The sequence below is a fragment of the Oncorhynchus gorbuscha genome, linkage group LG21 (assembly GCF_021184085.1).
Source record: "Oncorhynchus gorbuscha isolate QuinsamMale2020 ecotype Even-year linkage group LG21, OgorEven_v1.0, whole genome shotgun sequence".
NCBI classification, from domain to species: domain Eukaryota; kingdom Metazoa; phylum Chordata; class Actinopteri; order Salmoniformes; family Salmonidae; genus Oncorhynchus; species Oncorhynchus gorbuscha.
In genome coordinates, this window is record NC_060193.1 from 52,746,879 (window position 1) to 52,818,967 (window position 72,089).

The 72,089-nt window shown below is 46.6% G+C and overlaps 2 protein-coding genes and 1 long non-coding RNA gene across 4 annotated transcripts in view; 1 reads left to right on the forward strand and 2 right to left on the reverse strand.

Annotated features, from left to right (window-relative positions):
• LOC124008518 (single-stranded DNA-binding protein 3-like) overlaps nt 1-10,072 on the reverse strand; it is a 15,562-nt gene extending 5,490 nt beyond the window's left edge. The window contains exons 1-4 of the mRNA XM_046319846.1: nt 9,786-10,072; nt 5,613-5,685; nt 4,945-5,006; nt 2,842-2,926 (exon numbers count right to left, since the gene is read on the reverse strand). Coding sequence (XP_046175802.1) covers nt 2,842-2,926; nt 4,945-5,006; nt 5,613-5,685; nt 9,786-9,841 — 276 coding nt within the window. The 5' untranslated portion in view covers nt 9,842-10,072. The remainder of the gene's footprint in view (nt 1-2,841; nt 2,927-4,944; nt 5,007-5,612; nt 5,686-9,785) is intronic.
• A 34,534-nt stretch (nt 10,073-44,606) lies between these two features.
• LOC124008764 lies at nt 44,607-46,696 on the reverse strand. Its single transcript, XR_006834158.1, has 4 exons — nt 46,487-46,696; nt 45,527-45,619; nt 44,867-44,976; nt 44,607-44,731 (listed from the first exon to the last, which is right to left on the reverse strand). It is a non-coding gene; the product is annotated as an uncharacterized LOC124008764 (long non-coding RNA).
• Nucleotides 46,697-65,141: 18,445 nt separating this feature from the next.
• Nucleotides 65,142-72,089, forward strand: part of LOC124008717 (cytokine receptor-like factor 1) — a 7,082-nt gene continuing 134 nt past the window's right edge. The window contains exons 1-8 of one of the 2 annotated variants that reach the window (XM_046320230.1): nt 65,142-65,489; nt 68,116-68,394; nt 68,956-69,085; nt 69,304-69,473; nt 70,157-70,389; nt 70,565-70,658; nt 70,736-70,921; nt 71,531-72,089. The exon at nt 71,531-72,089 is cut by the window's right edge and continues 134 nt beyond it. In XM_046320230.1, the coding sequence (XP_046176186.1) occupies nt 65,432-65,489; nt 68,116-68,394; nt 68,956-69,085; nt 69,304-69,473; nt 70,157-70,389; nt 70,565-70,658; nt 70,736-70,921; nt 71,531-71,547 (1,167 nt within the window). In that variant the 5' untranslated portion in view covers nt 65,142-65,431 and the 3' untranslated portion in view covers nt 71,548-72,089. The remainder of the gene's footprint in view (nt 65,490-68,115; nt 68,395-68,955; nt 69,086-69,303; nt 69,474-70,156; nt 70,390-70,564; nt 70,659-70,735; nt 70,922-71,530) is intronic. The other variant, XM_046320229.1, reaches the window with a different exon arrangement.

Sequence of the window (72,089 nt, forward strand, 5' to 3'; positions counted from 1 at the left end):
GAATGCCAGACATGGAAATAGACACAGAAAGCCAGACATGGATATAGACACAGCCAGACATGGAAACAGCCAGCCAGAATGCCAGACATGGCTATAGACGCAGCCAGACATGGGACGCAGCCAGAATGCCAGACATGGAAATAGACGCAGCCAGAATGCCAGACATGGATATAGACGCAGCCAGAATGCCAGACATGGATAGACACAGCCAGACATGGATATAGACACAGCCAGACATGGACACAGCCAGAAAGCCAGACATGGCTATAGACGCAGCCAGACATGGGATATAGACGCAGCCAGAATGCCAGACATGGATATAGACGCAGCCAGACATGGCTATAGACGCAGCCAGACATGGCTATAGACGCAGCCAGACATGGAAATAGACGCAGCCAGAAAGCCAGACATGGAAATAGACGCAGCCAGAAAGCCAGACATGGAAATAGACGCAGCCAGAAAGCCAGACATGGAAATAGACGCAGCCAGAAAGCCAGACATGGAAATAGACGCAGCCAGAAAGCCAGACATGGAAATAGACGCAGCCAGAAAGCCAGACATGGAAATAGACGCAGCCAGAAAGCCAGACATGGAAATAGACGCAGCCAGAATGCCAGACATGGAAATAGACACAGCCAGAATGCCAGACATGGAAATAGACACAGCCAGAATGCCAGACATGGAAATAGACACAGCCAGAATGCCAGACATGGAAATAGACACAGCCAGAATGCCAGACATGGAAATAGACGCAGCCAGAATGCCAGACATGGATATAGACGCAGCCAGAATGCCAGACATGGATATAGACGCAGCCAGAATGCCAGACATGGATATAGACGCAGCCAGAATGCCAGACATGGATATAGACGCAGCCAGAATGCCAGACATGGATAGACACAGCCAGACATGGATATAGACACAGCCAGACATGGACACAGCCAGAAAGCCCGACATGGATATAGACGCAGCCAGAAAGCCAGGCATTGGATATAGACGCAGCCAGAATGCCAGGCATGGCTATAGACGCAGCCAGACATGGCTATAGACGCAGCCAGACATGGCTATAGACGCAGCCAGACATGGCTATAGACGCAGCCAGACATGGCTATAGACGCAGCCAGACATGGCTATAGACGCAGCCAGACATGGCTATAGACGCAGCCAGACATGGCTATAGACGCAGCCAGACATGGCTATAGACGCAGCCAGACATGGAAATAGACGCAGCCAGACATGGAAATAGACGCAGCCAGAATGCCAGACATGGAAATAGACGCAGCCAGAATGCCAGACATGGAAATAGACGCAGCCAGACATGGAAATAGACGCAGCCAGACATGGAAATAGACGCAGCCAGACATGGCTATAGACGCAGCCAGACATGGCTATAGACGCAGCCAGACATGGCTATAGACGCAGCCAGACATGGCTATAGACGCAGCCAGACATGGCTATAGACGCAGACATGGCCAGAGACATGGCTATAGACGCAGCCAGACATGGCTATAGACGCAGCCAGACATGGCTATAGACGCAGCCAGACATGGCTATAGACGCAGCCAGACATGGCTATAGACGCAGCCAGACATGGCTATAGACGCAGCCAGACATGGCTATAGACGCAGCCAGACATGGCTATAGACGCAGCCAGACATGGCTATAGACGCAGCCAGACATGGCTATAGACGCAGCCAGACATGGAAATAGACGCAGCCAGAAAGCCAGACATGGAAATAGACGCAGCCAGAAAGCCAGACATGGAAATAGACGCAGCCAGAATGCCAGACATGGAAATAGACACAGCCAGAATGCCAGACATGGAAATAGACACAGCCAGAATGCCAGACATGGAAATAGACACAGCCAGAATGCCAGACATGGAAATAGACACAGCCAGAATGCCAGACATGGAAATAGACGCAGCCAGAATGCCAGACATGGATATAGACGCAGCCAGAATGCCAGACATGGATATAGACGCAGCCAGAATGCCAGACATGGATATAGACGCAGCCAGAAAGCCAGACATGGATATAGACACAGCCAGACATGGATATAGACACAGCCAGACATGGACACAGCCAGAAAGCCCGACATGGATATAGACGCAGCCAGAAAGCCAGGCATTGGATATAGACGCAGCCAGAATGCCAGACATGGCTATAGACGCAGCCAGAATGCCAGACATGGATATAGACGCAGCCAGAATGCCAGACATGGATATAGACGCAGCCAGAATGCCAGACATGGATATAGACACAGCCAGACATGGATATAGACACAGCCAGACATGGACACAGCCAGAAAGCCCGACATGGATATAGACGCAGCCAGAATGCCAGACATGGATATAGACGCAGCCAGAATGCCAGACATGGATATAGACGCAGCCAGAATGCCAGACATGGATATAGACGCAGCCAGAATGCCAGACATGGATATAGACACAGACAGAATGCCAGACATGGATATAGACACACACCTTGTGTGTTTGAGTTCCCATCTGGTCCACAAGACTTACAAACTGGCACTTCACTCAAACAGTTGCCAGCCAAGGCAGACAAAACAGAGCACACAAAACACACACACACACACACACACAGTTAACCAGCTCTTTGGCACTGTGGATGTGAAAGCCCCCTTGCTCTGGGCCGGATGCCAGGGCTGCAACACACACACACAAATCCCTGGCTTAGCCCCGGCCCAGTGCTGGGATTACTGGATTAAGACCTCTATTCCATTATCTCCACACACTGACGATAGCGACACACACACACACACACCAAGGGAAGAGGCGGGACGAAGACACACAAACACACACTTGGGCCTGTCACTCACGTAATCATGGAAGGCCTTGGCCTCGCTGGAGTGTTCGCAGTTCTCCCGTCTGTCCGGCGCAGCGCAATACAAATCCCAGAATACACTGCAACGGGAAATAGAGGAAGAGGGTTCATGTCAGGGAGCACCTGATGAGCCAAGAGGCGGGTAAAGTGGTCAATCGAATGCCACCAAAGCATTTGAATTGCCATGGAAACGCATGAAGGACCGTGGGGGAAAGATTCCTTGCCCCCCCCCGGCTAAATTAGCCTACATTTAGGCTATTGTTTAAATGTCCACTTTCTTAGAACATGTGCCAACCAGGTCAATGGAACGTCTGCGTTCCACCGACATCTATATACAGTACATCAGTTATTCACCATACTACTCTCACTTGCCATCTATCACACAGACATGTGCGCTCTCTCACTCACACGTACAGTTGAATTCGGAAGTTTTACATACACCCTAGCCAAATACATTTAAACTACATTTTTCACAATTCCTGACATTTAATCCTAGTAAAAAGTCCCTGTCTTAGGTCAGTTAGGATCACCATTTTATTTTAAGAATGTGAAATGTCAGAATAATAGGAGAGAATTTATTTCAGCTTTTATTTCTTTCATCACATTCCCAGTGGGTCAGAAGTTTACATGTACTCAATTAGTATTTGGTAGCATTGCCTTAAATTGTTTAACTTGGGTCAAACGTTTCAGGTAGCCTTCCACAAGCGTCCCACAATAAGTTGAGTGAATGTTGGCCCATTCCCCCTGACAGAGCTGGTGTAACAGAGTCAGGTTTGTAGGCCTCCTTGCTCACGCACACTTTTTCAGTTCTGCTCACAAATGTTCTATAGATTTGAGGTCAAGGCTTTGTGATGGCCACTCCAAGCCATTTTGTTACAACTTTGGAAATATGCTTGGGGTCATTGTCCATTTGGAAGACCCATTTGACACAAAGCTTCAACTTCCTGACTGATGTCTTGAGATGTTGCTTCAATATATCCACATAATTTTCCCTCCTCAGGATGCCATTTATTTTGTGTAGTGCACCAGTCCCTCCTGCAACCAACACCCCCACAACATGATGCTGCCACACCCCGTGCTTCACGGTTGGGATGGTGTTCTTTGGCTTGTAAGCCTCCCCTTGTTCCTCCAAACATAACAATGGTCATTATGGCCAAACAGTTCTATTTTTGTTTCATCGGACCAGACGACATTTCTCCAAAAAGTGCGATATTTGTCCCCATGTGAAGTTGCAAACCGTAGTCTGGCTTTTTTGTGGCGGTTTTGGAGCAGTGGCTTCTTCCCTGCTGAGCGGCCTTTCAGGTTGTGTCGATGTAGGACTCATTTTACTGTGGATATTTACATTTGTAACCATTTCCTCCAGCATCTTCACCTTAGCTGTTGTTCTGGGATTGATTTGCACTTTTCGCACCAAAGTGCTTTCATCTCTAGGAGACAGAACGTGTCTCTTTCCTGAGCGGTATGACGGCTGCGTGGTCCCATGGTGTTTATACTTGCGTACTATTGTTTATACAGATGAACGTGGTACCTTCAGGCGTTTGGAAATTGCTCCCAAGGATGAACCAGACTTGTGGAGGTCTACAATTGCTTTTCTGAGGTCTTGGCTGATTTCTTTTGATTTCCCCATGATGTCAAGCAAAGAGGTACTGAGTTTGAAGATAGGCCTTGAAATACATCCACAGGTACACTGCCAATTGACTCAAATTATGTCAATTAGCCTATCAGAAGCTTCTAACGCCATTACATCATTTTCTGGAATTCTCCAAGCTGTTTAAAGGCACAGTCAACATAGTGTATGTAAAATTCTGACCCATTGGAATTGTGATACAGTGAATTATAAGATAAATAATCTTTCTGTAAACAATTGTTGGAAAAATTACTTGTCGTGCACAAAGTAGATGTCCTAACTGACTTGCCAAAACTATAGTTTATTATAAACAAGACATTTGTGGAGTGGTTGAAAGAGGAGTTTTAATGACTCCAACCTAAGTGTATGTAAACTTCTGACTTCAACTGCATGCATCTGAATGCAAATGATATTCTAATGGAATACACAAACGTGTGAACACAAGAAGATGCAAGGGGCCGAGATACTCACCACCACCACGAGTGCAGGAATCCAGGAGGCTCCCCTAACGTAATATTCTTTTCCCATCGTATCTGAAAGAGAGAAAGCAACATGTCTAGTTCTAAACTCGGCAGGAGAGGAGACTGTCAGGGTGGGTGTGTGTCTAGAGCACATGTGAAACTCGTTCCACTGATGGCTGAGCGTCTGCGGGTTTTCACGCCTCCTTTGTACTCGAATAATGAATTAAGGTCACTGATTAGTGAAGAACTCCCCTCACCTGGTTGTCTAGGTCTTAATTGAAAGGAAAAACAAAAATCCCTTAGACACTCGGCCCCCCCGTGGAATGAGTTTGACACCCCTGGCCTAGAGGTTAAGAACACATAATCAGTCTGTCTCAGCAAGTCGATGCTGTCCCTCTTTCTCGACCACGCTCTCTCTCCCGCGCGCCTCCTTTCCCTACCAATCAGTCAATGCCCTCTGAGATAGTTACACCTCGTTCTAACTCTTCGTCAACACCGTCCTTCCCTCTCGCGGTCTCCCTCTACCACTGCCTCCATCTAGGCTACCGCTACCTGTCCACATCTCTACCTTAGTCTCCCTCTCTTTTCCTCTCAGTCAGTCTACCTTTCTCCCACTGTCTCACTCTAGTCCCTTAATGGGAAGGAGCAAAGTAGGACAGAAAAGTGTGTGTGTCTTACCTCCGACAAGAAGGTCTGTGCAGACTTCTGTGCTCCTACATGCAGCAGGTACTCATATACGTACAGCGCTAACCTGCAACACAGAACAGGACATTGCATTAGCAAAACTATAGCAAAGGCCATGGGAGTTAGCATTAGCAAAGATCTGGATGAGGATTACACAAACCTACTAGAACAACAAGGCTGACCGTGTGAGCAGGGCCAGCTCCAGGCATAGGCAGTCGCTTAGGGCCCCAGGCCGCTAGGCTGTTTTTGGGAACCCAGTCAGGGTCTCAACTTACTGTTGCGATAGTAGTAGAATACACAAGGTGCCAGTTGGAAATTTGGTTGTGCATCAGCAATTTCTCAATTTTAGCTAACAATTTATTCGATTTATTTACAAATCTAAACTTGTAGTAATCATGGCAGCACTTTCTACGCCACATGGGTAAGTGTCCACGCAAATGTTTTGCCTGCGAGGTGGGCCCCCCCCCCCCCAATAAAATCTCACTTAGAGCCCCCAATTGGCTATAGCTGGCCCTGTGCATGTCAGACCTGGGTTAAAATACTATTGCAAATATCTTAATTACCTTCACATTTCAAGTAAATATTCAGACATTTTTTTTTTATTTGAAAATACAAGTAGTTGAATATTTGAATGCTGTGGAGAAATACATTTGGAAGGTATTGGCATGTATTGGAAAATAGGGGAAATACATTTGGAAGGTATTGGCATGTATTGGGAAATAGGGGAAATACATTTAAATGGAATCACTTTTTCACCCTTTAATTGAAAAATGTGTATAATTTTTTAAAAATAAATTCACATACATATTGGACCATGACCCAAATGGTCAGAAAGTGACTTCTTACACCTGAATACAAAACATCCAGGAGATTATGGTGCTCAATGTTGACCCATTTTACATACCATGAGACCACGAGACAGCCATGTCTTCATCATTGGAAAAGATAAATGGTTGAGTTTTTATTTTATTTTAAATGTGCATACAAAAACAGGGTTGTCAAACTATTTTATAATTTCATGAAAACGTATTTTATTTTTAATTTGCATATGTTGTAGCTTAGACCTTTCATCATCTGCAGTTTGTGTTGTGCCTGCCATCAGTTGAGACGCAACAGCTTGTGAATGAAATAGAAGTAGTGGAGTCGGCCCACATTATTTGAAAATACACAGAAAATAAGTACTAACTAACAAAATAAATAACAAAATACACATTATTTGAACCCAGGTCTGATGTGTGAGTCGTAAGGGCTGTCTCACAGGACCATAAATAGCTGAGGGGCGTTCCCACCCTGTGATCACAGATAAAACAACTGGTGAGACAGGACAAACACTGCCAGAGAAGAGTACGAATCCTCTTAAGAGCAGGAGGCAATTGTGAGGTTGCAGCTCTTCAGACAGGTGAGCCTGTGATTTATGAGCCAGGATGTCAGAGGTAGTGGTTCGCGCACGCACGCGTCTGAGGCTGCCTGGTGGTGTAGTAGAGTTCACCGTCTGTCTTGGGTCAGCTAGGCCTCCCTCTCACAACTGACCAATGTGACCACTGCACAGGGCAGTCAATGATTTCAAAGTCACTTAGCTCTTTGAGACTGCTGGTTTAGTGTGGGTCTCTCGGCACACACACACAAGCACAAACCTTAGTCAGTGATGTAGGGGTAAACAAAACAAAAAAATTAACAGGCGGGCAAACTGATCAGCGGTCACGGTGAATGAAGTTAAACTGCCTATACTTTCAATGCATTTTCCCCAAAAGGTGGAGAAATGTAGCCAGAACACCAGGGTTAACACCCCTTCTCTCATGCTACGTGCCATGGGATCTTTTAGGCCACAGTCAGGACACTTAACATCCCACCCGAAAGACGGCACTCTACACAGGGTAACGTCCCCAATCACTGCCCTGGGGCATTGGAATTTCTTCTTTTTTTTAGACCAGAGGAAAGAGTGTCTCTGCTTAGCTTCAGAGGCAAGCCAGAAGTGGGATGCATGGTGGGTAAACTGATTTGACCCTCCATTACACCACTGACTTTAGTTAGTGTCGGTCTACTCTCGCACATACACACCATATCTTCTCCTGACCGTTTACAGAAGGCTACGGTTAACAGAAACTACTGATCTCCCCCACAAGGGCACTGATGAAATGTTTATGTGTGATGGGAGGCCTGTCTGTGTGTGCGCGGGGTGGGGGGGCTATGTGCACCTGGTCTGCTGCATTATTTAAGCTCACGCATTGAGAGGAAGAGAGTTTCTTGAGCTGCAACACTGAGAGATGTTTTGATGGGAAGGTAGGGTCTCTGCACACACGCATTACTCAGTCAGCAAACGGACAGCTCACACCTCCCTCAGTCCCTTTCTCACACAAACTTCCCTCCTGATGTTCACCACCAGTATACCTGACATTCTGCCTGCGGCTGCAGACAAAACCCCTCTTTAAAAACGGATAAGCCAGCCCACCGACACACACACACTCTCTCTCTCCCCCTTCTCACAGACCGAAAAACACACACATTATTCTAACTCAGAGCGACCGCACACACCACTCCAACTCACAGCACAGAGCAACCGCTTCAGTCAGACACTCAATAATTCAACACAGAAGAGGGAGATGAGGACTTGGAAGAGAGGAAGGGAGAACTGGGCATTGGAGGAGGGGAAGAAAGGAGAGGAGACAGAGGAGGAGAGGGAGGAGAGGGAAGGGAGGCAGAATAATAGAGACAGAGGGGAGGAAAATCAACAAAAGTTTGCCTTCTGAGCTAAGCTATGGTCTGCCGAGAGCTCAAGTGCTGAGGTTGATTCATAAAATCAGTTAGGCTAGATTGTAGAGATTAACATACTATTTTCAAGCACAGCAGCGACATAGACATAAGGAGCAGACAAATGTTTTGACAATTTATTTGCACATCTAAGGGACAAGGCTTAGAACCATTTTTATTGAAATATGGACTGAAGTGTGAGGAAAAGCATGGACAAATAATGAGGTATTGGCTTTGTTGACATTTGGAAAGAAACAGGGAAAAAAGAGCCACCGACAGCTTGTCAGTAAAGTTCAAATAAATCAGTATGAATAGCCTAGTAGTTGTGTTGTTCACGGTGCATAATTTTGAGTATCTGGTTCTGCAGGTCATAACAAAACAAATAAAAGAAATCTCTTTAGAAACCAAATAACACATGTTGAGAGACAAGCATGTTCAGGAACTAAACATAAATGCAACACAGTAGCACTAGGTGGATAAGATAACGTTTCTGTCGTACTAGCAGCCAGTCCAGTGGAACAGCATCCTTCACGGACAAAACGGCACCCGTAGCTAGCAGACAAAGGGATAGGTAAGCTACCGCTAACTGAGCTAGCACACTGCCTAGAGTTTAACTCAACTATTCGGCTAAATGCTCAGCATAGTGGCCAATTTTAAAATACCAGAAAACCTAGTTTTAGAAAAGGAGACATATTTTACTCTTTAATAAGGGCTAAACAAACTGTTTGGACACAAAGTTATCATACTTGCCGCTAGCTAGCTCCTAGCCTACCTAGCAGTAACTCGCGTATGAAGGTACACATTCATACAATGTAGAGTGAGTTCGAATAGTTCCTTTTTGGAACGTTGGACACTCCTTTGTTACATTGAAACAAAACCGGTTACATTAGTTTCAACTTTGTAAAAGCTATCAGTCGGCTACGTTATTTCACCATAAACTAATCCCAGGCTTCCTGAAACACACAAGCATCTTCACGAATGCATTGTTCCCAATACCCAGAGAAGTAGGGATGCTCTTTTCCACTCAATTCTAAAATGCAACATATTGCACAGACAGTTTTAAAACAAACGAATGTTGTTTAATATCTCCAACGTCATACATTAAGTTATTATGCTGTACCGGATGAGAATGAAACTAGTAGGAATGGATACCTTAGTAGTAAGCTAACGTTAGCTAGGCTAGCAATCAACCCCTAATAACTGATTGCTTGTTAGTGAGGGCTACAAGACTTCACCGATGCAAGAAAACAACCTGGAAAAACAAAGCAAAACTACGAAGAGAGCATATCGTATCCTATTCTGCACCCTTTCTATGACAACAAGCGAGGTGGTGTATGTGAGCGTTGGAGATAACAGTAGATATCCTAGCATTCGTGTCTCTAGCTAGTGTTTTTGTGACATTGCACTATTCCCACTTACTTTTCTCTTGCTTGGTTATCTGAGGGCACAACAGCACCTTTCCCCTTGGCGTACATCCTTGAAGCTGGTTTCGATACTTTTTATTCAGTCCGGTTCCGACACCTGTCAAAGAAAGCGACCACGTACGATCTCCATAGCTACACAGCAGTAGTGTTCTCTCTCTCACTGTGCCCCGGTGTCTTTTTTCTAGCAGGCTACATCCATCCTCAACATTGCCGATCCGAAACAGGGGCTGCTGCCGTCGCGGGGAGCTTGAAACCGTCTGTTGGTGATCGTTTTTTTTTTTTGTCGCTGTTCCAGGGTTTTACCCACGCTCCCCCTGTTATAGAATGGTGGGGGCTTCTTAAAGGGATAGATCTCTTTTGGTTTATTTGCCAAACTAAATTATGATAGTACTGGTCAGTGTTCTTCATTCCTGTGCCTGGAGACCCACATGGGTGTGTGCAGGGTTTTGATATAGCACAGCACTAACATACCTCTTTTAACAGTACCCACATGGAACTGTGTGCTCTGTAAGGTATGTTCCGGCCAGGAATGGTATATAACAGTTCTGTGTGTCCTGTTTAGATATAGTTATATGGCTGTGTTTACACAGTAAGCTAAATTATGATTATTTTGCCACTAATTGGTCTTTTTACGAATCACATCAGATCTTTTTCAGAGGGGATCTGTTTGGTGAAAGGACCAATTTAGTGGAGAAAAACAGATCAGAATTTGGCTGCCTGTCTAAACACAGCCCATGTGTCGTGTGAGGGAATAATTAATAAAATGTGTATATGTATACCAATTATGAAGTTGAGGGATGTGTGTGTGTCCTGTCCCTTTAAGAATGTGTGTGAGTGCCGGTGCAGTGGCTGTGTGTGTGTGTGTGTGTGTGTGTGTGTGTGTGTGTGTGTGTGTGTGTGTGTGTGTGTGTGTGTGTGTGTGTGTGTGTGTGTGTGTGTGTGTGTGTGTGTGTGTGTGTGTGTGTGTGTGTGTGTGTGTGTGTGTGTGTGTGTGTGTGTGTGCAGGAGCGAAGTGATCTGCTTAAATGTTGCTCATCTGTGGGAAGGACACACTGACTGCATACATGTGTCATTCTTGGGGTTAGCCACCTCCACTGTTTTCTACAGGACACACATAAGCAAACACATTGTCCAAAAAGGGGGAAAGAGAAGAGAGAGCTAGGACACACAAACACCGTCTAGCTAGGCAGAGCTGTCAGCGTGCTTGTGTTGCTCCAATAGGGAAGAGAGTGAGGGAGAGTGTGTTTGTATCTACTCGGCTCTAGACCACAAACTCTATCACTGTCTCATCATAGCATCAGTATCGATTGGTCTGAGCCCACATACCTCTCAGAACACACACACTGTTGAGGGAATGTGCCTGTGTGTGTGTGTATGTTTCTGATAGGGTAGGATGATTCGTTAGGGTAATTATAAATCAACTACACTCCTGGAATTCAGAGGTATTCACCCTAATGTACACACGCGCACACGGTCCTTCTGTAGCTCAGTTGGTAGAGCATGGCGCTTGTAACGCCAGGGTAGTGGGTTCGATCCCCGGGACCACCCATATGTAGAATGTATGCACACATGACTGTAAGTCGCTTTGGATAAAAGCGTCTGCTAAATGGCATACATACATACATACATACACACACACACTCCAAACAGGTTGTGTTCAATCGAGCCAGACCTGTATTTTCGTTCACTCCAGAAGAGGACCTCTCAGAATATTACATTCACATGTTTCATTGCTAATTGAATGAGGCCGTTTGACTCAACAATTAGGCTGTTTGTTGGATATCTGGATCAGTACTCACTGCATTCCTATAGATGGCTGAAAGACATGGGCCCCGTTTCAATGCTGTAGTAAGAAAGCAGGAGGTAACTGGAACATGGCTCTCCGTGTGTCAATACCACAACCTAGCTAGTATAGAGTGTGGTGGTTTCAGTAGTAGCACATTTAATCAATGTGGTTAACTATTTTGCTTCTCACACTTCCTGATACCTGATACTTCTACTATCTCTCAGAATAGAAGTTAGCACTTTAACCTCAGATCTAGGATCAGGTTACCAGACCTCACATTCTAATCATAACCATTAACAGGACTGAACAAGTGTTTGACCTGGGATCAGCTAGGCTGCGTTTACACATGCAGCCCAATTCAGATTATTTTTCCACTAATTGGTCTTTTGAGCAATCAGAAGAGCTCTTTTGTAAATAATTGGGCAGAAGATCAGAATTGGCCTGCCTGTGTAAACACAGCCTTAGAGTTAAGGGAAATGTCTACCTGCTCCTGTATCTCTCTAATCTCTGTTTTCTCTGAATACGTTCTATCTCTATAGAAATGTAATCTCTCTAAAGATCATACTGCCTGGTTTCTCTACGCCCCTATTTTCACTCTGTCTGAGGGGAAAACCACAGACAACCACTGCCTCGGTATGACGCTGCCTCTCCTTGCTTTTTCAGCCTCTTTTTCTCTCCTCTTCTTTCCTTTCCCCTTGTCTCACATTCATTAATTCTTCCACCCATCTTCTCCATCCTCCCCACTCCTTGTGCAAGCTGCAAACATGTATATATCAGTTGTAGGTGTTTTTCAACAATGTGTACCTGGACTGTATTTACACCCTGCCTGCTCATGCTCATGACTTGCTAATGATTACCAGCACAAGGTGCACCTGTGTAATGATTGTGCTGTTTAATCAGCTTCTTGATATTCCACACCTGTCAGGTGGATGGATTATCTTGGCAAAGGATACATTCTCACTAACAAGGATGTAAACAAATTTGTGCACAACTTGAGAGAAATAAGCTTTTTGTGCATATGGAACATTTCTGGGATCTTTTATTTCAGCTCATGAAACATGGCATGTTGCTTTATATATTTTTTTACGTATCCACGTGGTTGTAATCAGCCAGTGGAAAACAAAGGGGATGTAGAGGGAGAGAAAGTGAGAGAGATGTGGGAATTTGAGCGAGTTTACTAATATTCTGAGAAGATTAAAGGAGAGAAAGAAAGAGAGGGAGAGAGAGGTTGTGTGTGTGTCTGTATAAAGAGGTCAGACTGGGCTTATGAAACTGTCTATGACCTAACCTGCCCTATTTCTGACAGAACACAACTCTGTACAGTCAAATCATACCCGTAGGCACACAAACACACACACATACATGCATGTACGTACAGGCTTTAGGATCAGAATGTCAAATATCACCTCTTCAATCTAAGTAAAGTTTTGATACTGTGTGTCAATAATGGCAAACTTTTAAACAGTTGGAACAGAGTCAAGTACATCTGACCTAAGAGCCCTGAAATAAAAACACATGGATGTTAAATAGGATCCAGATTGCATGTCCTCTTAAAGAAGGGTTTTAACAGTGGCACGCACTCACACATACATACACATGTACACACACACACACCCGGAACACAGATTTTTCATTAAAGGAACACAGACTGTGGTGTGATCTGCTACTACGCAGACAGTACACAGTTCTCAGCTTTTAACACTATTTTATTTAAATGTTGAATTCAATCAAACTCTTATTGCAATGGTTATCTGGTAATGTCTTTATTGCTTTATTCCCAAAATGTCTAAATGGTTTTAGGTAAAATGACCATATAACTACTTTCCCAGGTATGTTTGTTGACTGAATAAATAATGCTCTATTCTATCCCCCCCCTAATCTCTCTCTAAATGGTCTCGCTATTTACCGCTTTCCCTCTCTCCTTCTCCCCCTCTCTCTCTCCTTCTCCCTCTCCCATATTTTCCATTCTCACTCCCCCTCTCTCCTTCCCCCTCTGCCTGTCTTCCTCCCCCTCTCTCTCTCCTTCTCCCCCTCTCTCTCCTTCTCCCCCTCTCTCTCTCCTTCTCCCCCTCTCTCCCCTTCTCCCCCTCTCTCTCCTTCTCCCTCTCCCATCTTTTCCATTCTCCCTCTCCCCGTCTTCCTCCCCATTTTTATCCTTCTCCCTCGCCCATCTCTCTACTTCTCCCTCCCCCTCTCCCCTTCTTCCTCCCCATTTTTATCATTCTCCCTCCCCCTCTCCCAGTCTTCCTCCCCCTTTTTATCCTTCTCCCTCGCCCATCTCTCTCCTTCTCCCTCCCCTTCTTCCTCCCCCTTTTTTATCCTTCTCCTTCCCTCCCCCTCTCTCTCTCCTTCTCCCTTCTCTCCCCTCCCCTCTCTCTCTCCCTTCTCCCCCTCTCTCTCCTTCCCCCTCTCCCCATCTTCCTCCCCCTTTTTATCCTTCTCCCTCCCCCTCTCCCCGTCTTCCTCCCCCTTTTTATCCTTCTCCCTCGCCCATCTCTCTACTTCTCCCTCCCCTCTCCCCTTCTTCCTCCCCATTTTTTATCCTTCTCCCTCCCCTTCTCCCAGTCTTCCTCCCCCTTTTTATCCTTCTCCCTCGCCCATCTCTCTCCTTCTCCCTCCCCTTCTTCCTCACCCTTTTTTATCCTTCTTCCTCCCCCACTCTCTCCAGTAGAGAAGGTTATGCTTGGCATTATGTTTGTCTTACCTCTGCTCTTGGTGTCCCATGCAGTGTTATGTACGTACACAAACACCAAAAACGGGCTGTGTGTGTATATATGGAGTGTGTTGTCTGGGGGTTTTGATACATGCGTTGTTGACAGTCTTGCCCCTCGGCCAGAACTACAGGGCCCCTCTACCCCTCTGTGGGCCTCTAAACCTCTCTTTCTTTTCTCTCTCTGTCTTTCTAGTTCTTTACCGCTGTCCCTCTCCATCTGCGCACTCCATACCTCCTGCTCTCTCCTCGCCTCTCCCTCCATTCACCACCACATCCACCTATCTCTAACACACACGGTGGCAGGGCTGTACTCTACCTCCCCAAGGAGTAGTGTTTAACTCACTGACGAGGGGTTTAAGGCAGAGGATGTTTGTGAGTGTGGTGGTGGTGGGGAAAGTAAATAGTTTAGTGTTTCTGTGCTGACTCCACATATGATCCCCATTAGCTAACGGGGGTACATACACACACTCACAGTGAAGGATGACGTTAATCCAGTGTTAGCCATAATGGGTCCATCCTAGCTGTTCAGCAGTATCTACTGCAGACATCACAAAGCACTTGTACATACCTGCTCTATTCTATCTGGTTCTATTATGTACTATTCAGATGTTGTGAATAAAACATTCATCTTTATATTTTGCTTTAAAGATTTATCAATTGTAGATGTAGATTAAAGGTTATAACGATTATTAGGTGTCGGAGACATGAAAACAACATGAACAACAATTTGTTTTATTTAAAAAAAAATGTTAATGCACATTCTCCTAGTCAATGTCTCCATACCAAGTCCAGAGTGTCATGTTTCAGATGTAAGTAGAACTGAGTTGACAGCCCGTAGCGTTCCAAAGTTAGAGCTCAAAGTCTGTTGGCACAAGTGACCATATCGTTGGCCATTTTAAATCGTGTCAGTATGTCAGATTATCTTATCGCTAATTTCTCAGCCTCTGAGTATCACCGAAACACAAAACTTTGAATAACAGACAAATGTTCATAAGTGGCTGGATGAAGTGTATCAAAATATCTGTTCAAAACAGGAAAAACATTCAAACGTATGTTTTGAAAGATCAAATATGACTATAAACGTGTGCATTTCTTTATTTAAAACCTCTTGAGGCTAGGGGGCAGTATTTTGATGTTTGGATGAAAAACGTGCCCAAAGTAAACTGTCTATTTCTCAGGCCCAGAAGCTAGAATATGCAAATAATTGGCAGATTAGGAAAACACTAACATTTCCAAAACTGTCAAAATATTGCAGGCGAAAACTTGAGGAAAATCCATCCAGGAAGTGCTGTTTTTCTGAAACCTCTCTTTTTCATTGCAAGCCTATCCTCCATTTAAAGGGATATCAACCAGATTCATTTCCCTATGGCTTCCACAAGGTGTGAACAGTCTTTAGACATACTTTCAGGCTTTTATTCTGAAAAATTAGCGAGAATTATCACATCGCGTCAGTGCGCGCCACTGGAGCAAGACCTATTCTTTCTCTCTTCTATTGAAAAGGCTACCGTCTGGTTGAAATATTATTTATTGTAAAAACAACCTGAGAATTGATTATAAAAAACGTTTGACATGTTTCTAGTTTCTACGAACATTACGGATACTATTTGGAATTTTCGTCTGCCCGTCGTGTGTCGTGACCTGCGCGAGCCTGTGAATTACTAAACAAAACGCGCCAAAAGAAATGGAGGTTTTTGGATATAAAGATAATCTTTATTGAACAAAATGAAAATTTCTTGTGTAACTGGGAGTCTCGTGAGTGCAAACATACGAAGATCATCAAAGGTAAGCGATTCATTTTATTGCTTTTCTGACTTTCATGACCAATCTACTTTGCTGCTAGCTGTTTGTAATGTTTTGTCTACTGAGAGCTGTCCTCACATAATCGCATGGTTTGCTTTCACCGTAAAGCCTTTTTGAAATCTGACATGCCAGGTGGATTATCAACAAGCTAAGCTGTGTTTTGGTATATTGCACTTGTGATTTCATGAAAATGAAATATTTTTAGTCATTTAATTTGAATTTGGCGCTCTGCAATTCACCGGATGTTGATGAAAATGATCCCGCTAAAGGGATCAGTGCGCCAAGAGGTTTTTAAACCTTTTACTGCAGTAGGCTAAATTAAGGTCACAGAGTGTTTCTTGGTAGTCTTAAACAAATCTTCTTTGAAACAAAAGTATACACCTTCACACACATGGTTGTGGGCTTAAAAAGAAGAAGCCACTCTACCATGTCGGATATAGAGTTGAAATGTATTACATTTTGAGTTTGCATCCCAATATGAGACTTTATATACAGCACATAAGAATGAACTAGAGCAAAACCGTTTGACATAGAAACACTATGTTTGTTTTTCTATGATTTGGGTATTTCTATGTTTCGGCCTAGTATGGTTCTCAATCAGAGGTAGGTGTCATTAGTTGTCTGTGATTGAGAATCATACTTAGGTAGCCTGGGTTTCACTGTGTGTTTGTGGGTGATTGTTCCTGTCTCTGTCTTTGCACCAGATAGGACTGTTTTGAGTTTTCACATTTCTTGTTTTTTTGTAGTCAGTTGTTCATGTGTACCTTAACGTATTAAAAAGAACCATGGACACTTACCACGCCGCGTATTGGTCCTCTGATCCATTTCGCCTCTCCTCTTCGGAAGAAGAGGAGGAAATTCATTACAGAATCACCCACCCAACTCGGACCAAGTGGCGTGGTAAACAGCAGCGACGACAGCAGCAGCAGCAGCAGCAACAACAGCGGCCAGCATCAGAGCAGAATCTGGACTACACAACTTGGGAGGAGATAGACAGGTGGGTGGTCGACCCAGGGAGAGTGCCGGAGCCCGCCTGGGATTCGATGGAACAGTGCAAGGAAGGTTACAGGAGAATGAGGTTGGCGAAGCCAGCACGGCAGTGCGACAGGTACGAGAGGCAGCCCCAAAAAACTTTTGGGGGGTGGCACACGAGGTGTGGTACTAAGCCAGGTAGCAGACCTGAGCTCACTCCTTGTGCTTATGATAAGCAGCGTATTACTGGTCAGGCACCGTGTTATGGGGTTAAGCGCACGGGTCGCCAGTGTGTGCCCATAGCCCGGTGCGCTATAGGGCAGCCCCCCGAAAGTTCCATGCGAGTGTGGGCATTGAGCCAGGGCGTATGGTGCCTGCTCAGCGGGTCTAGTCGCCGGTACGCAGTTTTGGTCCAGGTTATCCTGCGTCGGCTCTGCGTGCTGTGTCTCCGGGGCGCTGGGAGGGGGCAGTGCATCCTCTGCCTGCGCTCCGCTCGTGCCGGGCAAATGTGGGAGTGGAGCCTAAGGGAGAGGTGCGTGTAGTAAGCACTAGATCTCCCGTGCTTACCCACAGCCCGGTTCAACCTGTGCCTGCACTCTGGAGGGTCCGGGCTAGAATGGTTGTCCAGCCTGGGGAAGTGGTGCCAAGGTTGCGCACCAGAGCTCCAGTGCTCCCCCACAGCCCGGTTCTTCAGGCTCCTCTTAACACCAAGCCTCCTGAAGGTCTCCCCAGCCTGGTGGTTCCTGTGGCAGCTCCACGCACCAGGTTGTCTCTCTGTCTCCTCCCTGCAGGTGGTCCCGCCTGTCCGGCGCCGCTGCCGGAGTGTCCCGCCTGTCCGGCGCCGCTGCCGGAGTGTCCCGCCTGTCCGGCGCCGCTGCCGGAGTGTCCCGCCTGTCCGGCGCCGCTGCCGGAGTGTCCCGCCTGTCCGGCGTCGCTGCCCGAGTCTGAGGCGCCAGTCCCCCTCTGCCCAGAGGCGCCAGTCCCCCTCTGCCCAGAGGGCGCCAGTCCCCCTCTGCCCAGAGGCGCCAGTCCCCCTCTGCCCAGAGGCGCCAGTCCCCCTCTGTCCAGAGCTTCTGCCCGTCTGTCCAGAGCTGCCCCTCTGTCCAGTGGGGTCATTGATAAGGGTGGCCATGGTGAGAAAGCCACGGAGGCGGACAATAAGGCGGACTAAGAGAATTGTGAAGTGGGGTCCGCGTCCCACGCCAGAACCGCCACCGCGGACAGACGCCCACCCAGACCCTCCCCTATAGGTCAAGGTTTTGCGGCCGGAGTCCGCACCTTTGGGGGGGGTACTGTCACGTTCTGACCTTTATTTCCTGTGTTTTGTATTTAGTTAGTATGGTCAGGGCGTGAGTTGGGTGGGCAGTCTGTTTGTTTTTCTATGATTTGGGTATTTCTATGTTTCGGCCTAGTATGGTTCTCAATCAGAGGCAGGTGTCATTAGTTGTCTCTGATTGAGAATCATACTTAGGTAGCCTGGGTTTCACTGTGTGTTTGTGGGTGATTGTTCCTATCTCTGTGATTGCACCAGATAGGACTGTTTTGAGTTTTCACATTTCTTGTTTTTTGTAGTCAGTTGTTCATGCTTACCTTAACATATTAAAAAGAACCATGGACACTTACCACGCCGCATATTGGTCCTCTGATCCGTTTCGCCTCTCCTCCTCGGAAGAAGAGGAGGAAATTCATTACATCATGTTAATTAATTATGAAAAATATGAATAACATTCCACCCATGAAGGGACTAGAGGGTGCTTCAATTGCAATACTATATACTTATTTTGGGGAAATATAAACCATTTACTTGTGTGTGTTTAAACAATTTTATTTGTGTTACTGCTTGACAGACAGTGTCTCTTTGCAATCATTACAAATTTGGGGTCAAAATTAGCCTTGTTGGCACGTTTTAAGCTAAAAATATTTTGGAGCTTTTAAGGTTAGCACTGTAGCAACATGAAACACATAATCACCACAGATGCCCAATAAGGGATCATCAGATCTTAACTACACTAATGCTTGATTGGTCCTGGGGATTCACTGTATTGTTTTAATAAACACACACACACAGTGAGTATGTATGTTATCTTACAGATCTTGACCTGTGTTAAAGCATTATGATTATTGTATAAATTGCACTCCACACTGCCCTTTCCCATCTGGACAAAAATAACACCTATGTGAGAATGCTATTCATTAACTACCGCTCAGCTTTCAACACCATAGTGCCCTCAAAGCCCATCAATAAGCTAAGGACCCTGGGACTAAACACCTCCCTCTGCAACTGGACTTCCTGACGGGCCGCTCCCAGGTGGTAAGGGTAGGTAACAACACATCCACCACATTGATCCTCAACACAGGGGCCCCTCAGGAGTGCTTGCAAAGCCTCCTCCTGTACTTCCTGTTCACTCATGACTGCACGGACAGGCACAACTCCAACACCATCATTAAATTTGCCAATGACACAACAGTGGTAGGCTTGATCACCGGCAACAACGAGACAGCCTATAGAGAGAAGGTCATAGACCTGGCCGTGTGGTGCCAGGACAACAACCTCTCCCTCAACGTGATCAAGACAAAAGAGATGATTGTGGACTACAGGAAAAAGAGGACACAGCACACCCCCATTCTCATCGACAGGGGCTGCAGTTGTGCAGGTTGAGAGCTTCAAGTTCCTTGGTGTCCACATTGCCAACAAACTAACATGGTCCAAGCACACCAAGACAGTCGTGAAGCGGGTGCACGACAAAACCTATTCCCCTTCAGGAGACTGGAAATATTTGGCATGTGTCCTCAGATCCTGAAAAGATTCAACATCTGCACCATCAAACTAATCTTGACTGGTTGCATCACTGCCTGGTATTGCAACTTCTTGGCCTCCGACCGCAAGGCACTACAGAGGGTAGTGTGAATGGCACAGTACATCACTGGGGCCAAGCTTCCTGCTATCTGGGACCTCTATACCAGACAGTGTCAGAGGAAGGCCCTAAAACTTGTCAAAGACTCCAGCCACCGTAGTCATAGACTGTTCTCTCTGCTGCCACATGGCAAGTGGTACCGGAGCGCCAATTCTAGGTCCAAGAGGCTTCTAAACAGCTTCTACCCCGAAGCCATAAAACTCCTGAACGTCTAGTCAAATGGCTACCCAGACTATTCACATTGCCCCCTTCCCTCTCCACACCAGTGGCACTCTCTGTTGTCATCTATGCATAGTCACTTTAACTCTACCTACATGTACATACTACCTCAACTAACCAGTGCCCCCGCACATTAACTCTGTACCGGCACCCCCTGTATATATTGTTATTTTTTTACTGCTCCTCTTTAATAACTTGTTACTTTTATCTCACATACTTATCCGTATTTTTTGAAACTGCACTGTTTGTTAGGGGCTCGTAAGTAAGCATTTCACTGTAAGGTCTACACCTGTTGTATTCGGCGCATGTGACTAATAGAATTTGATTTGATGAATGGCTACGTTAGAGCCTGTAGAGTCAAGTGTCACTAGTCCTTCTCCCTTAACTGCTAGCACTGTTCATTTACCAGCCATATGTACAGTACAGGATATGGGGAGAGAGAGTTTTCCATTATTGAGAATAATTGTCCAACATGTTATTATTCAATCTCTTCTGTTTGTCTTTTATTATTCTGGAGAAAATAAAACAACATGACAATCATAGTTCCCATCACTAAGATGTGCACTGGCACGGAATTACTCTATTATAATATATTTTGTGATAAATGTGTTACAGCATAGGCAGGCCTACATTTTCACAGCGAAACTGATCCAAAATGGTGCAGCAGGAAGACATGTTTGTTTTTGTCCTGTGTAAATATTCCGGGTTTTTTTTCTCATTTTTTCTATACATTGCAATCTCTTTTTTTCCCATTTTCAGATTAAATATACCTTCCTGCAACCCGCCTCACCCAATGTGGTACGGATCTGCTATTTCTTTTAGACCTTATAACTGGATCCTCCATCAGAAGCTAGCCAGCTAATTAGCTACTGGCTATTTGGTCATTGTTGGCCACTAATAGCGGTCTTTACCTTTATCTCAGACACGATAGCCCGGATAATACCTGCCATTCTGCACAGCGCGACACAATTTTTCCCCACCACATCACCAGATTCCTGCCGCAAGCTCTGGACCATTACACCGGATCTTCGCAGCTAGCTAGCTGCTACCGAGTAGCTATTGTGGCTAACGCCTTTATCCAGAAGCAAGCACCAATTAGCCTCGATCTAGGCCCATCTCTCGGCTAGCAAACGAAGTACACCAACTACAATACCTCTCTTGCCAATTGGCCTGGACCCTTTGTCAACACGGAGGCCCGCCGATCCATCACGACTGGTCTACTAGTCTGCTGACGTAATTCAGCCGATGTGTTCTCAACCAGCCTCTGCGACGTGGATGTCGGTGAAGACCCATCTGCCATCCCCGGCCCGCAAGCTTTCTGAACACCGTGTCTCCCGCTCGCCTAGCGTAGTAATCGACTACTGAACTGCTCCCTGTTTCGTCCATTGCTGCTCATTGGACCCTATGATCACTCGGCTACACAGGTGATGCCTGTTGGACTGTTCATTAACACGGTTCCTAATTTTGTTTATCTGTCGGCCCCAGCCTCGAACTCAGGCCCTGTGTGTAGCTAACTGACCCTCTCTGCTCATTCATCGCCATTTACCTGTTGTTGTCATCTTAGCTGTTTATCCGTTGTTGTCTTCTTAGCTGTTTATCCGTTGTTGTCATCTTAGCTGTTTACCCGTTGTTGTCATCTTAGCTGTTTACCCGTTGTTGTCATCTTAGCTGTTTATCCGTTGTTGTCATCTTAGCTGTTTATCCGTTGTTGTCATCTTAGCTGTTTACCTGTTGTTGTCTTCTTAGCTGTTTATCCGTTGTTGTCATCTTAGCTGTTTATCCGTTGTTGTCTTCTTAGCTGTTTACCCGTTGTTGTCTTCTTAGCTGTTTATCCGTTGTTGTCATCTTAGCTGTTTATCCGTTGTTGTCTTCTTAGCTGTTTACCCGTTGTTGTCTTCTTAGCTGTTTACCTGTTGTTGTCTTCTTAGCTGTTTATCCGTTGTTGTCATTTTAGCTGTTTACCCGTTGTTGTCATCTTAGCTGTTTACCCGTTGTTGTCATCTTAGCTGTTTATCCGTTGTTGTCATCTTAGCTGTTTATCCGTTGTTGTCATCTTAGCTGTTTACCTGTTGTTGTCATCTTAGCTGTTTATCCGTTGTTGTCTTCTTAGCTGTTTACCCGTTGTTGTCATCTTAGCTGTTTACCCGTTGTTGTCATCTTAGCTGTTTACCCGTTGTTGTCTTCTTAGCTGTTTACCCGTTGTTGTCATCTTAGCTGTTTACCCGTTGTTGTCATCTTAGCTGTTTACCCGTTGTTGTCTTCTTAGCTGTTTACCCGTTGTTGTCTTCTTAGCTGTTTACCCGTTGTTGTCATCTTAGCTGTTTACCCGTTGTTGTCATCTTAGCTGTTTATCCGTTGTTGTCTTCGCTCTCCCAATCAACACCTGTGATTGCTTTATGCCTCTAATGTCAATATGCCTTGTATACTGTTGTTTAGGGCAGCTCTCATTGTTTAATTTTACTGCGGAGCCCCTAGTCCTGCTCAACATGCCTCAGATAGCTCCTTTGTCCCACCCCCCACACATGCGGAGACCGCACCTAGCTTAACTGGCGCCTGCAGAGATGCAACCCCTAACTGTAAAAGCCTTGTGTTCATGCATGTTAACATTAGAAGCCTCCTCCCTAAGTTTGTTTTATTCACTGCTTTAGCCCATTCTGCCAACCCTGATGTCCTAGCCGTGTCTGAATCGTGGCTTAGGAAGGCCACCAAAAATTCTGAAATTTCCATCCCAAATTACAACATTCTCTGTCAATATAGAACTTCTAAAGGGGCCGGAGAGGCAATCTACTGTAGATATAGCCTGCAGAGTTCTGTCATACTATCCAGGTCTATGCCCAAACAGTTCGAGCTTCTACTTTTAAAAATCCATCTCTCCAGAAATAAGTCCCTCACTGTTGCCACTTGTTATAGACCCCCCCTCAGCTCCCAGCTGTGCCTTGGACACCATATGTGAATTGATTGACCCCCATCTATCGTCAGCTTAACACCCCGGCCGTCCTACAATCTAAGCTAGATGCCCTCAATCTCACACAAATTATCATTGAACCTACCATGTACAACCCCAAATCCGTAAACATGGGAACCCTCATAGAGAGCATCCTAACCAACTTGCCCTCTAAGTACACCTCTGCTGTTTTCAATCAGCGATCACTGCGTTAAATGTCCACGTTCAAAGACCACCTCTCATCACTGTCAAACGCTCCCTAAAACACTTCTGCGAGCAGGCCTTTCTAAACAACCTGGCCTGGAAGGATATTGACCTCATCACTTCAGTAGAGGGTGCCTGGTTGTTCTTTAAAAGTGCTTTCCTCACCATCTTTATAAGCATAAGGGGCAAAAAAATGTAACTAAGAAAAGATATAGCCCTTACTTCATTCCAGACTTGACTGCCCTTGACCAGCACAAAAACATCCTGTGGCGTACTGCACTAGCATCGAATAGTCCCAGCAACTTTTCAGGGAAGTCCGGAACCAATATACAGTACACAGTCAGTTAGGAAAGCAAATGCTAGCTTTTTCAAACAGAAATTTGCATCCTGCAGCACCAATTCCCATAGGTTTTGGGACACTGTAAAGTCCATGGAGAATAAGAGCACCTTCTCCCAGCTGTCCACTGCACTGAAGCTAGGAAACACTTTCACCACCTATAAATCCACAATAATCGAGAATTTCAATAAGCATTTCTCTACGGCTGGCCATGCTTTCCATCTGGCTACCCAGACCCAGGCCAACAGCTCTGCACCCCCCCCCACAGCAACTGCCCCAACCCCCCCCCCGCGCGCTTCTCGTTCTTCACCAAATCCAGACAGCTGATGTTCTGATAGAGCTGCACTGCATAATCTGGATCCCTACAAATCAGCTGGGCTAGACAATCTGGACCCTCTCTTCTTAAAATTATCTGCCGCCATTGTTGGAACCCCTATTACTAGTCTGTTCAACCTCTATTTCATATCATCTGAGATTCCTAAAGATTGGGAAAGCGGCCGTAGTCATCCCCCTCTTCAAAGGGGGAGACACTCTAGACCCAAACTGTTACAGACCTATAGCCATCCTGCCCTGCCTTTCTAAAGTATTTGAAAGCCAATTGAACAAACAGATCACTGACCATTTAGAATACCACCATACCTTCTCCGCTATGCAATCCGGTTTCTGAGCTGGTCACAGGTGCACCTCAGCCACGCTCAAGGTCCTAAACGATATCATAACCTCCATCGATAGAAGACAATACTGTGCAGCCGTCTTCATCGACTTGGCCAAGGCTTTTGACTCTGTCAATCCCTGTATTCTTATTGAGAGACTCAACAGCCTTGGTTTCCTTGCCTGGTTCACTAACTACTTCTCAGACAGAGTCCAGTGTGTCAAATCGGAGGGCCTATTGTCCGGACCTCTGGCAGTCTCAATGGGGTGCCACAGGGTTCAATTCTCGGACCGACTCTTTTCTCTGTATATATCAGTGATGTCGCTCTTGCTGCAGATGATTATTTAATCCACCTCTACGCAGACGGCACCGTTCTGTATACATCTGGCCCTTCTTTGGACACTGTGTTAACAAACCTCCAAATGAGCTTCAATGCCATACAACACTTCTTCCGTGGCCTCCAACTGCTCTTAAATACTAGTAAAACTAAATGCATGCTCTTCAACCAATTGCTGCCCGCACCCACCTCGACGGTTCTGACTTAGAATATGTGGACAACTATAAATACAGTGGGGCAAAAAAGTATTTAGTCAGCCACCAATTGTGCAAGTTCTCCCACTTAAAAATATGAGAGAGGCCTGTAATTTAGTTCAGAGCATTTGGATGATCCAGAAGAAGATTGGGAGAATGTCATATGGTCAGATGAAACAAAAATATTACTTTTTGGTAAAAACTCAACTCGTCATGTTTGGAGGACAAAGAATGCTGAGTTGCATCCAAAGAACACCATACCTACTGTGAAGCATGGGGGTGGAAACATAATGCTTTGGGGCTGTTTTTCTGCAAAGGGACCAGGACGACTGATCCGTGTAAAGGAAAGAATGAATGGGGCCATGTATCGTTTCACTTCCATCAGCAAGGGCATTGAAGATAAAACGTGGCTGGGTCTTTCAGCATGACAATGATCCCAAACACACCGCCCAGGCAACGAAGGAGTGGCTTAGTAAGAAGCATTTCAAGGTCCTGGAGTGGCCTAGCCAGTCTCCAGATCTCAACCCCATAGAAAATCTTTGGAGGGAGTTGAAAGTCCATGTTGCCCAGCAACAGCCCCAAAACATCACCGCTCTAGAGGAGATCTGCATGGAGGAATGGGCCAAAATACCAGCAACAGTGTGTGAAAACCTTGTGAAGACTTACAGAAAACGTACATTTTTGTTATTGACCAACTACTTATTTTTCACCATAGTTTGCAAATAAATTCATTAAAAATCCTACAATGTAATTTTCTGAATTTTTTTTCTCATTTTGTCTGTCGTAGTTGAAGTGTACCTATGATGAAAATTACAGGTCTCTCTCATCTTTTTAAGTGGGAGAACTTGCACAATTGGTGACTGACTAAATACTTTTATGCCCCACTGTACCAAGGTGTCTGGCTCGACTGTAAACTCTCCTTCCAGACTCATATTAAGCATCTCCAATCCAAAATGACATCTAGAATTGGCTACCTATTTTGCAACAAAGCCTCCTTTGCTGCTAAACAACTCATGCTGCCAAACATACCTTCGTAAAACTGACTATCCTACCGGTACTTGACTTCGGTGAAGTCATTTACAAAATAGCCTCCAACATTCTACTCAGCAAATTGGATGCAGTCTATCACAGTGCCATATACTACCCACCACTGCGACATGTATGCTCTCGTAGGCTGGCCCTCTCTACATATTCGTCGCCAAACCCACTGACTCCAGGTCATCTAGAAGTCTTTGCTAGGTAATGCTCCTCCTTATCTCAGCTCACTGGTCACCATAGCAACACCCACCCGTAGCACGCACTCCAGCAGGTATATTTCACTGGTCATCCCCAAAGCCAGCACCTTCTTTGGCCGCCTCTCCTTCCAGTTCCAAAAATCACTGAAGTTTTAAGCATCAGCTGTCAGAGCAGCTTACCGATCGCTGCAGCTGTACACAGCCCATCCAACCAACTACCTACCTTATCCCATATTTGTTTTTCTGCTCTTTTGCACACTAGTATTTCTACTTGCACATCTTCATATGCACATCTATCACTCCAGTGTTAATTGCTAAATTGGAATTACTTCTCCACTATGGCCTATTTATTGCCTTACCTCCTTCATTTGCACACACTGTATACATATTTTTTTATTGTGTTATTGACTGTATGTTTGTTTATTCCATGTGTAACTGTGTTGTTGTTTTGTCACACTGCTTTGCTTTATTTTGACTAGGTTGCAGTTGCAAATGGGAACTAGTTCTCAACTGGCCTGCCTGGTTAAATAAAGGTGAAATATAAATATTATTATTTTTATTTAAAAAAGGAAAGGTGGATGTGGTAGACAAGAGAAAAACATTCAAGCCTTTTAATAAAGATGGAAAAATACTTTTCATTCAGTAGAAATGGGCAGACATGTCAACATGCTTTCTCCCTCAGTCCACTAACCTTTTCGTTATCTAAAATGTACTAATTCCTTATTATGGCGGGGGGAGGGAAAACTGGTGACTTCAACAGCCGTTCTGTGACCCAAAAAACTGTCAGTCTTTGCCTGGAATAAATTGTGGAATATACTATTTCCAAGAACAGGGGGGGAGTATATTTGACAAAACATTGAATTCTTAACCATCGGCTGCTCAACTTTAATTTGGACTACTATAAAGTCTTACATAAACAACAAAGAAGACGAATAGATTTAATTTTTATTTCGACGAGTTTTGTTTGTTTAAAGGGGTTGGTTAAAGAAGGAAGTAACATCGCAGACCCCCGCCATACGGTGCTGCGTTTCGAGCGGCCCCATAGTAGAATCAATTCAGCTAGGGGGAGCTTGAAACTGTCAACTGATGCTTTCCTCGGAGCTCTGGAGAAACACAGTCAAACTGAATACAGTCAGCTAGTGGGATATCAGCAGCACCGCACAAGTTGCACACACTGTCGATCACACTCATTAATCTTTGCTTTTCCTTGACCGATTATCAAATGAAGAATTATGTGAAGTTAAATAACAGTGTAATACATTAACTACATGAAGGCTATACTTAAACTCTAGTCATTGTGTTTTGAGCACTGAAATGGACTGCATAATGCTCAACATTTCAGTCATTTACACTGAGAGGGTTTTAAAACATGTCTTCATATGCTAGGATGCAAAATGAATATGCCCACTTCAACTTTAAGATGATCTCTCATAACAAAAATCGATCGAAATTCCAATTAAACTGAAAAGAATATGTGAAATGTTCCCTGATCATAATCCATATAACTGAAGCTTCTTTCTCTATTGTGTGAAGTTGAAAGTATTGTAGCAGTTGGGTAGTAACTAAGGAGGTGGGGGCGATACATAGCAACCATCACATCTAGATGAAGCCCTGTGATGAGTGAGATTTCTCGTAATCATCATCCCAAACGTCCCTATTCCCCTCCATGCTGTAGTGCACTAATTTTGACCAGAGCCCTGTGGGCCCTGGTCAAAACTACTGCACTATGAAGGGAATAGGATGCCATTTGGGACAGGCAGTCATGTATGGTCTTACCTGGTCACTGTATACAGGCCACCACCACACCTGGAGCAGGTTGAACTGGACAGGTAACAAACTAGATGCGTTGGAGCTTTGAGCACATACACACTCACACACACACCCCCGCACGCTGTACTTATGTCACTCATGTACGTACATTACTTTGTGTCACAGGGAACATGGTTTGGGGGAAAATCAGGCGCACTATTCCATCGTGTGTGTGCGTGTATCACCAATATGCATCAATGTAATCTGTGTGTGTGTAGTGTGTATATATGTGTATGTGTGTGTGCGTTACCACCAATGTCACCTTCATGGAACACTATACATGGAGCATCCTTCAGAATGTAACAGATAAGGTTTGTAGGCAGGGAGGGATGTTGGTGTGTGTGTGCCGTTGGAGCTTCAGAAGGCAACACAATGTTTGCAGGCAGAGATATTGATAAGGTCATCCCTTCCCAAGGTCACTTCCACATGACTGCGTATTCCATTTAATCTTCTATATACATTATAGACTATAATGTATATAGAATACTATATACATTCTGTATGATCTGTTTCTATGTGTTTAAGACTGGTTGAAACCGAGCTCTGCTTTCTTTATTAAGGACACACTGCATAGACTGAAGCAAGAGGTCTCTATGAGCCAGTCAGATCAGGAACAGTCAGTGTGTGTGATGCATGTCAGTGTGTGCCATGTGTTTGCCATGTGAGTCATCCTCAAGTGTCTAAGGAGAAAGATCCTCTGCTCCTACTCTCATCCTTCCACCTCCCTCTCTCTCTCCTCCTTCCACCTCCTCCCTCTCTCCTTCCATCCTCCTCCCTCTCCTTCCACCTCCCTCTCTCCTCCCTCTCTCCTCTCTCCCCTCTCCTCCTTTCACTTCCTATTTCTCCTCCTTCCACCTCCCTCTCTCCCTCCTTCCACCTCCCTCTCTCCCTCCCTCTCTCCTCTCTCCCCTCTCCTCCTTTCACTTCCTATTTCTCCTCCTTCCACCTCCTCCCTCTCTCCTTCCATCCTCCTCCCTCTCCTTCCACCTCCCTCTCTCCTCCCTCTCTCCTCTCTCCCCTCTCCTCCTTTCACTTCCTATTTCTCCTCCTTCCACCTCCTCCCTCTCTCCTTCCATCCTCCTCCCTCTCCTTCCACCTCCCTCTCTCCTCCCTCTCTCCTCTCTCCCCTCTCCTCCTTTCACTTCCTATTTCTCCTCCTTCCACCTCCTCCCTCTCTCCTTCCATCCTCCTCCCTCTCCTTCCACCTCCCTCTCTCCTCTCTCCCCTCTCCTCCTTTCACTTCCTATTTCTCCTCCTTCCACCTCCCTCTCTCCCTCCTTCCACCCCCTTTCTCCTCCTTCTCTCCTTCCAACCTCCTCCCTCTCTCCTTCCACTTCCTCTCTCCTCCTTCCACCTCCTCCCACCTCCCCTTCTTCACCTCCCCTCTCCCCTCCTTCAAACTCCCCTTGCTCCTCCTTCCACCTCCTCCCTCGATCCTCTTTCCTCCTCCTCCCTCTCCTCCTTCCACCTCCTCCCTTTCCGCCTGACACCTCCTCCCTCTCCTCCTTCCACCGCCACCCTCTCCTCCTTACACCCTCTCCTCCTTTCACTTCCTACGTCTCCTCCTTCCACCTCCTTGCATCTCCACCCTCTCTTCCTTCCACCTCCCTCATGCCTCCTTCCACCTCCCCTCGCTCCTCTTTCCACCTCCCCTCGCTCCTCTTTCCACCTCTCCTCCTTTTACCTCACGGCTCTCCTCCTTCCACCTCCTTCCATCTCCACCCTCTCCTCCTTCCACCTCCCTCGCTCCTCCTTCCACCTCCCCTCACTCCTCTTTCCACCTCCCTCTCTCCTCCTTCTACCTCCACCCTCTCCTCCTTCCACATCCTCCATCTCTCCTCCTTTTACCTCACGGCTCTCCTCCTTCCACCTCCACCCTCTCCTTCATCTGTCTCCCCTCTCTCCTCCCACCTCCACCCTCTCCTCCTTCTACCTCCACCCTCTCCTTCTTCTGTCTCCCCTCTCTCCTCCTTCCACCTCCACCCTCTCCTCCTTCCACCTCCACCCTCTCCTCCTTCCACCTCCACCCTCTCCTCCTTCCACCTCCACCCTCTCCTCCTACCTCCACCCTCTCCTCCTACCTCCACCCTCTCCTTCTTCTACCTCCACCCTCCTTCTTCTGTCTCCCCTCTCCTCCTTCCACCTCCCCTCTCTCCTTCTTCCACCTTCCCTCTCTCCTCCTTCCACCTCCCCTCTCTCCTCCTTCCACCTCCACCCTCTCCTCCTTCCACAATCACCCTCCCCTTCCACATCCACCCTCCCCATCACCTCCTCCCCCTCTCCTCCATCCACCTCCTCTCTCTCTCCTCCCACCTCCCTCTCCTCCTTTCACTTCATAACTTTCCTCCTTCCACCTCCTCCCTCTCATCCTTCAACCTCCTCTTCTCCCACCTCCTCCCTCTCCCCCTTCCACATTCATCTCTACTCCTTCCACCTCCCCCTCTCTCCCCCTTCCACCTCCTCCCTCTCTCTTTCCACCTCCCACCTCTCCTCTTTCCGCCTCCTGCCCTCTCCTCCTTCCACCTACTCCCTTTCCTCCTTCCACCTACTCCCTCTCCTCCTTCCTCTCTCCAACTCCACCCTCACCCTCTCCTCCTTCCACCTCCACCATCTCCTCCTTCCATCTCCTCTGCTCTCTCCCCCTTCCACCTCCCCTCTCTCCCCCTTTCACCTCCTCCCTCTCTCCACCTTCCACCTCCTCCCTCTCTCCTCCTCTCTACCCTCTCCTCCTTCCATCTCCACCCCCTCCTCCTTTCACTTCCTACTTCTCCTCCTTCCACTTCCTCCCTCTCTCCTCCTTCCACCTCCCTCTCTCCCTCCTTCCACCTCCTCCCTCCTGCTTCTCTCCTTCCAACCTCCTCCCTCTCTCTCCTTTCACTTCCTCTCTCCTCCTTCCACCTCCTCCCACCTTCCCTTCTTCACCTCCCCTCTCCCCTCCTTCAAACTCCCCTTGCTCCTCCTTCCACCTCCTCCCTCTCCTTCCACCTCCTCCCTTTCCGCCTGACACCTCCTCCCTCTCCTCCTTCCACCGCCACCCTCTCCTCCTTCCACCCTCTCCTCCTTTCACTTCCTACATCTCCTCCTTCCACCTCCTTCCACCTCCCTCGCGCCTCCTTCCACCTCCCCTCGCTCCTCTTTCCACCTCCCCTCCTTTTACCTCACGGCTCTCCTCCTTCCATCTCCACCCTCTCCTCTTTCCACCTCCCTCTCTCCTCCTTCCACATCCTCCATCTCTCCTCCTTTTACCTCACGGCTCTCCTTCCACCTCCACCCTCTCCTTCATCTGTCTCCCCTCTCTCCTCCCACCTCCACCCTCTCCTCCTTCTACCTCCACCCTCTCCTTCTTCTGTCTCCCCTCTCTCCTCCTTCCACCTCCACCCTCCCCTCTCTCCTCCTACCTCCACCCTCTCCTCCTACCTCCACCCTCTCCTCCTTCCACTTCCACCCTCTCCTTCTTCTGTCTCCCCTCTCTCCTCCTTCCACCTCCCCCTCTCCTCCTTCCACCTCCCCCTCTCCTCCTTCCACCTCCCCCTCTCCTCCTTCCACCTCCACCCTCTCCTCCTACCTCCACCCTCTCCTCCTTCCACCTCCACCCTCTCCTCCTACCTCCACCCTCTCCTCCTTCCACATCCACCCTCCCCTTCTTCTGTCTCCCCTCTCCAACTTTCACCTCCTCCCTCTCTCCTCCATCCACCTCCTCTCTCTCTCCTCCCACCTCCCTCTCCTCCTTTCACTTCCTAACTCTCGTCCTTCCACCTCCTCCTTCTCCTCCTACAACCTCCTTCTCCCACCTCCTCCCTCTCTCCTCCTTCCACATTCATCTCTACTCCTTCCATCTTCTCCTCCTTCCACCTCCCCCTCTCTCCCCCTTCCACCTCCTCCCTCTCTCTTTCCACCTCCCACCTCTCCTCTTTCCACCTCCTCCCACCTCCTCCCTCTCTCCTCCTTCCACCTCCCCTCTCTCCTTCCAAATCCCTCTCCTCCTTTCACCTACTCCCTCTCCTCCTTCCTCTCTCCAACTCCACCTCCACCATCTCCTCCTTCCATCTCCTCTGCTCTCTCCCCCTTCCACCTCCTCTCCTTCCACCTCCCCTCTCTCCTCCTTCCACCTACTCCCTCTCCTCCTCCCTCTCTCCACCTTCCACCTCCTCTCTCTCTCCTCCCACCTCCCTCTCCTCCTTTCACTTCCTAACTCTCCTCCTTCCACCTCCTCCCTCTCCTCCTTCAACCTCTTCTCCCACCTCCTCCCCCTCTCCTCCTTCCACATTCATCTCTACTCCTTCCACCTCCCCTCTCTCCCCCTTCCACCTCGTCCCTCTCTCCCCCTTCCACCTCTCTTTGCTCTTTCCATCTCTCTCTCTCTCCTCCCACCTTTCTCTTCTCTTCCCCTTTCTTCTCCTTCCACCTCCTCCCTCTCTCTCTCTCCTCCATCTACCTCCCCCTCTCTCCTTATTCCACCTTTCTCTTCTCTTCCTCTTTCTTCTCCTTCCACCTCCTCCCTCTCTCTCTCTCCTCCCACCTCCTTCCACCTCTCCTCCCACGTCCTCCATCTACCTCCCTCTCTCTCCTCCTTCCACCTTTCTCTTCTCCTCCATTTCTGCTCCTTCCACCTTCTTCCTCTACCTCCCTCCACCTCCCTCTCTCCTCCCACCTCCTCCCTCTCTCCTCAATTTCTGCTCTTTCACATCATCCCTCTCTCCTCTTTGCACCGCCCATCCTCCTTCCACCACCTCCCCTCGTCTCCTTACACCTCCTCCCTCCACTTCCCCTCTCTCCTCCTTCCTCTCTCTCTCCCTTCCACCGCCCTTTCTCTCCTCCCTCCCTCTCTCCTCCCACCTCTCTCTTTCGTTCTTCCACCTCTCCCTTTCCTCCATCCTCTCTACTCCCTCCCTCCACCTCCTCTCACCTCTACCTGGACCTCTACCGTGGTCCTTCTGTAGCTCAGTTGGTAGAGCATGGCGCTTGTAACGCCAGGGTAGTGGGTTCGATCCCCGGGACCACCCATACGTAGAATGTATGCACACATGACTGTAAGTCGCTTTGGATAAAAGCGTCTGCTAAATGGCATATATTATTACATATATATTACCTTTCCTCCCTCGACCTCCACTCCTTCCACCTCCTCCCACTCTTCTCCCTTTCCCTCTTCCTCCACCTCCTTCCTCTCCTCCCACCTCCATTACTGCGCCTTCCGCCTCCTCCATTCACCTCCTCCCCCCTTCTCTACCCACCTCCCTCTCTACTCGTTCCACCTCCTCCCTCTCTACTCGTTCCACCTCCTCCCTCTCTACTCGTTCCACCTCCTCCCTCTCTACTCGTTCCACCTCCTCCCTCTCTACTCAATTCCACCTCCTCCCTCTCTACTCAATTCCACCTCCTCCCTCTCTACTCAATTCCACCTCCTCCCTCTCTACTCAATTCCACCTCCTCCCTCTCTACTCATTCCACCTCCTCCCTCTCTACTCATTCCACCTCCTCCCTCTCTACTCATTCCACCTCCTCCCTCTCTACTCATTCCACCTCCTCCCTCTCTACTCATTCCACCTCCTCCCTCTGCTCATTCCACCTCCTCCCTCTCTGCTCATTCCACCTCCTCCCTCTCTGCTCATTCCACCTCCTCCTTATCCTCCTTCCACCTCCTCCCCCCTTCTCCACCCACCTCCCTCTCTACTCGTTCCACCTCCTCCCTCTCTACTCGTTCCACCTCCTCCCTCTCTACTCGTTCCACCTCCTCCCTCTCTACTCAATTCCACCTCCTCCCTCTCTACTCAATTCCACCTCCTCCCTCTCTACTCAATTCCACCTCCTCCCTCTCTACTCAATTCCACCTCCTCCCTCTCTACTCGTTCCACCTCCTCCTCTCTACTCAATTCCACCTCCTCCCTCTCTACTCAATTCCACCTCCTCCTCTCTACTCAATTCCACCTCCTCCCACCTCTCTACTCATTCCACCTCCTCCCTCTCTACTCATTCCACCTCCTCCCTCTCTACTCATTCCACCTCCTCCCTCTCTGCTCATTCCACCTCCTCCCTCTCTGCTCATTCCACCTCCTCCTTCTCTGCTCATTCCACCTCCTCCTTATCCTCCTTCCACCTCCTCCACTCCCTCCCCTCCCTCTCTCTTCCTTCCACCTCCTCTCCCTTTCCTCCTACCTCTCTTCTCCTCCTCCATCCCTCCTCCCTCTTCTCCTCCTCTCACCTCTCCATTTCTTCCTTCCTCCACCCCTGCTCTACTTCCACCTCCTTCCTCCCTCTCTTCTCCATTCACCCCCTCCCCTATTCTCCTTACACCTTCTCCTTCCACCTCCTCCCTCTCTTCTCCTTCCACCTCCTCCCTTTCTACTCATTCCACCTCCTCCCTCTCTACTCATTCCACCTCCTCCCTCTCTACTCATTCCACCTCCTCCCTCTGCTCATTCCACCTCCTCCCTCTCTGCTCATTCCACCTCCTCCCTCTCTGCTCATTCCACCTCCTCCTTATCCTCCTTCCACCTCCTCCCCCCTTCTCCACCCACCTCCCTCTCTACTCGTTCCACCTCCTCCCTCTCTACTCGTTCCACCTCCTCCCTCTCTACTCGTTCCACCTCCTCCCTCTCTACTCGTTCCACCTCCTCCCTCTCTACTCAATTCCACCTCCTCCCTCTCTACTCAATTCCACCTCCTCCCTCTCTACTCAATTCCACCTCCTCCCTCTCTACTCAATTCCACCTCCTCCCTCTCTACTCGTTCCACCTCCTCCCTCTCTACTCAATTCCACCTCCTCCCTCTCTACTCAATTCCACCTCCTCCCTCTCTACTCAATTCCACCTCCTCCCTCTCTACTCATTCCACCTCCTCTCTCTACTCATTCCACCTCCTCCCTCTCTACTCATTCCACCTCCTCCCTCTCTACTCATTCCACCTCCTCCCTCTCTGCTCATTCCACCTCCTCCCTCTCTGCTCATTCCACCTCCTCCTTCTCTGCTCATTCCACCTCCTCCTTATCCTCCTTCCACCTCCTCCACTCCCTCCCCTCCCTCTCTCTTCCTTCCACCTCCTCTCCCTTTCCTCCTACCTCTCTTCTCCTCCTCCATCCCTCCTCCCTCTTCTCCTCCTCTCACCTCTCCATTTCTTCCTTCCTCCACCCCTGCTCTCCTTCCACCTCCTTCCTCCCTCTCTTCTCCATTCACCCCCTCCCCTATTCTCCTTACACCTTCTCCTTCCACCTCCTCCCTCTCTTCTCCTTCCACCTCCTCCCTTTCTGCTCCTTCCACTTCCTCCCATTTCTGCACATTCCACCTCCTCCACTCCCTCCATCTCATCCCACCTCTCCCCTTCCTCCCTCCACCTCCATTCTTGCTCCTTCTACCTCCTCCCTTTCTTCCTTCCTCCTCCCTCCACCTTCTCTCCTTCCACCTCCATTTCTGTGCCTCCCACCTCCTCCCCTCTTATCCATTCACCTCCTCTCCTCTCCCTTTCTCCATTCACCTCCCCTCCTCCACTCACCTCTCTCTCTGCTCCTTTCACCTCCTCCCTCTCTACTCAATTCCACCTCCTTCCTCTCTACTCGTTCCACCTCCTCCCTCTACTCAATTCCACCTCCTCCCTCTACTCAATTCCACCTCCTCCCTCTACTCAATTCCACCTCCTCCCTCTCTATTCATTCCACCTCCCTCTCTATTCATTCCACCTCCTCCCTCTCTATTCATTCCACCTCCTCCCTCTCTATTCATTCCACCTCCTCCCTCTCTATTCATTCCACCTCCTCCCTCTCTATTCATTCCACCTCCTCCCTCTCTACTCATTCCACCTCCTCCCTCTCTATTCATTCCACCTCCTCCCTCTCTATTCATTCCACCTCCCTCTCTATTCATTCCACCTCCTCCCTCTCTATTCATTCCACCTCCTCCCTCTCTATTCATTCCACCTCCTCCCTCTCTATTCATTCCACCTCCTCCCTCTCTGCTCATTCCACCTCCTCCCTCTCTGCTCATTCCACCTCCTCCCTCTCTATTCATTCCACCTCCTCCCTCTCTATTCATTCCACCTCCCTCTCTATTCATTCCACCTCCTCCCTCTCTATTCATTCCACCTCCCTCTCTATTCATTCCACCTCCTCCCTCTGCTCTCCTTCCACGTCCTTCTTCTCCCTCCCCTCTTCTCCATTCACCTCCTCCCCTCTTCTCCTTTCACCTGCTCCCCCTCTTTTCAATTCTCCTCCCCTCTACTCAATTCCACATCCTCTCTCTTCTCCTGCCACCTCCTCCCTTCCTCCCATTTCTGCACATTCCACCTCCTCCCTCTCCTCCTTCCACCTCCTCCCTCTCCTCCTTCCACCTCCTCCCTCTCCTCCTTCCACCTCCTCCCACCTCCACCTCCCCTCATTCCACCTCCCTTTCTTCCTTCCTCTTCCCTCCACCTTCTCTCCTTCCACCTCCATTTCTGTGCCTTCCATCTCCTCCCCCTCTACTCCTTTCATCTCCTCCCCTCTTCTCCTTTCATCTCCTCCCCCTCTTCTCCATTCACCTCCTCCCTTCTTCTCCATTCACCTCCTCCTCTCTCTCTCCTCCATTCCATCTCCTCTCTCTCTACTCATTCCACCTCCTCCCTCTCTACTCATTCCACCTCCTCCCTCTCTGCTCATTCCACCTCCTCCCTCTCTGCTCATTCCACCTCCTCCTTCTCTGCTCATTCCACCTCCTCCTTATCCTCCTTCCACCTCCTCCACTCCACTCCCTCCCTCCCTCTCTCTTCCTTCCACCTCCTCTCCCTTTCCTCCTACCTCTCTTCTCCTCCTCCATCCCTCCTCCCTCTTCTCCTCCTCTCACCTCTCCATTTCTTCCTTCCTCCACCCTGCTCTCCTTCCACCTCCTTCCTCCCTCTCTTCTCCATTCACCCCCTCCCCTATTCTCCTTACACCTTCTCCTTCCACCTCCTCCCTCTCTTCTCCTTCCACCTCCTCCCTTTCTGCTCCTTCCACTTCCTCCCATTTCTGCACATTCCACCTCCTCCACTCCCTCCATCTCATCCCACCTCTCCCTTCCTCCCTCCACCTCCATTCTTGCTCCTTCTACCTCCTCCCTTTCTTCCTTCCTCCTCCCTCCACCTTCTCTCCTTCCACCTCCATTTCTGTGCCTCCCACCTCCTCCCCTCTTATCCATTCACCTCCTCTCCTCTCCCTTTCTCCATTCACCTCCCCTCCTCCACTCACCTCTCTCTCTGCTCCTTTCACCTCCTCCCTCTCTACTCAATTCCACCTCCTTCCTCTCTACTCGTTCCACCTCCTCCCTCTACTCAATTCCACCTCCTCCCTCTACTCAATTCCACCTCCTCCCTCTACTCAATTCCACCTCCTCCCTCTCTATTCATTCCACCTCCCTCTCTATTCATTCCACCTCCTCCCTCTCTATTCATTCCACCTCCTCCCTCTCTATTCATTCCACCTCCTCCCTCTCTATTCATTCCACCTCCTCCCTCTCTATTCATTCCACCTCCTCCCTCTCTACTCATTCCACCTCCTCCCTCTCTCTATTCATTCCACCTCCTCCCTCTCTATTCATTCCACCTCCCTCTCTATTCATTCCACCTCCTCCCTCTCTATTCATTCCACCTCCTCCCTCTCTATTCATTCCACCTCCTCCCTCTCTATTCATTCCACCTCCTCCCTCTCTGCTCATTCCACCTCCTCCCTCTCTGCTCATTCCACCTCCTCCCTCTCTATTCATTCCACCTCCTCCCTCTCTATTCATTCCACCTCCCTCTCTATTCATTCCACCTCCTCCCTCTCTATTCATTCCACCTCCCTCTCTATTCATTCCACCTCCTCCCTCTGCTCTCCTTCCACGTCCTTCTTCTCCCTCCCCCTCTTCTCCATTCACCTCCTCCCCTCTTCTCCTTTCACCTGCTCCCCCTCTTTTCAATTCTCCTCCCCCTCTACTCAATTCCACATCCTCTCTCTTCTCCTGCCACCTCCTCCCTTCCTCCCATTTCTGCACATTCCACCTCCTCCTCTCCTCCTTCCACCTCCTCCCTCTCCTCCTTCCACCTCCTCCCTCTCCTCCTTCCACCTCCTCCCTTCCACCTCCCCTCATTCCACCTCCCTTTCTTCCTTCCTCTTCCCTCCACCTTCTCTCCTTCCACCTCCATTTCTGTGCCTTCCATCTCCTCCCCCTCTACTCCTTTCATCTCCTCCCCCTCTTCTCCTTTCATCTCCTCCCCCTCTTCTCCATTCACCTCCTCCATTCACCTCCTCCTCTCTCTCTCCTCCATTCCATCTCCTCTCTCTCTACACATTCCACCTCCTCCCTCTGCTCTACTTCCACGTCCTTCCTCCCTCCCCCTCTTCTCCATTCACCTCCTCCCCTCTTCTTTCACCTGCTCCCTCTCTACTCATTCCACCTCCTCCTCTCTACTCATTTCACCTCCTCCCTCTCTACTCATTTCACCTCCTCCCTCTCTACTCCTTACACTTCCCTCTACTCCTTCCACCTCCCATTTCTGCTCCTTTCATCTCCTCCCTCTCCTTCCACCTCCTCCCTCTGCTCATTCCACCTCCTCCCTCTGCTCATTCCACGTCCTTCGTCCCTCTTCTCCCTCCCCCTCTTCTCCATTCACCTCCTCCCCTCTTCTCCTTTCACCTGCTCCCCCTCTTTTCAATTCTCCTCCCCCTCTACTCAATTCCACATCCTCTCTCTTCTCCTGCCACCTCCTCCCATTTCTGCACATTCCACCTCCTCCCTCTCCTCCTTCCACCTCCTCCCTCTCCTCCTTCCACCTCCTCCCTCTCTTCCTTCCACCTCCTCCCACCTCCACCTCCCCCTTCCACATCCATTTCTGCTCCTTCCACCTCCTCCCACCTCCACCTCCCCCCTTCCACATCCATTTCTGCTCCTTCCACCTCCCATTTCTGCTCCTTTCACCTCCCATTTCTGCTCCTTCCACCTCCTCCCTTTCTTCCTTCCTCCTCCCTCCACCTTCTCCTTCCACCTCCATTTCTGTGCCTTCCATCTCCTCCCCCTCTACTCCTTTCACCTCCTCCCCCTCTTCTCCATTCACCTCCTCCCCTCTTCTCCATTCACCTCCTCCCCTTCCACATCCATTTCTGCTCCTTCCACCTCCTCCCACCTCCACCTCCCCCCCTTCCACATCCATTTCTGCTCCTTCCACCTCCCATTTCTGCTCCTTTCACCTCCCATTTCTGCTCCTTCCACCTCCTCCCTTTCTTCCTACCTCCTCCCTTTCTTCCTTCCTCCTCCCTCCACCTTCTCCTTCCACCTCCATTTCTGTGCCTTCCACCTCCTCCCCCTCTACTCCTTTCACCTCCATTTCTGTGCCTTCCACCTCCTCCCCCTCTACTCCTTTCACCTCCTCCCCCTCTTCTCCTTTCACCTCCTCCCCTCTTCTCCATTCACCTCCTCCCCTCTTCTCCATTCACCTCCTCCCCCTCTACTCCATTCACCTCCTCTCCTCTACTCCATTCACCTCCTCCCTCTACTCCATTCACCTCCTCCCTCTACTCCATTCACCTCCTCCCTCTACTCCATTCACCTCCTCCCTCTACTCCATTCACCTCCTCCCTCTACTCCATTCACCTCCTCCTCTCTCTCTCCTCAATTCCATCTCCTCTCTTTCTCTACTCATTCCACCTCCTCTCTCTGCTCCTTTCACCTCCTCTCTCTGCTCCTTTCACCTCCCATTTCTGCTCCTTTCACCTCCCATTTCTGCTCCTTTCACCTCCCATTTCTGCTCCTTTCACCTCCCATTTCTGCTCCTTTCACCTCCTCCCTCTACTCCTTCCACCTCCTCCCTCTACTCCTTCCACCTCCTCCCTCTCCTTCTACTTCCTCCTTTCACCTCTCCTTCCACCTCCTCCCTCTGCTCCTTCCACCTCTCTGCTCCTTCCATCTCCTCCCTCTCTGCTCCTTCCACCTCCCTCTCTGCTCCTTCCACCTCCTCCCTCTGCTCTTTCCACCTCCTCCCACCTCTCCACCTCCCCTCCTTCCAACTCCATTTCTGCTCCTCCCACTCTTCATCTTTTTCTTCCTTGCTCCTCCCCTCCTTCCACCTCCATTTCTGCACCTTCCACCTCTTTCCCCTCGTGTTTCCATCTCTTCCACCTCGTCTGCTTACACCTCTTCCCCCTCCACCCCCTCTTCTCCATTCACCTCCTCCCCCTCTTCTCCATTCACCTCCTCCCTCTCTACTCCTCCCACCTCCTCCCTCTCTGCTCCTTCCACCTCCTCCCTCTCTGCTCCTTCCACCTCCTCCCTCGTTGCTCCTTCCACCTCCTCCCTTTCTTCCTTCCTCCTCCCTCCACCTTCTCCTTCCACCTCCATTTCTGTGCCTTCCACCTCCTCCCCCTCTACTCCTTTCACCTCCTCCCCCTCTTCTCCATTCACCTCCTCCCCCTCTTCTCCATTCACCTCCTCCCCCTCTTCTCCATTCACCTCCTCCCCCTCTTCTCCATTCACCTCCTCCCCTCTTCTCCATTCACCTCCTCCCCCTCTTCTCCATTCACCTCCTCCCCCTCTTCTCCATTCACCTCCTCCCCTCTACTCCATTCACCTCCTCCCTCTACTCCATTCACCTCCTCCCTCTACTCCATTCACCTCCTCCCTCTACTCCATTCACCTCCTCCCTCTACTCCATTCACCTCCTCCTCTCTCTCTCCTCAATTCCATCTCCTCTCTCTCTCTACTCATTCCACCTCCTCTCTCTGCTCCTTTCACCTCCCATTTCTGCTCCTTTCACCTCCCATTTCTGCTCCTTTCACCTCCTCCCTCTACTCCTTCCACCTCCTCCCTCTACTCCTTCCACCTCCTCCCTCTACTCATTCCACCTCTCTCTGCTCCTTTCACCTCCCATTTCTGCTCCTTTCACCTCCCATTTCTGCTCCTTTCACCTCCTCCCTCTACTCCTTCCACCTCCTCCCTCTACTCCTTCCACCTCCTCCCTCTACTCCTTCCACCTCCTCCCTCTACTCCTTCCACCTCCTCCCTCTCCTTCCACCTCCTCCCTCTGCTCCTTCCACCTCCTCCCTCTGCTCCTTCCACCTCCTCCCTCTGCTCCTTCCACCTCCTCCCTCTGCTCCTTCCACCTCCTCCCTCTACTCCTTCCACCTCCTCCCTCTACTCCTTCCACCTCCTCCCTCTCCTTCCACCTCCTCCCTCTGCTCCTTCCACCTCCTCCCTCTGCTCCTTCCACCTCCTCCCTCTGCTCCTTCCACCTCCTCCCTCTGCTCCTTCCACCTCCTCCCTCTGCTCCTTCCACCTCTCTGCTCCTTCCATCTCCTCCCTCTCTGCTCCTTCCACCTCCCTCTCTGCTCTTTCCACCTCCTCCACTCCCTCTACCTCTCCTCCTTCCACCTCCTCCCTCTGCTCTTTCCACCTCCTCCCACCTCTCCACCTCCCCTCCTTCCAACTCCATTTCTGCTCCTCCCACTCTTCATCTTTTTCTTCCTTGCTCCTCCCCTCCTTCCACCTCCATTTCTGCACCTTCCACCTCTTTCCCCTCGTGTTTCCATCTCTTCCACCTCGTCTGCTTACACCTCTTCCCCCTCCACCCCCTCTTCTCCATTCACCTCCTCCCCCTCTTCTCCATTCACCTCCTCCTCCTCCCACCTCCTCCCTCGCTGCTCCTTCCACCTCCTCCCTCGCTGCTCCTTCCACCTCCTCCCTCGCTGCTCCTTCCACCTCCTCCCTCGCTGCTCCTTCCACCTCCTCCCTCGCTGCTCCTTCCACCTCCTCCCGCGCTGCTCCTTCCACCTCCTCCCGCGCTGCTCCTTCCACCTCCTCCCTCGCTGCTCCTTCCACCTCCTCCCTCGCTGCTCCTTCCACCTCCTCCCTCGCTGCTCCTTCCACCTCCTCCCTCGCTGCTCCTTCCACCTCCTCCCTCGCTGCTCCTTCCACCTCCTCCCGCTCTGCTCCTTCCACCTCCAATATACAAACTTTTAGTTCTCATCTTTCCCCTCTTATCGGGGACAGATTCAGATCTCAGGTGTGAGACCTGGGACAGCAGGTGAACGCTGCCCTGGCAGTACTGGAGACCTGGAGGTTTGGATGTGAATATGCCTGACCCTAAAGACTCCTACTGAACACACACAGAGATAACATCAGCTAGCACAGAGGGGGAGGGGTCGCACAGGCCCACACACAGAGAGAGAGATAAGTAAACAGGAGTCTGACGTAAACCAGTGGTGACTAATGCAGTGACGTCTACTAAACAGTCCTATGACCATAGTTAGAATACAGAATGAACAACAGAATGAACAACACACTCCAATGTGTCCTGTTGTTATGTGCTTTCTGTTATGTGCCCTGTTGTGTTCTCATCCCTCTAGTCTTTGGTAGTCGTCTTCCTCCACCTAGTGGTGGTTAACCAACATGCTCCCACAGTGACGAGGCTCTACTGCGATATGAGCCCTGGTCAAAAGTAGGGCACTATAAAGGGAATAGGGTGCCATTTGTGACACACACTATGTGAGGTCAGAGAGAGAACGGTCTTCATTTCAGCTTCTCTGGAGCCTCCTCCTATGATGTGGACAAAGACAACAGTATGTGAACGATAATAAAGGTGGACGATGGTTATTAAAAGACTGCGTGTGAAAAACTGCTAGAGTTATGGTCAGAGTTGTCGATAGAGGGGACATGATGGCACAGTCAATTAGAAGAGTCTCTGAGAAGTTCTGTAGTAAAATAGATTCCATTAAATTACTAGAGGGGCTGTGTCATAAACCCTCAAAGTTCCAGAATAGAGTGAAAATGGCAGCCATTGTGGTCAGGGAGAAAACCAAACCAGTCTAATTGTAATGAATGGCAGTACAGGCATCATCCTGGTTTTATGTATGCAGGACAATGTAAGTAAGGCATGTGATGTATCAGAAATTATTTAATAGAATTACTATCAACCTAAAATATTGTCATATAATCATAAATACAGTTTATAGGTTTTATACCATTTGCAGTAAAAAGCCACTAAAATATATGTAAACAGTCCATAAATATCTAAATTGTTGTTTTCTTGGAAAGCTGAGAGGTCTATTATATGATGCAATATCAGTACTTGTTGCATTTACAACTTGTCTACGTCCAATCATCAACGACTTCTGGGCAGTGTCTGGTTTACGACTTCCGGGCAGCGTCTGGTTTACGACTTCCGGGCAGCGTCTGGTTTACGACTTCCGGGCAGCGTCTGGTTTACGACTTCCGGGCAGCGTCTGGTTTACGACATCCGGGCAGCGTCTGGTTTACGACATCCGGGCAGCGTCTGGTTTACGACTTCCGGGCAGCGTCTGGTTTACGACTTCCGGGCAGCGTCTGGTTTACGACTTCCGGGCAGTGTCGGCTCTACGACTTCCGGACAGTGTCTGCTCTACGACTTCCGGACAGTGTCTGCTCTACGACTTCCGGACAGTGTCTGCTCTACGACTTCCGGACAGTGTCTGCTCTACGACTTCCGGACAGTGTCTGCTCTACGACTTCCGGACAGTGTCTGCTTTACGACTTCCGGACAGTGTCTGCTTTACGACTTCCGGACAGTGTCTGCTTTACGACTTCCGGACAGTGTCTGCTTTACGACTTCCGGACAGTGTCTGCTTTACGACTTCCGGACAGTGTCTGCTTTACAACTTCCGGACAGTGTCTGCTTTACAACTTCCAGACAGTGTCTGCTTTACAACTTCCAGACAGTGTCTGCTTTACAACTTCCAGACAGTGTCTGCTTTACAACTTCCAGACAGTGTCTGCTTTACAACTTCCAGACAGTGTCTGCTTTACAACTTCCAGACAGTGTCTGCTTTACAACTTCCAGACAGTGTCTGCTTTACAACTTCCAGACAGTGTCTGCTTTACAACTTCCAGACAGTGTCTGCTTTACAACTTCCAGACAGTGTCTGCTTTACAACTTCCAGACAGTGTCTGCTTTACAACTTCCAGACAGTGTCTGCTTTACAACTTCCAGACAGTGTCTGCTTTATAACTTCCAGATAGTACCAAAAAATGAACAGTGTCTGCTTTACAACTTCCAGACAGTGTCTGCTTTACAACTTCCAGACAGTGTCTGCTTTACAACTTCCAGACAGTGTCTGCTTTACAACTTCCAGACAGTGTCTGCTTTATAACTTCCAAACAGTGTCTGCTTTACAACTTCCAGACAGTGTCTGCTTTACAACTTCCAGACAGTGTCTGCTTTACAACTTCCAGACAGTGTCTGCTTTACAACTTCCAGACAGTGTATGGTTGGAGATTGACTGCATTGTTTAAATGGAATGTGAGCATATTGGCAGTTAATTTAAAACGTTTAGTGGCTAGTGGCAGGCTAACACACATACAGTGCAGATAGTACCAAAAAATGAATTTTAAGAAATTATCACTGGCAAACCATGGTTGACAAACTCCCTGACCAAAATGGCTGACCTTTATGACATCACTTATTTATTTGACATATTGCAGGAGGAAATCTCTTGAGATGGTGCATCTCATTTTCAAGAGTCCAAATGAAAATAACTAAACAAACAATACTTAGAATAATATGGAAACTACTGTCTAATATAATAACAAAATATATATTATTACATACAAAAAAACAACATCCATTAACAGAATTAACTTCTGCTCCAACAACTAATAAAACGAAGTAGATATAATATATACACACGAATATCTTCACATGGTGATGTTTCTATTAGCTAGTTAAAAATAAACTGTTCTTAACATTTGAATAGAGAGCAGGTCAAACAGCACACAGGAGCCCAGGCCACTGCAGGGAGAGCCCATGTCAGCTAGCTTCAGCCAGATGTTCCTACCAGGGTCATAGGCCTCCATAGAAGACAGAGAGTGCTGCCGATACCTGGGATGGAACACAGGAGGATCAGACAGTACATAACCATAATAGGATTATATCATCATATCCTGTCTTCCAATTATCTCATTGTATCGTATCCTACGACACCCCACACCATCCCATCATATGTTTGTAGACTACCCTCCGGCTACGTAGATAAGCTGCGTTCCACGGTGAGGCGCAGGGGGGAGGGGCTTCCTCAACGCCATTTCCTGGAATATCTTCGAAAGGAAGTCGCTACAGGAGTTGGCCTGGAATGAAGGAACATGACAATAGTTGAATAATCGAATTTGGTATTCCTCAACCTATCAATCAATCCCAGCAGCCGGTCATAGACAAATAGACAACATAGAGACTTGCCTTGCTGAGGATGGGGCAGGACTGGAGCTAATAATAATAATATATGCCATTTAGCAGACGCTTTTATCCAAAGCGACTTACAGTCATGTGTGCATACATTCTACGTATGGGTGGTCCCGGGGATCGAACCCACTACCCTGGCGTTACAAGCGCCATGCTCTACCAACTGAGCTACAGAAGGAGCTGTATCTTGATGAACTTGGGAGGCAGAGCGTAGACGTGGAGAGCACTGAGGAGGGCGTGGAGATACGGAGCTCTGCTCTCCACGTCCCATCGCACCCAGTCTGTACAAGCCTTGTACACCTGACATTAAGGTGCTCATGGTCACACTTTGGCAGGCGGTTATCTTGATTTTCACATAGAAATATGCATACAAGTGAAGTATATAAATATACACCTCAGGATAAGCCATGTATAATAGAATATAAATCAAATCCATACCTCTGACTCACAGAGCACCTTGAGGCTGTCCTGGCTGATGAGCTCCAACAGCTGACAGTGAGACAGACTGAAGAACTCCTCCTCTTTGGTTACCTGGGGTAGGGACAAATAGACACACAGTCAACACGCGTCACATGCTCACACACACGTCAAAGCAATTCTATGTCCGACTAAGCGCACGGTTTGTGTCTATAAGGAACAGGTGACGTCAGGGGACCGGTCACCAAACAGTTGGACCTCTCATGGTCTGATACAACATTGATAAAACGTACCAACCTGGACTTTATCAGGACGTGTCTCTTGTACACGTACTGCTTTACTGAGATGTGTATATAAGTCAGTGGTCTGAGCCTCATAAAGTGTATCATATCTGAACAGGTATTGTTTCAGAATGAGGGGTACTGTTGTTCTGCTGGTGTTGTTGTTCTGTCTGTCTGGGACATGGACTCAGGAGTAGAGAGGAGGGTGTTCTGTCTGTCTGGGGCATGGACTCGGGAGGAGGGTGTTCTGTCTGTCTGGGGCATGGACTCGGGAGGAGGGTGTTCTGTCTGTCTGGGACATGGACTCGGGAGGAGGGTGTTCTGTCTGTCTGGGACATGGACTCGGGAGGAGGGTGTTCTGTCTGTCTGGGACATGGACTCGGGAGGAGGGTGTTCTGTCTGTCTGGGACATGGACTCGGGAGGAGGGTGTTCTGTCTGTCTGGGACATGGACTCGGGAGGAGAGTGTTCTGTCTGTCTGGGACATGGACTCGGGAGGAGAGTGTTCTGTCTGTCTGGGACATGGACTCATGTATTTAGCGTGCACCACCGCTAACTAGCTAGCCGTTTCACGTCCGTTACACTACAATAATGATCCCCGTTACAACAGTTACTAGCTACGTAGTTCCGCTTGTCTTATCATTTCCCCCGCATAGCGAACACATAAACAAGTCAAACAAAAAACAACAATATAGACTTACATGTTAATTGTCAGTTTCACAGCCTATATTGCGGACAGTCTGATTACTGATGGAGGGATTGTACGTTCCTGGTCTAACTCTGGCGGATGTTGTTGCCATCCTGTACTTGTCCCGCAGGTGTGATGTTCGGATGTACCGATCCTGTGCAGGTGTTGTTTCATGTGGTCTGCCACTGCGAGGACGATCAGCTGTCCGTCCTGTCTCCCTGTAGCGCGGTCTTAGGTGTCTCCCAGTACGGACATTGCAATTTATTTCCCTGTCCACATCTGCAGACCTCATGCCTCCTTGCTGCATGCCTAAGGCCGTTCACGCAGATGAGCAGGGACCCTGGGCATCCTTCTTTCAGAGTCAGTAGAAAGGCCTCTTTAGTGTCCTAAGTTTTCCTAACTGTGACCTTTATTGCCTACCGTCTGTAAGCTGTTAGTGTTTTAACGACCGTTCCACAGATGCATGTTCATTCATTGTTTATGGTTCATTGAACATAGCATGGGAAACAGTGTTTAAACCCTTTACAATGAAGATCTGTGAAGTTATTTGGATTTTTACAAATTCTTTGCAAGACACGGTCCTGAAAAAGAGACATTTCTTTTTTTGCTGAGTTCATATATATTTTTTATAAATGTTAGAATTATTCTTCCACTTTGACAGAGTATTTTGTGTAGATTGTTTACCAAAAATGACAATTAAATCAAATTTAAACCCACTTTGTAACAACAAAATGTGGAAAAAGTCAAGGGGTGTGACTATTTTCTGAAGGCACTGTACATGTGCAAGAAAGGTCAGAGAATCCTGTATAATTACGACTTCAAGCCTGACGATAAGCATAAGCACATTTCTAATGCTTTCACTCTGGAACTGATGAAGGGTGTATATACAGTTGTGGCCAAAAGTTTTGAGATTGAAAATTATTATTTGTGTCAAAGTCTGCTGCCTCAATTTGTATGATGGCAATTTGCACATACTCCAGAATGTTATGACGAGTGATCAGATGAATTGCAAAGTTCCTCTTTGACATGCAAATGAACTGAATCACACAAACATTTCCACTGCATTTCAGCCCTGCCACAAAAGGTCCAGCTGACATCATGTCAGTGATTCTCTCGCTAACACAGGTGTGAGTGTTGACGAGGACAAGCCCTGGAGATCACTCTGTCATGCTGATTGAAGCTTCCAGTCTGTTATTCAAACTCAAAAGGAGGGTGGTGCTTGGAATCCTTGTTCTTCCTCTGTCAACCATGGTTACCTGCAAGGAAACACGTGCCGTCATAATTGCTTTGCACAAAAAGGGCTTCACAGGCAAGGATATTGCTGCTAGTAAGATTGCACCTAATTCAACCATTTATAGGATCATCAAGAACTTCAAGGAGAGCAGGTTCAATTGTTGTGAAGAAGACGTTTGTCTGTCTTAGGGACTGATTAACCAATCAATAGACTAAGCATTGATTTTCCCTGAATCCCCCAAGTCAAATTCTGCACCTGATTAATCCTCTTTGAATGATTGTGACAGTGCATAGTCACTCAATGAGTGATACTTAGCAATATTACTAAACATTCAGGAGTGTGGGTTTTCCCCACACAGTATCTGTTATTACAGTCCAGCAATTCCATATTCAGTCCAAAGATTCCAATTTTAGTCCAGAAATGCCTAAATGAGTCCATGATATTTCAGCTTTTGGTCCTGATATTCCCGGTTTAAGAACTATTCCTATTTAGCCCATGGAGTTCTAGTTTAGTTCAGTGATTCCATCTTTAGAGCAGATATTCCTGATTTAGTCCATGAGAGTGAAGGCTTGGTCCTTTGGTGTTGGGCTTCCAGTTCTGGGATCCCGGGATGAATCATTGGTTGGTCATTCTTCACTTGTTGTAGATGACCACAGGGATGGCCTGGTGGCTTCTGTTTGTCTGGGAGCAAACTAAGACAATATAGTCATTAGGAGAGGCAGCATGTGTGTAACCACTGTCAACAGACCTAGGACTGTGATGATTATGAGACTAACCCTGTCGTCACAGCAAATAAGCATACAGTCCACAGCAGACAGTGTGAAAAATCTGCAGAACTACTGAAACAAAGTTACACTGCTGACTTACAGTACACCAGTCCGAAGTTTGGACACACCTATTCATTCAAGGGTTTTTCTTTATTTTGACTATTTTATACATTGTAGAATAACAGTGAAGACATAAAACTATGAAATAACACGTATGGAATCATGTAGTAACAAGTGTTAAACAAATCAAATTTGATTTTATATTCTTCAAAAGTAGCCACCCTTTGATGACAGCTTTGCACACTATTGGCATTGTCTCAACCAGCTTCATGAGGAATGCTTTTCCAACAGTCTTAAAGGAGTTCTCACATATGGTGAGCACATGTTGGCTGCTTTTTCTTCACTCTGCGATCCAACTCATCCCAAACCATCTCAATTGGGTTGAGGTTGGGTGAATGTGAAGGCCAGGTCATCTGATGCAGCACTCATCACTCTCCTTCTTGTTCAAATAGCCCTTATACAGCCTGGAGGTGTGTTTGGTCATTGTCCCGTTGAAAAACAAATGATAGTGGGACTAAGTGCAAACCAGATGGGATGGCGGATCACTGCAGAATGCTGTGGTAGCCATGCTGATTAAGTATGCCTTGAAATCAAAATAAATCACAGACAGTGTCACTAGCAAAGCACCCCATCACACCTCCTCCTCCATGCTTCACGGTGGGAACCACACATGTGGAGATCATCCGTTCACCTACTCCGCATCTCACAAAGACTAGGCAGTTGGAACCAAAAATCTAAAAATTGGACTCATCAAACCAAAGGACAGATTTCCACCGGTCAAACGTCCATTGCTGTTGTTTCTTGGCGCAAGCAAGCATCTTCTTCTTTCAGGTGTCCTTTAATAATGGTTTCTTTGCAGCAATTCAACCATGAAGGCCTGATTCACGCAGTCTCTTCTGAATAGTTGATGATCTGTGTCTGTTACTTGAAATCTGTGTGAATCATTCATTTGGGCTGCAATCTAAGGCGCAGTTAACTTTAATGAACTTATCCTCTGCAGCAGTGGTTATTCTGGGTCTTCCTTTCCTGTGGCGGTTCTCATGAGACCCAGTTTCATCATAGCACTTGGTGGTTGTGGCGACTGCACTTGAAGAAACTTTAAAAGTTCCTGAAATTTCCCAGATTGACTGACCTTTAGGTCTTAAAGTAATGTTGGTCTGTCATTTCTCTTTGCTTTTTTGAACTGATCTTGCCATAATATGGACTTGATCTTTTACCAAATAGGGCTATCTTCTGTATACCACCCCTAGATAGTCACACACAACTGATTGGCTCAAATGCATTAAGAAGGAAAGAAATTCCACCAATTAACTTTTAGCAAGGCACAATTGTTAATTGAAATTCATTCCAAGTAACTACCTCATGAAGCTGGTTGAGAAAATGCCAAGAGTGTGCAGAGCTGTCATGAAGGCAAATGGTGGCTATTTTGAATAATCTCAAATATATTTTGATTTGTTTAACACATTTTTGGTTACTACATGAATCCATACTGTGTAATATGTCATTGTTTTGATGTCTTCACTATTATTCTTCAATGTAGAAAATTGTAAAAAATAAAGAAAAACCCTGGAATGGGTAGGTGTGTCCAAACTTTTGACAAGTACTGTACATGCTCTACAATGTAAACAAATACTAGTTGAAACTAAGATGCGGTTTTGCAGCACACACTATTCAGTCACTGTGACAGTAGCCAAAAGTTAACCATTAATAGAATCAACAGTGGGTGTGTCTACATGTAACAGAACCGACGAGAACACACCGTGCTGTTCTATCACTGAGGGTTGCATCTCAATACTTTGAAATGGCTTCCTCTCCTCTCCTCAGCTCAGCAAATCAAATGTATTTATATAGCCCTTCGTACATCAGCTGATATCTCAAAGTGCTGTACAGAAACCCAGCCTAAAACCCCAAACAGCAAGCAATGCAGGTGTGGAAGCAGGTTGGCTAGGAAAAACTCCCTAGAAAGGCCAAAACCTAGATAGGAACCAGGCTATGTGGGGTGGCCAGTCCTCTTCTGGCTGTGCCGGGTGGAGATTATAACAGAACATGGCCAAAATGTTCATAAATGACCAGCACGGTCAAATAATAATAATCACAGGCAGAACAGTTGAAACTGGTGCAAGCAGCACGGCCAGGTGGACAGCAAGGAGTCGTCAGGTCCTGAGAGAGAGGAGAGAAAGAGAAAAAGAGAGAAAAAGAGAAAGAGAGAAAGAGACACCGGATAGGACAGGAGAAGTACTCCAGATATAACAAACTGACCCTAGCCCCCCGACACAAACTACTGCAGCATAAATACTGGAGGCTGAGACAGGAGGGGTCAGGAGACACTGTGGCCGCATCCGAGGACACCCCCAGACAGGGCCAAACAGGAAGGATATAACCCCACCCACTTTGCCAAAGCACAGCCCCCACACCACTTGAGGGATATCTTCAACCACCAACTTACCATCCTGAGACAAGGTCGAGTATAGCCCACAAAGATCTCCGCCACGGCACAACCCGAGGGGGGGAGCGCCAACCCAGACAGGAAGATCACATCATTGACTCAACCCACTCAAGTGACGCACCCCTCCTAGGGACGGTATGAAAGAGCCCTAGTAAGCCAGTGACTCAGCCCCTGTAATAGGGTTAGAGGCAGAGAATCCCAGTAGAAAGAGGGGAACCGGCCAGGCAGAGACAGCAAGCTCATCCACTTCATCATTTAACAACCTGACTAGAGGCATTTACAATGGTATTTGCTATGACATAGCATGACTCGACAGTATTCACGCAATGCTGCTTGACACCGTTATCCATGTCAATTAAATCATTTCAGGCTACAGGTTACATGCTGAGCAACCAAACATGGTCTGCAAACTAAAACATTAACTGCCAACAAAGCAGTTCTGACATTTGCTTTGCCAGTGGGATCAAAACAACTGTTTCACTTCAGTTCAATTGGATTTTAGAAAAATGTTGAATTATTTCATAACAGGATGTGTGCAAGTACAGTACAGTGTACACACACACACACTTCAACATTATGACTAATAAGATGGTGATTCTGACAGACAGGGGACTCACTTCAACAATTATAGAATAGGATTGTGTGTGTGTCACTATCATAAAAGGTATCTGGCAGACATATGACTACAAAGAACATAAAAGTCAACATACAAGTCAAACGATTACACAATATAGCAAACCATAGGCCCGAAAGATGAACAAAATTACTGAACCCAGTTGTGACAACTTCCTATGCAGGGGAAGGGTTAAACTCTATTTACTATAACAACTGATAAGGTGCACATCATCTGAAACCACTCAAGAGTGTATTAATAATGCTGATGACAACATGCAAAATCAATATCTTTACCTTGTTTATGTTCATTCATAATCATGACTCACTCCATAAATCAGCTATATTCCTGCTAGTGATAAACGTATTCCCTTGAGATTGTAGTTATTTATACTTATCAGATTGCTTATATAGACTTAGCTCTCAAACGAATAACTTTATCTCAATTTTTATCGGCTTCAAGGGCCCCCTACGGGCTTGAACAACGAGGCTTCAGACCCTGTAAGCACTTGCATTAATCAGGCCCTGAATACACACTATGCAGCTGTTGCTTGAGCTTATTTTCACTGGCTGTCCACTGGTGGCAAAAACAACGATTGATAGGCAGCTTAAACTTCTTCGATTCAACCGTTATTGCAATGCAATTCAACGTCAGGTTTCCAGGCAAATTTAGATTGAGATATATGAGCGGGAGTTAGTCATATGTGGCGCTCATCTGCTTCTTAATCCGTTTTCAGACTTTTAGACTGCAGTGCATTCAACAACAATTTGACATGTCAAAGGTAAAATATTACACACTGATATAGCCTAGCATATCTGCTCAAATCAGTAGATACTCACCTCCCCTGCTGTATTATATTTTAGGCTACAGGGATTTATTCCAAAATAGTAGTTTCCATATAGTGTTCTTTCCGCGGTTAAGGACACAGAAAACAATGTGGCTACGACACATTCGGCTCACTGACTGTCAGTATGGAAATCAGGCTGTCAAACTGCCGACGCAGTTGTCCTTTGATAACGCAACTGCGTAGGCCTTATGTTGGCACAAAAACAAAACTTGCCACTTCACTTAAATGACATCGCACCTATGGAATAAAACGAGTGATATTTTTGGATACACTGGGGGCAAAAACAACGATTTTGACACATTCAGATGAACAATACCTCGTTTGAAGCTGGCTCCTGTGTTGTGTGCGCCTAAACGCTGCGCGCTTCGCATTGACGTGAGCCATTCACATCACAGTAGATGCATTATATGCGCGCTCCGCGATTTCTACATCACCATGATTTAGCAACTTCAACTTCATAGCAGCATAGCCCAGCAGCACAACTTCATTACTGACGCCCGGCAAATACGCACAAAACAACAATAACAACATCCCAAGAAATGAACCCAGCGAGATACGCCAACCCAGCGCAGTTTAGCCTATTCAATTAAACATGCAGTACCTCATATTGAAAGTCAAATCGATCACGAAGTGTGTGTTGTGCAGGGTCAGCAGTTTATGAACGAAGAAACGGTGTACACATTGCTATGTGGATATGGGGAAAAGTAGTTTGACGGAACAGTATCATCAGAAAGTGCTGGGCGGTGACACATTCTGACGTGGAGGCATCTGACGGACCGGTTTAATGGAACACCATGATCACCATCCCTAAGGATTACAGCCACATTCTCGACGTAGTGGGGTTACACAGCAGTATGTCTGCATCTCAATCCATCTGGAGAGGATTTATTTCGTAGTCTTTGTCTCCGCGTCTCATTTCCTTCATCTTACGTGAAAGGATCGGACAGTTGACGGCAATTCCTACTTTATTTATAATGTTCCTTCCCCATTTCTAACGTAAGTTTGTTAGTCTCTACTTTCGACATGGTGTGTTTCTGTACAAAGTAAATCACCTTTTTTTAAATGAATGGGAGACCCCAGCAGGTATCTCTTCCTACACACAATAATAAAACATTTCATACAAATAATATATGCAGACACTTTTGTCCAAAGCAACTTACTTAAAATATGTGCTTGCATTCATTTGATGTATGAGTTGTCCCGGGACTCAAACCCACTATCCTGGCATAGCAAGCACCAAAACTGGGGAACAATAGTATGTTAAAAATTTAGGTCGAATCCCGCCTCGGGCCAATAAATAATATTTCTAACCACCTATTTAAGATCACCTGAGTTTATGGAAGGTTTATGGTAATATAATCCTAACATATAGAAGAAGTGTTGTTCTAATGAAGTTGGCTTATTATTACTATACTCCCGTTACATCATTTTATGAGTTAGTATCTTCAATTATCAGATGTCTGTTGAGGTTTCTTGTGGACTGCATATTACATGATATAATTATAAATTCATCACATCCCACTGGGCACAGACGTCACTTCAAGGCTGTGCAACGCAATATTAGGAAGGTGTTCCTAATGTTTTGTACACTCTGTGTATGTGGCTCTCAGAAGAAATGGCCATTTTCCCCACTGGGCACACACTGGTTGAATCAACGTCTATCCCACGTTGGTTCCACACGGAAACAACGTTGATTCAACCAGTGTGTGCCCAGTGGGGAAAATTACCATTTCTTCTGAGAGCCACATACACAGAGTGTACAAAACATTATGGGAACACCTTCCTAAAATTGAGTTGCACCCCCTTTTGCCCTGAGAACTGTCTAAATTCATTGGGGCATGGACTCTAGGTGTCAAAAGCATTCCACTGGGATGCTGGCCCATTCTGTCATCATGAAGTGCTTTGAGAGGCTAGTTAAGGATCATATCACCTCTACCTTACCTGATACCCCTAGACCCACTTCAATTTGCTTGCCGCCCCAATAGATCCACAGACGATGCAATCGCCATCGCACTGCACACAGCCCTATCCCATCTGGACAAGAAGAATACCTACATCAGAATGCTGTTCATTGACCAGCCAGGACACCTACATCCCCCGATGTCACAGGAAGGCCAAAAAGATCATCAAGGACATCAACCATCACCCTGCTATCATCCAGGAGGCAAGGTCAGTACAGGTGCATCACAGCTGGGACCGAGAGACTGAAAAACAGCTTCTACCTCAAGGCCATCAGACTGTTAAGTAGCCATCACAAGCTGGCTACCACCCGGTTACTCAACCCTGCACCTTAGAGCTGCTGCCCTATGTACATAGATATGGAATCACCAGTGACTTTAATAATGGAACACTAGTCACTTTAATGATGTTTACACACTGCTTTACTCATCTCATATTTATATACTGTATTCTATTCTACTGTATTTTAGTCAATGCCACTCCGACATTGCTCATCCTAATTATGTATTTCTTAATTCCATTCTTTTACTTTTAGATGTGTGTGTATTGTTGTGAATTGTTAGATACTACTGCACTGTTGGAGCTCGGAACACAAGCATTTTGCTACACCCGCAATGACATCTGCTAAATATGTGTATGTGACCAATACAATTTGATTTGATTTGAGGTCATACTACCTCTTCTGCCTCAGGGGTGGCCTGTTGCCCACATTGGCTGGCTAAATCCCTGTGGTGGCAAATGTCCCCAAGAGGGACATCCACTTCCTTATGGGTCTTTTGTAAGACCTCTGAAACCAACAGGACAAATGTATTACACTAAACCACAAGAACAATAAGCAATACATAGTAAACATAGCTAAAACAAAGTCTGAAGAAAATCAGGTGGCACTAACTCTGAAAGCACCCCCCATTGAAAGTGAATGCTACTGTAATGTTACCAAAGGATATGCGTACTGTAAGTTGTTTACATCAGTGGATGCTCCTCAGAGGAGGAAGGGGGGGGGGCCATCCTCCTCAGTGAATTTTATAAAAATATTAATATTTTTAAAGTTATAATTTTTAGTTCAAACTATACTAAATATATTCACTTGTCACCAAATAATTTATTAAAACACACTGTTTTGCAATGAAGGTCTACAGTAGCCTCAACAGCACTCTGTAGGGTAGCACCGTGGTGTAGCCAGAGGACTGCTGGCTTCCATCCTCTTCTGGGTACGTTAACTTCATTGCAAAGCCTAGGAGGCTCATGGTTCTCACCCCCATTCATAGACTTACACAGTAATTATGACAAGTTCCGGAGGATGTCCTCCAACCTATCAGAGCTCTTGCAGCAATTAACTGACATGTTGTCCACCCAATCAAAGGATCAGAGAATGAATCTATTACTGAAAGCAGAAACTACAGCTAGCTAGCATTGCAGTTCATAAAATGTGGTGAGTAGTTGACTCAAATAGAGAGAAAGACAATAGTTGAACAGTTTTTAACAAATTAATTTATTCCAAAATGAAGGAGAAGCAAGAGAGAGAGTATTTTTTTTCTTCACTTTCAATTTCACTTACTTAGCTAGGACATGCAGCTAGCTAGTTTAGCCAACTCAAACACCCTGCTCAAACAGTGGGATGCTATGTTAGCTAGCTGGCTATGACTATCCAACACAACACTGGAACTCTTCCAAGTCAAGGTAAGCTTTTGGTTTTACTTATTTATTGCCAGCAGGGCCCGCCGGTGTAATTCTTAAACTGCTTACTAACTGTAGACAAACTTTACTGAATGATTGTAGGGGGTTTACTAGTGTGTTAGCTCTATCAGCTATGTTGACTATGATGTTACTTTAGCTAAAATTTTGACAATGATGTAGGCAGTGTCGTGACTTTACTTTCATTAATCTTATTACTGTTATTTATCTAATCAACTAACTATGTTTAATTGTTACCCGATTAAATTAATCATGTAACAATTAACTCATTGGGATTTGGGGCACCACGAGAGTGGTTCTTTAAAGAGTTACCATCTCCCGAATTAAACTCCTAAGGTCTTAACCTATTACATCCATAAACAGTCAATTTATTAATCCTAACCTCATATCATATCATAATTCTGAACAGTCAAAACCTCCTGCATCTACAAAAACCCCAGTCTTACTTATGATTCAGAACTACACAAATTGGTTTAATTATTTATTTACTAGCTAACTAAATGGTAACACAGGATAAACATACACACACCCCAGGGACTGCGGTTGAAAATTAGCCAGCTGGCTAAAACCGGCACTTTTACTGAAACGTTGATTAATGTGCACTGTCCCTGTAAAAATAAAATAAACTAAACTAAACTTAATACATTAGAAACAGGTCCCTAGTGGACTGACACAACATGGTGGCTTGTTACAAAAGACAAAAGGGAGAGAGAGAGAGAGAGGGACAGAGACATAATGCTTTGGTACATTTAGAAACTGCTATCACATTAATCATATACTTTCCACATGAACCACCACCCGTATGAAGTAAGAAATCAAATTATGTATTTACGTGTAAATGTCTTGGTTCCTTGTGGTTTTCTGTCAGAACTAGGCCTTCTTGGAAAGTGTGTTGAGCCTTTTTACTGCATGCTTGTAAGACTCTGATTGTCCAAAAGGGGTCCCCATTCGTCTTCTATTGTTGTTCTTCCATTCGTTCTGGAAGATGATTATTTGAATATAGGCTAGCCAGCCTTGCCAATGGATCCCAGTGGGGTGATGAGAGGAGTAGAATACGATGGTTTGAAGAGAGTAATACAATAGTCCCACTTAAATTTGCTTATCTAGATACAAAACTATTTCCTCTAATACCTTCTAAGAAAAGCACTTTCATATTTTTTCATATTTCATACACAACATAGAAGATGGAAACTTTGTACATATATTGTATATACAGTGGGGAGAACAAGTATTTGATACACTGCCGATTTTGCAGGTTTTCCTACTTACAAAGCGTGTAAAGGTCTGTAATTTTTTATCATAGGTACACTTCAACTGTGAGAGATGGAATCTAAAACAAAAATCCAGAAAATCACATTGTATGATGAATTTTAAGTAATTAATTTGTATTTTATTGCATGTTATAAGTATTTGATCACCTACCAACCAGTATGAATTCTGGCTCTCACAGACCTGTTAGTTTTTCTTTAAGAAGCCCTCCTGTTCTCCACTCATTACCTGTATTAACTGCACCTGTTTGAACTCATTACCTGTATAAAATACACCTGTCCACACACTCAATCAAACAGACTCCAACCTCTCCACAATGGCCAAGACCAGAGAGCTGTATAAGGACATCAGGGTAAAATTGTAGACCTGCACAAGGCAGGGATGGGCTACAGGACAATAGGCAAGCAGCTTGGTGAGAAGGCAACAACTGTTGGCGCAATCATTAGAAAATGGAAGAAGTTCAAGATGGCGGTCAATCACCCTCGGTCTGGGGCTCCATGCAAGATCTCACCTCATAGGGCATCAATGATCATGAGAAAGGTGAGGGATCAGCCCAGAACCACACGGCAGGACCTGGTCAATGACCTGAAGAGAGCTGGGACCACAGTCTCAAAGAAAACAATTAGTAACACACTACGCCATCATGGATTAAAATCCTGCAGTGCACGCAGGTCCCCCTGCTCAAGCCAGCGCATGTCCAGGCCCGTCTGAAGTTTGCCAATGACCATGTGGATGATCCAGAGGAGGAATGGGAGAAGGTCATGTGGTCTGATGAGACAAAAATAGAGCTTTTTGGTCTAAACTCGCCGTGTTTGGAGGAAGAAGAAGGATAAGTACAACCCCAAGAACACCATCCCAACCGTGAAGCATGGAGGTGGAAACATCATTCTTTGGGGATGCTTTCTGCAAAGGGGACAGGATGACTGCACAGTATTGAGGGGAGGATGGATGGGGCCATGTATCGCGAGATCTTGGCCAACAACCTCCTTCCCTCAGTAAGAGCATTGAAGATGGGTCGTGGCTGGGTCTTCCACCATGACAACGACCCGAAACACACAGCCAGGGCAACTAAGGAGTGGCTCCGTAAGAAGCATCTCAAGGTCCTGGAGTGGCCTAGCCAGTCTCCAGACCTGAACCCAATAGAAAATCTTTGGAGGGAGCTGAAAGTCTGTATTGCCCAGTGACAGCCCAGAAACCTGAAGGATCTGGAGAAGGTCTGTATGGAGGAGTGGGCCAAAATCCCTGCTGCAGTGTGTGCAAACCTGGTCAAGAACTACAGGAAACGTATGATCTCTGTAATTGCAAACAAAGGTTTCTGTACCAACTATTAAGTTCTGCTTTTCTGATGTATCAAATACTTATGTCAAGCAATAAAATGCTAATTAAATACCTAAAAATCATACAATGTGATTTTCTTGATTTTTGTTTTAGATTCCAGACACATGCTATGTAAGTAGGAAAACCTGCAAAATCGGCAGTGTATCAAATACTTGTTCTCCCCACTGTACTTTTCAAATTACAGTATTTTATTTATAACATTTTAATGCAACAACAAGAAAAAATCACATTCTATGTTAGGAAAGTTTTCCAGTATTTGCTTTAGAACATGTTAGAGTTTTGGCGGGAAAATGTCTGTGAAACAAAGGCATATTCCTGTGTGAATTTTGAGAAGGAGATAGCTGAATGTTCTAATCCTTGATTTACAACAGTGTGAACTGTCAACCCCCCACCAGCTCCCTTCTCCCCCCTCTGCGGGTGAGAGGGGGTCTGGCTGAAGTTATTTATTGCAAAGCTGATCTGACCTATTTGGATCCCTACAGGACAGTCATGACAGATGAGTATAGTGGTTATGATATGGTTTGGCTTGGTCACATACAGCTGATGTGTTGTGCATTGAAGTCCACAAGCGAACGGAAAAGGTGAGAGGAGGGGAGGGTATATATGCAAGAAGGAATACAACGTGGCTGTTGTGAAAGTCAGCCGTGTTTACGTGTGATCAGGGGTATATTCATAAACATACCAGAATTTGTCCAATGGAAACTCTCGTTTGCAAATGTTAGACTAATGATTATACACTAGATCAGCTAGACGCAGGAAACGGTGTGCAAGGCGCTATTGAATGTGTTACTGTCTGTCAACTAAAAAATTGATCTCGACCTGTGTGCACCTACATTGTAAACTTTCATTCATAGGCTAGGTTGTAACAAACTCACGATGGGTCATTGGGAAAATTTGAGAATCATGTAGTGATAGCCTAAACATATTGCTGTAACATTGAACTGGGTGAATGGAATATGGATGACAGTTATCCGATATGTAGCCTCTGAATTCAATGTATGAAACCTTTATGGTAAGAAAACTGTGAAAAACTATAACAATCACATCAAAATGAATCCAAATCATTAACATGTGATGTAAAATCTTGTCTAATGATAGATAGTAAATGTTAGCAAGATAGTTAACGAAATTAGCTAGCTGAATAGCATTTACTAAAATGGGCAATAACTTAACCTTGGTAATGTTAGCAGATTGCATTATATTTTAGATCTCAAAAACTTTGACAGTTCTCTTACCTATGCTAGAGCAACTGTACTGTAACTTCACTGAAACGTCACCGTTAACGTTGTCATGCAGGCTAGTTAGCTTGCCTGGCATCTAAGCTGCGCAGCAGCTACTGATAGCCACAAGTCTGCAGTTGCTACATATATTATACTGTTGGAAAACAAGTTGGCTCTGATCAATATCACAATTGTAGTACCATTCATGTTTTTAATCTTGCCTTGTGGTATGAAAAGTTGATATTTCAGAAGGTTGGCTAGCTACAGTTCTGTCTCAATCGTGCACTCTCTGGATGCCGCTCTTTTCCCCCAGGGGGTTGGCTATGTCAACCTATAACTCCTCCATCTTTTGCACCCCTCCATACTTGTGCGAGGCTATAGGCTGTGTCCTTCTCCCAAAGAATGAGAAGCTATACATTGATTGGCTTTTTGAACATGGACATGGAGATGGTGATTGGACATGGTTGACAGCCTAACGTGAGTAGAATGGCGCCAACGCCATGCTCTATCAACTGAGCGACAGAGGACCACGCTGAGTATGATATGCACTGTTATAAACTGGGTGGTTCGAGCCCTGAATGCCATTTCTATCCATCGGAGGGCAGTACCTACAAGCTTGTTCTGTATGTGTCAATGGCTGTATATTTAAGCAATACGGCACCTCGGGGGTTTGTGGTATATGGCCAATATACCACGGCTAAGGGCTGTGTCCAGGCACTCCGCGTTGCGTTGTGCGTAAGAACAACCCTTAGCCGTGGTATATTGGCCATATACCACACCGCCTCTGGCCTTATTGCTTAAATATACAGCCATTGACACATACAGAACAAGCTTGTAGGTACTGCCCTCCGATGGATAGAAATGGAGCAGCAGGCCCTCTCAGTCGTACTGTAGCTCCACATTATTGGGTTGTTGAGTAGCCTACGGGTGAAAGCCAGTATCCAGCCAGTATCCAATCTATCCAACCCAGCTAGTTCAAATAAACATGCACTTCACATGTACTTGTAATTCAGGCCATAAAACCAGAGGGATTTACAGACAAAACCTTGATCCCCGTCTCCTCAATGTAGTGTTTTGTTTTTTTTGATTGTTGATGGCATAGAGTAGACCAACACATTGGGTCCAGATGGGAACAGAGGGAGAGAAGCTGAGAGAGAGACGTAGGGAGACAGAGAAGGAGAAACATAAGTTACATTGGCATGTTTTAGAGGCCCTGCCATAAGAGAGACAGACAGAGAGAGGGAGAAGAAAGAGGTTGACATACATCTGTCATGAATTATTTCAGGAAAGCATTGCTTGAGAGAGAGAGAGAGAGAGAGAGAGAGAGAGAGAGAGAGAGAGAGAGAGAGAGAGAGAGAGAGAGAGAGAGAGAGAGAGAGAGAGAGAGAGAAGAAAGATAGACTATGTGAGGAGGAGGAATGACAGTCTGATTGGTTCCCTCCTTTGTCAGGGGTAAGATCCCCACACATATGCACAATCCCTCTGGAGGAATAGCCCTGCTTTGTGTCTCTGGATTGAACGGCTTCATAACCAGGTACTGACGGTCTTCAAACGACATTCTTCTCCTAATCAGGCAGGATTGGACCTCTCTCTGCTTTTCTCTGATTACCTCTCTCTCTTACTTTCTATCTCTCCCTTTCTCTCTCCAACTCTTTGTCTCTCTATCCCCTTCACTTTCTTCCTCCCTCTTGTTCTTTCTATCTCTCCCTTGGTACATCATCTTGTACTCAGAGTTGGAGGGGTTCCCAGTCCTGATTAGAGGGCTCTAACTCCAACCTCTCCTAAAACCTCCTGCGGGGTCTATACACAGCGGAGAATAATACACGTATCATCACAATCTATTCTATTCTATTGTACTGGAATCTACAGTACTGGATTCATTTTGATGTGCCCCTTAATGGAATCATCTTTCCCCTGTGAGACACAAGCATAGAACCAAATGAGGAAAGCATGTTATTCCCCTTCAGAAATACTTGTAATAGGCCCCCGATATGAAAATAATCCAATTTTTGATTTTCAAGTTTATAGAACAATTTTCAATGTATGAAAACTTTATGTTAAGAAAAATCTATAAAAATCACATCAAAATGAATCCAAAACATTAACATGTGATGCACAATGTCAAATGATATATGAATCAGAAATGAAGTCATTTTGTCTAAAATAGCAAATTTGAACATATATTTTTTGAAAGGATCAACTATTTTGTGTTTTAATATGCATGAAGAACATCTAACCTGCTTTATTTAGTTGTCTTTTATAACAAAATGAATGGTTGTCAACTGTCAACTGCAGTATTTTGACCTCATAAACCACACCTTTTTGTTTGCCTTTTGATGTGTAGAAGGAACATCAAAGTAGCTATTGAAGTCTTTGGTCGTCCATATCTGTAGAATTTGGAAGAGAAACAATCTCTCAGACGTTTCTGTTACGATATCAATGCAGCCCTATGTCTCAGGTTTGCAAACCCTTTAAGCCCAATGTTGCATCACTTACAAAACTACCTTTAGCTCTGGCTCAGAATGTTTGTTTCTTGATTTGTTTACAGAATCAGAACACAGAAAACAATATTTCAAGTAATTGTGTAGGGGACCAGTGTGGTCTCAGTCGAGTGGACAGGTTTCTAGTGTTTCAGAGGCTACTCAAATCAAATCCAATGTTATTTGTCACATACACATGGTTAGCAGATGTTAATGCGAGTGTAGCGAAATGCTTGTGCTTCTTGTTCCGACAATGCAGTAATAACCAACAAGTAATCTAACCTAGCAATTCCAAAACTACTGTCTTATACACAGTGTAAGGGGATAAAGAATATGTACATAAGGATATATGAATGAGTGATGGTACAGAGCGGCATAGGCAAGATACAGTAGATGGTATCGAGTACAGTATATACATATGAGATGAGTATGTAAACAAAGTGGCATAGTTAAAGTGGCTAGTGATACATGTATTACATAAGGATGCAGTCGATGATATAGAGTACAGTATATACGTATGCATATGAGATGAATAATGTAGGGTAAGTAACATTATATAAGGTAGCATTGTTTAAAGTGGCTAGTGATATATTTACATCGTTTCCCATCAATTCCCATTATTAAAGTGGCTGGAGTTGAGTCAGTGTCAGTGTCAGTGTGTTGGCAGCAGCCACTCAATGTTAGTGGTGGCTGTTTAACAGTCTGATGGCCTTGAGATAGAAGCTGTTTTTCAGTCTCTCGGTCCCAGTTTTGATGCACCTGTACTGACCTCGCCTTCTGGATGATAGCTACTGATGCCTCAACGATTCTACTGACACAACACATACTAGAAAGAGATCAATCTGGGTCTAAGGAGATGCACTAGGTAGTGTTTGACATCATTTTTGTCTTTAGGACCTGTACATGTTGCAATTCTTTTTTTTGACCCCATGCCACATGGTTTTGCCATAGGCCCATGTTCCCATCAGCGTGGTCTGGTTTAAAGGGAATAAGCCTGTCTTCCCATGTCTGTTACAGTAGTGCTGGATCGAACCATCTCCATCCTGTCCTCCTCAATGTTTCAGCATGGTCGTAGGCAGTCAGTCACAGATCCAGAACCAGCTTTCCCTGTGTGTGTGTGTGTGTGTGTGTGTGTGTGTGTGTGTGTGTGTGTGTGTGTGTGTGTGTGTGTGTGTGTGTGTGTGTGTGTGCGTGTGCGTGTGCGCGTGCGTGCGTGTGTGTGTGTGTGTGTGTGTGTGTTTGTGTGTGTGTGTGCGCGCACGCATGTGTGCCAACTAACATATCTTTTTTGCACTGATGAGAAACATTCTCCTTTCAGTCTCTTCCGATCAATCGACACCCCCTTTAGCAAATCAGTTTCATTCTAGCAGTCTTAGAGGGGCTTATAAATGACACAACACGGGGTTCTTGTTCATTCAACAACAAAAAAGCACACTTACGGGATGCCCGGACACAGTCGCCACACCACGAGCGGGAATCACCTCGGGAACAACAGTCGCCTCCCGGAGTCGAGAGAAAGCATGGCATTGTGGAACATTTGCCTCTGAATCAGTTAACATTCTTAGTCTCTGTTACACTAACTGACTCAAAGAAGAGAGTTGGAGAGAGAAAGCAAGAGAGAGCGAGGATGAGGGGGGAAGAGAGAGACTGAGAGAAAGAAAGAGAGAGAGAGGATGAGGGGGGGAGAGAGAGAGAGAACGACTGAAAGAGAGGGGGATGCCAACTTCAGACATTAGTCATAGTGCCCATTGAGATGTTCAACTTGAACAGTGTTTTTTTATATCCTACAAGACAATGCAGTATGATTGAGTAGACTGGATGTTGTGACTGTAGTCTACCTTCCATCACCGTCTCTCTCTTGTGAATTAAGGCATCTAGTGAGTTATCCAAAGCATCAGATGACACCCACTCTCACCAATCCTACAATGTCAAATCAGTGATTACGTCAAAGGGAAGGAAGGTAGGAATGAAAGAAGAACTGAAGGAAGGAATGACCGATGAAAATATTGATGAAATATTGAATATAATTGGGAAAAGTGACAAGTTCCAATCACAGCTAGTTGGTGGGGGAGGGATGGGTGTAGACTCAGAATGTACTACTGTAAGACATAATATGTATTGTTCCCTGCAGCCCAAGGCATTGGGTATATGGGTTATGCAAGATACCACAATTACATCCCTTTCACCACCTGTCACCATAACATCAAAACAAACACAAACCCCAACCACCAAACCATCTCAGATATCACACACATGCACAAGCATGCACTCATAGACACACATGCACAAGCATGCACTCATAGACACACAGACACACGCATAGACACACAGGCACACGCATGCACGCATAGACACACAGACACACGCATGCACGCATAGACACACAGGCACACGCATGCACGCATAGACACACAGACACACGCATGCACGCACATACACACACACACACACACACACACACACTGTGTGGGAGTCAAAGTCATCATGAGGAAGTTTCCTATAATGCTCTGTGACTCAACACTCAACAGCCCCCCAGGCAGAAAAGAAGGAGGGAGAGAGAGAAAAGAGGGGGAAAGAGTGATTTGGTGAAAGTGAATGGATCTGACTCCTTGATGCATCACAGGCCAAGAGATGGGGGGGGGGGGAAAAAAGACTGGGAGGAAGAAAAAACGATTGTCGTCTGTGTGGGAAGAGAGAGGAGGAGCTTGAAAAGTATGAACTCTGTGTGTGAAGACGCAGACAGACAGAAGGAGAAGCACTAGAATACTTAACGGAGTTTGGAAAAGCTCACGACTACCGATGGTCTCTTTCGGACCGGAGATGGTTTGCAAACAACTGATCAAATAATAGGTTTGGACCGAGCTTGGGCATGAAAGACTCCTCTTCTCGCATCTTGGGATTGAGGTGCAATTCACCTTGAACCTGTGCGGTTTTCCCCATCCTAACCTGTGTAAATTATACTCTATTAATAGAAGCGTAAAAAGTGGAGAGTTTTCCGACTGAACGAAAGAAGATAAAAGTTGCCATAAAATGTTGTCATTATTATTCTTGATTCTGTACATTCCTGCTGTTGTGTCCTCATCGTCACGTAAGTACAGCAGCTCTTCCATGTGATAACACACTCTGTCTGTAAATCTGGTTTGGTAGGATATAGCCTACTGTTAGATAATAGCCTACCTTGTTAATGGGCTAAACGGTATTGTTTATGCGGGTTTCATAGGGAATGAGTGTACAAAATAATTGCTCTAACAATGGAAAGTCCTACATCTTTTGAAACGATTATCCATAATATTGTAATAATAGTTTGAGGTAAGTATTAAGTGATTTGAACGCAGGGAATCAGATTCAGTAGGCTACCTTATTTTTCCAACCATTTCAAATTAAATTAAATGAACAGGCTAAACTTAATTATAGTGCATTTCATAAAGAAATAAAATAACATTTGAGATCTGTATCCAGCATCAAACATGAGGTAAAATAATGCAATATTGCTTTATGTAAAATATTGCAATATTAAAACAATTTTAAAAAGTAATTTCCATGAACAATCACCAATCACTAGCCCTTATAGATTTGATGAAATGGTGTAATAATAGTCCTAGCTAAACACAGATCTCGGTTTTCTTGACCATGCTATTGAAAAACCGTGTCCCAAGAGGATGGATTTCAACAGGTCGGCTCTTAATTCGTTTAACACACATAGCACTGGGCTGTCACGGAGGCAACACCACGGTGACATCATATGGTCGGGTCTCAGGGAATATTAACCGCCAGCTTAATACAAAGTAAAGTAAATCAATCACAGTTATGTGCTGCGCTATGTCGGCTAGATTTTGTGTCTGAGTCCAGTTTATTTGCATAGGTGAGGTCATAAAACTACGGAGGCCGAGATTACTATTGTCTAACCGTGAACTGTGTATGTGTTTTCAGTTGTTTAATGAAGAAATTAATGTATGCGACAGTAGTGAGCTACTGCCTCTATAGAAAGAAGGCTTGGACTTTAATGGCACAGGAGATTGTTTCCACAGAGTTGCTGGTTGAAGAGCAAGACCCACTGCTGCCATCCCCCCAATGACTCCAGTGATAGATTCATAACAAAGCAGCAATACACGTTTCTCTGAAAGGTTCTTTTTTCCTGGTTTGGATGTGCATCAGCTCTCTCCTCGCCACTGAAGACCTCTAGGCTGCCTTGTGAGCGGTCTCTCGCCTTCCTTTCCATGTCATGTTGATGCTCTCTAGTTGTTGTCCTGTTCTTGTTGTCAGCGTTTCCAGTGTCCCACTCACTCATCATAGTCAAAGTAACTGCCATTCAGAAAACATCACATGGCTCGATATGGCTACATGTGGCATGACTTCTTGTTTCAATTCACTCACATACAAGGCCTCCGTCAAATGTTCCACGTGTGGCGACTTTGTCCCGTAGACGGACAGAAACACAGACTTTCTTTGAACTGTTCCGTGCAGGAGCGTAAAGTAAACAGGGCTTTAGAAACCAGGGGATTAGTCGCTTTCCAAGCATCCTTGAAGGCTGACATCCAGAATCAGGAAGTTCTTAAACCAGAGGCCATTTATCATCTTCACAACACCAGTGCTGTAATACAGGGCTTTAGCTCGACAGCTTGTGTGTTTACTTACATTTAAAGCAATGCTTTTCACCCCTGAGAAACAAACAGGGTGTTGCAGACTTTTGTTCCATCCAAACACTTAACACATCTGATCTAACGGACCACCATCTTGGCTCTGTGCCTGGATGGAAAGAAAACCCTGCCGAAATGATCAATGCTCAGTCTCGGGCATGAACGAAAACAAACATTCTGTACAAGCCGTATAATCAGGGCACAGAACGCTCTCACCAGAAGAAAACACTGTTGCACCTTTAAACCATCATCTGTATGAGCAGCCTTCCCTCTGGGGACCTCCTTTCTAGAAACAAATAGGATTTCACAGCCCATAGTTACTTCTTCGGAACACATCAGGAGGGTAAATACACAAGTGTAATTGCATCTGTCGCTGAGGTCTTTGGACTGAATGTTCTGCTGCTTAATTCAGGGCCATTCCCTCTGCCTGGCCTGTAATACTGCAGTGGTGAGACCATGATTGTTATGGAGCTGGATCATTGTTTGATTGGCTAATCACGGACTGGCTTCCTCTCCACGATGATACATTTACAGCATCAGTGTTGCCAGTGTTTTGGTGTAAATAGTGTGTGTGTGTGTGTGTGTGTGTGTGTGTGTGTGTGTGTGTGTGTGTGTGTGTGTGTGTGTGTGTGTGTGTGTGTGTGTGTGTGTGTGTGTGTGTGTGTGTGTGTGTGTGTGTGTGTGTGTGTGTGTGTGTGTGTGTGTGTGTTGTCGAGGAGGAGTTTTGGTCAAATTAACGTCTTCATATGAGCTTCCTCAAAGCACAACACAGCCTTTTTGTCTGTTCAACACTCATGGCTTGAGAATGAGACTTGTAGAGGTCTGACAATGTGATAAACACTCTACGTCTATGGAAGTGGAAATCTGGGTTCACTACTGACCTGGGAGTTACTGCTGTGTTCTAGAATACAGTAGCCTATTTGTCGGATATTCTCTTCTGAATAATTGAATCAGTAAAAACCCGTCTCTCTCTTTCCCCTCTCGCCTGTCTCTTTCCCTCTGCTTACTGGGAATCAATAGCTCAATCAACCATTCTTTAATCCATGTATTCACTCATCCCATCTCTCTCCCCTCCAGAGATGGCTGGGATCTTCCCCCAGGACCCAGCCCTGCCCATCGGCTCCACCCTCACTGCCACATGTTCAGTCAGCCCTGATCTGGGCCTCCATGCCAGCTCTCTGTTCTGGAGCCTGAATGGCCGCCGGCTGCCCAGCTCTTCTTACAGCGTGTTGAGCCCTACGGCCCTCAGTGTCACCCTTCCGGGCTTGCCAGCCTCTAGGCAGAGGTCAGGGGACAACCTGGTGTGTCACAACCATGGAGGACATGTTCTGGCCGGGTCCTGCCTCTACATTGGGAGTAAGTGGAGCAACACACACACACACACACACACACACACACACACACACACACACACACACACACACACACACACACACACACACACACACACACACACACACACACACACACACACACACACACACACACACACACACACACACACACACACACACACACACACATCTAGCAGCAGCACCTAGCGCACACATAGTTAAAAGTTAACAGTGTTATACCAGTCTTATATCAGAGTACCAACCTGTGGTGGATGAGTAACTGTAGGGTCTTTAGTCCTGTTAAGTCCTGTGTTATTACACCATGTTGTGGTGCATTACTCCCTTTACTATTCCCTGGACATGGAGTCTGACACACACACATACAGGTCTGACATACAGACACACGCACACACACACAGTGTTGTCACAGTGCCCTAATCTCAGCGTGACGTCCCTGTTCAACACCTTGTGTTCAGAAAGGGATGGAATCTTGGCAAAGTACCAGAATTTGAACCCCAGACAGACAGAAGAACATTCTGGACTAAAATATATCCTCTCTCCCTCCATCCACCTTCTCCCTCAGTGCCTCCAGTGAAGCCAGTCAACTTAACCTGCTGGTCCAGAAACACCAAAGACCTGACCTGTCGATGGGCACCGGGAGGACAGGGAGAGACCTTCATCAAGACCAAATACACACTCAAATACAAACTCAGGTACACACTCCTTACACACACTTAATACACATGCATACACACACATTCTAATACAGTCTGATTCTATTATGTGTGTGTGTGTGTGTGTGTGTGTGTGTGTGTGTGTGTGTGTGTGTGTGTGTGTGTGTGTGTGTGTGTGTGTGTGTGTGTGTGTGTGTGTGTGTGTGTGTGTGTGTGTGTGTGTGTGTGTGTGTGTGTGTGTGTGTGTGTGTGTGTAGGTGGTATGGCAGAGAGAGAGAATGTGAGGAGTATAGTGCCGCCCAGCCGTACTCTTGCTACATACCTCGTGACCTCGCCCTCTTCACGCCCTACGAGATCTGGGTGGAAGCCACCAATCAGCTCGGCTCAGCCACCTCTAATGTCATCACCCTGGATATCCTAGACGTGGGTGAGTGTGTGCGTACGTGCGAGTGTGTGTGTGTGTGTGAGAGAGACAGAGACAGATAGAGAGAGAGTAAGTGCCTGAACTTTGACCCTCTGGCTTTAGAGCTTTACATCTGCCCCAGTTAAAAGTTGCCCTGGGGCACATATCCAGGATCAGCTTACCTAGCCCAAGACCTAACAGTAACCATAAGTGGAGAATCGTAAAACTGACCTAAGATAAACATCTAGGACCAACTTCATCCTACTATTTAGATCCCGACCCAAGATTTTGGGGGTGAGGGGGAACACACACACACACACACACACAAATGGGGGAGGACGGGCATTTTGTAGAATGGAAGACCAGACACACCCTGCCTTTTGATGAGCTCATTTTCCTTTTACTCACGCTGGGTGGTCACACACACACACACACACATACACACGGACACACACACACCCTGCGGATGGGGCAGGGTTAGGAAGGTGGGCGATTGACGCGTTACACCACTCGAGTTACTACTCGCTGCTCCCTCCTTTCCCTCCACACTGAAACTAATAACACAACAGTACCTGTGCTGTATGACTTACTGTTACGGTCAGATCCAATTCACTCAGACAAGAAAGAAATAACCATTCTTTTACACAGATCTTTCTGTTTTAAAGTAGTTCTGAGTTACGCTACCTCTTTCCCCTCCCCGTCCACAGTAATGACGGACCCGCCGTCAGGTGTGAGTGTGAGTCGTGTGGGTGACCTGGAGGACCATCTGAGTGTTCGATGGGAGTCTCCCCCAGCCCTCAAAGACTTCCTGTTCCAGGCCAAGTACCAGATACGCTACCGGCTGGAGGACAACTCAGACTGGAAGGTCATGGATGACGTTGGGAACCTGACATCATGTCGCCTGGCAGGCCTGAGACCGGGTACTGTGTATTTTGTCCAGGTACGTGTGTGTGTGTGTGTGTGTGTGTGTGTGTGTGTGTGTGTGTGTGTGTGTGTGTGTGTGTGTGTGTGTGTGTGTGTGTGTGTGTGTGTGTGTGTGTGTGTGTGTGTGTGTGTGTGTGTGTGTGTGTGTGTGTGTGTGTGTGTGTGTGGTAATCCCAGTGTGTTCTATGCAGGTGCGCTGTAACCCAGTAGGGATCTATGGGTCTCGTAGGGCTGGTATCTGGAGTGAATGGAGCCATCCTACTGCTGCTTCTACACCTCATAGTGGTGAGGACGCACACACACACACAGACACGCACACACCCAAACACACACACTCTAACCCCTTCTCTCCCCTCCTACAGAGCGTGTGTTATCAGGTTCGTGTGACTCCAAGTCTGGAGACTCCAATTCTACGTTACGTCGTGAGCTGAAGCAGTTCTTCGGCTGGGTACGGAATAATGCGTATGGCTGCGGCGGCATGTCAATCAAACTCTACGACCAATGGAGAGTCTGGATGCAGAAGTCCCACAAAACACGCAACCAGGTAGGTAAGGATCTAAGTAGAACTCACCTGCACTCGCGTACAACAACCACACACACAGGCATGCACACAGGCATGCACACAGGCATGCACACAGGCATGCACACAGGCATGCACACAGGAATGCACACAGGCATGCACACAGGCATGCACACAGGCATGCACACAGGCATGCACACAGGAATGCACACAGGCATGCACACAGGAATGCACACAGGCATGCACACAGGCATGCACACAGGAATGCACACAGGCATGCACACAGGCATGCACACAGGCATGCACACAGGAATGCACACAGGCATGCACACAGGCATGCACACAGGAATGCACACAGGCATGCACACAGGAATGCACACAGGCATGCACACAGGCATGCACACAGGAATGCACACAGGCATGCACACAGGCATGCACACAGGAATGCACACAGGCATGCACACAGGCATGCACACAGGCATGCACACAGGAATGCACACAGGCATGCACACAGGCATGCACACAGGCATGCACACAGGCATGCACACAGGTCTTATTGAATCATTTGTATCATCATGTTTGAATCGTTCAGCTTTTCTTGTTCAGGGAAATCCTCATAAGTTTTTCTCTCTCTCAGATCCTACAAGGGGATAAGTCATAGTACGCATCACCCCTGCTTTTAAACAACCAGCAACAAAGTCAAGACAACATCATGTATGTGAAAAATGGTTTCCCCGAAATGCTGTGGTTTTGCATACACCATTCAGCGACGGAAGAAGGGGGCAGAAATACAATTTTGGGGACAGTGTCTCTAGCCCTGCCCCATCCGCAGGGTGTGTGTGCTGTAATTATTTAACAAGACGTGGAGGAATAAGACATTGAGGAATAGTCATCTTCTTCTTACTGTGGGAATACTGGCAGCTCTGAAAAGCTAGAGGTCCACAGCACCCTCTAGTGGAAGTTAACATACTGGGAGGAACAGTGGAGACGGAGGACCAGAGTAATGTTTCTAGTCACATCCCAGTCTTAAACCATGACGACCCAATCGGAACTGTCTGTGACCCACTATTTGGGAACCCTGGTCTGGGAGGAGGGGGGGGGGGCATTGTTGTCTGTGTCAGTGTGGAGATCTGTCTTAATAATAAGTAGGGTCAGGAGTTTTTCCTGATCATATGGCCCTGCCCAGGAACACCTCC